At 39.5% G+C, this 72089-nt stretch overlaps 1 protein-coding gene across 1 annotated transcript; it reads right to left on the minus strand.

Moving 5' to 3' along the window:
* Nucleotides 1–10767: 10767 nt before the first annotated feature.
* LOC121978224 (E3 ubiquitin ligase BIG BROTHER-related-like) lies at nt 10768–58991 on the minus strand. Its single transcript, XM_042530598.1, has 4 exons — nt 56959–58991; nt 56761–56882; nt 56558–56666; nt 10768–10815 (listed from the first exon to the last, which is right to left on the minus strand). Exons 1-4 carry the CDS (start codon nt 57031–57033, stop codon nt 10768–10770), a joined length of 354 nt encoding a protein of 117 aa, XP_042386532.1. The 5' UTR covers nt 57034–58991.
* Nucleotides 58992–72089: the final 13098 nt, after the last annotated feature.

The raw sequence follows: 72089 nt of genomic DNA on the forward strand, positions 1-72089 counted from the left end.
GTGAGTGAAGCTAGGCAGTTGGAAAATCCTAGTGGGTGAAGCTAGGTGAAAGTCCTGGTGAGCGAAGTCAGGCAGGTGAAAGTCCCGGTGAGTGAAGCCGGACAGTGGGAAAATCCTGGTAAGTGAAGCCAGGTGAAAATCCTAGTGAGTGAAGCTAGGTGAAAGTCCTGGTGAGTGAAGTCAGGCAGATGGGAAGTCCTAGTAAGTGAATCTAGGCAGATGGAAAGACCTGGTGAGTGAACCCAGACACGTGAAAATCCAAGTGAGTCAAGGTTGACCGGACACCTGGTGTGGGAAGTCCAAGTAGGTCAAAGGGTTGACTGGATACTTGGCATAAAGAAATCTAAATGGATCAAGGATGACCGGACATCTAGTGTAAGGAAGTCCAAGTGAGTCATGAAGGACCAGACACTTGGCACGAGATGGTAAGTCCAGGTGGATCAAGGCAGACTGGACATTTGGCATGAGAAGAAAAGTCCAAGTGGGTCAAAGGGATTGACCGGACACTTGATGAAGAAGTCCTAGTAGGTCAAGGTTGACCGGATGCTAGGCATAATATTCTCACAGGTCACGGTTGACCGGATGTTTGAATTGGAGACCTTGGACTTGGTTTTAGGCAAGTCAAAAGTGGTTCAATTGATCAACCGATCGATTAAACCGAAGTCCAATCGATCAGTTGATCGATTAGATGTGCGCTGCGAAGAAAGATGGCTCAATCGATCGGTCGATCGATTGGGAGATTATGTCGCGTGCACAAAAGCCTTCCCAGTCGATCAGCCGATCGATTGTGAATCGATAGACCAATAGATTCAAAATCTCCCCAATCGATTGAAAGCAAATTTAATTGATTGGGATCCGACCGTTGCGTAGGTTATAGCTGTTGTCGAGCGTCTTCCTCCGCAAATTTTTGACTCCACTCTCAGCGATTCTCACAAGTTTCTCTATACTTCCACAGCCAGTTCTTGAAGGCTCTTGGCGATAAGTGTAGTTATACTTCCAAGGTTCAAGAGGCAATAACAAGCAACAAGTAATCAAGAAAAAAGAGTTTTTCGTTGTATCTTTGTATTTTCTTCTTGCGTGTGTTGTATTTTTATTGTGTGGTTTGTACGAGGCTTCTCCGCCTCCGGCTGTGACCGAGAAGGAGTATTTCATTAGTGGAGAGGGAGTTGTGTGTGGATTCTCGTATTAGTCACCTCTTCTTGAGGTGGATACTAAGTAAATCTACGTTGTTAGCATTGGAGCTTGCTTTGAGTGTTTTTCACTGCATATCATCACCAAGAAGCAAGCTACGAGAAGTGTGATGAGCTATTCACCTCCCCCCCTCTAGCACATTTCGACCCTAACAATACTTTCTTCTTTCGTTGCTTCTTTGTTTCCTTCTGATTCAAATAGTTGGCTTTGATGTGTCCCTTTTTGTTGCAACCGTAGCACGTTATTTTGGACTTGACTTTTGGACTCAGTTGCGCTGTCTTTGACTGTATCACCTTCTTGATGTCCTTTTTGGTGAATCCTTTCTTCTTCTTGTAGAGTTTTCGTACAAGGTTGATGAGCTCGGCATTGATCTCGTCGTTGTCGTCTTCTGAGTCCAGTTCAACTTCAGACTCAGGTTCGGTCCGGCGCTTGGTTTTTGGTTCCCGTGTTCTGCTTGCTCTTGTAATCAAAGCAATACCTTTCTCAACCCAAGTAGTATTAGTTTGTTCGTGAAGCTCGAATTCAAAAAATAATTCGTCTAATTTTATTAAGGAAAGGTCCTTGGATACCTTGTAAGCATCTACCATGATGCCTACAAAGTGTTCCTCAGAAATGCATTGAGTGCATACCTAATAATATTGTGGTTTTCTACCTTCTGACCAATTGTGTAGAGAACGTTGAGGAGGTCTTAAATTCGCGCGTGAAGTTGACTTGTCAATTCACCTTCCTACATTTTTATATTATACAGTTTATTTAATATCAAATCACGTTTGCTTACCTTCGTGTCGGAAGTTCCTTCATGCAGTTCGATTAGCTTCTCCCACAGCTCCTTTACGCTTGAGAATGGGTCAACTCGGTTCATCTCTTCTTTTGTCATACCACATTGTAGAGTCTGAGTAGCTTTGGTGTCAACTTCGATCTTTCTAGTTGGTGCATCCCATTTGTCACACGGGACGAGGACTCCATCTTCGGTGGGATATGTGAATCTTGTCTAGATGATTATCCACATCTTGACTTGTCTTGAGGTGGTACTCCATTCAGCTCTTCCAGTAGTCGAAGTCTTCGCCGATGAAGAGGGGAGGGCGTGCAGTACTATACCCCTCTTAGTAGGCCATTGAAAAAATCTTGTACGTAAAAAAAAAAGAGAAAACTTGTTCCGAGACTTAGTCTTGGATTAGTAGTGCAAAATAAAGAATTTAAATAAATGAACTCAAGTGGTGTTGCACCAGTTTCGAGAGGGAAGAAATCTCGATTGCGATAAAACTAATCAGAATGAGACTGTTGGTTGATACTCAGAATATCGTACCGGTTCCCCTGTACAAAAATTTTATACATGTCTTGAACCATTCCTAACAACCTATTGTTTTCTTTAAAAATTAAATTAGGAATCATAAACGGAACTTAACATTATTGATTCCAAATTTAACTTGTCTGTTCTTAGAGGTTTAAACTTGGATCGCAAACGATACTTAACATTATTAATCCAAATCCACCCGTGTTACAAATTCAATTAAATATTAATTTCAGAGATTGGCTTCTATGTTAAACATGGCAAGACACTAGGCCTTCTTGAGTATGGGAGCATCTACCACTTCCTAGACAAAGTCTTTTAACGAAATTTAATATTTAATTTCCTTATAGTAACCCTAGGTTTAACCAAAAGAAACAATCGAATCACAAGATAAAAAAAAACAAAGAACACAAACTCGAATCATAAATTTGAAACCTAAAATCATATGCCTCTTATGTTTGGTATTTCAAAATCTATACAAAGAAAATTAGTATGATGCAGAATAGAATTACTAGTTATACCTTTCTTTGTAAGCAACAACCTCTTGATCTTCTATCGTATTCCTCGTTTTATCTCGGACGTCGTGTGGGCGACGATCTACCGAGACGAGAACCACCCAAGCTTCCTTCTTCTCCAAGCAAGTTTCGACCACCACAAGAACTCCAAGAGAAGATGACATTCGGCCACCACCAAGCTCCAAGGGATGCTAAGAAATAAGACCTCCTATCTCTCCTTCCTTTAGCAATATCCGGCCACCAACCAAGCTTCTTGAGATGAAGATGCTGCCGGCCAAGGAAGAAGAATAGGAGAGGGAGAGGGAGAGGAAGAGAGGGGCCAGCCACCAACCAAGGAAGAGCGGAACTAATAGAAGAGATATTATTATGAGGTGAGGCACCTCTACCCTATCTTTTATATTCCTTGGTCTTGGCAAATAAAGAAAGTTTTATTAAAACTTCCTTATTCTCTTTGCCAATGAAACGAAAGTTTAATAAAATTTCCCTTTCAAATTATATATGGTCGACCACCTTAATCCCTCCAAATAAGGAAAGTTTTAAACACAAAATTAAAACTTCCTAATTTGTTTCCGGAAATTTTTAAATATAAATTTCTCTTTTGAAAATTCCCTTCATGGTTGGTTATAAAAGACAACTTTTATAAATTTAAATCTCTCTATTAAAACATATGGATGATTTACAAAAAGAAAAGTTTTCTCTAAAATTAAAATCTTCCTTTCAATCTACAAATAAGGAAAGATATCAAACATTTTCTTAATCTTTTGTAGAAATTATAAAAGAAAAGATTTAATTTTAAAACTCTTTTTTAAATCATGAAGATGGTTTACAAAAAAGGAAAGTTTTATCAAAAATTAAAATCTTTCTTTTAACTACAAATAAGGAAAGATATCAAACCTTTCATTTAATCTTTTGTAGAAAACTACAAAAGGAAAAATTTTAATTTTAAACTCTCTTTTAAAACCATGGCTTCCACATAAAAAAGATTTTAAAAAATAAAAACCTTTTAATTCATTGTGGCCGACGACACCAAGCTTGGGATCAAGCTAGGGCCGACCACCTAATGAAACCAACTCACCTTGGTTTGGCCGACCCTAGCTTGGGCTCCAAGATAGGCTTGGTCAACCACCTTAAGGTGGGTAAAAAGGTGGGTATAATACTTTATAAATAAGATGCTACGATAGAGACCGAGAGGAGGAATTAGTTTTAGTCTCCCGATGAAATTAAGCTTCTCGTGTTCACTCCGAACACCCAACTTAATTTCATCAATAATAATTCATACCACTAAAGAATTATTATTGAACTACCGCACAAATCCCAAATTACATTTTGAGCTCCTTCTTATCATGAGTGTGTTAGTCTCCCTGTGTTTAAGATATAGAATGTCCACTAATTAAATGAGTTACTGACAACTCACTTAATTAATATCTAGCTCCAAGAGTAGTAGCACTCAACCTTATCGTTATGTCGGACTAAGTCCGCCTGCAAGGTTTACATGACAATCCTTATGAGCTCCTTTTGGGAACATCATCAACCTATATTACTAGGACACAGTTTCCTTCTATAATTAACAACACACTATAAATAATATCATTTCTCAACTTATCGGGCCTATTGATTTATCGAACTAAATCGCACCCTTTGATAAGTCAAAGAAATAAATACTAGATATATCCGCTTGTTATTATATCAGGATTAAGAGCACACACTTCCATAATAACAAAGGTCTTGTTCTTTTATACAATCAGTATAAAAAGAACTTACCTTAAATGGTCCTGCTCAATATACTCAGAGTGTACTAGCGTAATTTTATAGTTAAGATAAACTAATACCAAATTACACTACGACTATTCCAATGGTTTGTTCCTTTCCATCTTAGTCGTGAGTTACTGTTTATAATTTATAAAGAACTGATAACATGATCTTCTGTGTGTGACACCACACATCATGTTATTTACAATATAAATTAATTGAACAACTACACTTAGCATATAAATGTAAACATTTGACCAATGTGATTCTTTATTTCAAAAATAAATATTTACAAAAAGTTAGGCTTTTAGTATACACTCTAACAGAGGCAACTGTACCAATTCCGATCAACTCCGAAAAGATAAAACTACTAATACCACGAAAGACAAAAAAAAATGTTTGAATGGTAGTTTCACAGATTCGAAACGACCCCGCTCTAATACCAATTGTAGGATCGTTGCACTAGAGGGGAGGTGAATAGTGCTCGTGACTAATTCGTTTCGAAAAACACGATCGGAAATAATACAATGAAAAGAAAGACAGAAGGAAAAACAAACAAAGCTAACACAGTTTGTTTTTACTTGGTTCGAAGTCTGTGATGACTCCTACTCCAAGGCCCACGATCATTGACCACTTTTATTGGGCAATTCACTATCAATTCGGCAAATCTTTTACAAAGACAATTACAATAGATTTATAATTTAAGTGTTGTAATTAAAAGTATACTAATAACTTCTGGAGATCTAGAAGGTTATGCTTTCAGTTATTGGAGTCGCGTCACTCTGTTGTCGGAGTTGTGTTGCTCGATCATCAGAGCAGCGTCACTCGATCGTCAAAGTCGCATCGTGGAGTCGTAGGAATTTCTTTGGAGCAGCGCGCAAGAAAGCATTCGTGAATCAGAGTTGTGTCTTTGGCTATTGGTTGAATGCTACTTATATAGGTTGTTCCGGACACCTGGATCCCTTCCGGGCGCTAGGACCATGACATCAACCCGTCCAATCAACGCACTCTAACCTAGCGATGAGATGAGCTTTAGCATTCTGGCCGCCCGGACCGACTTTTTTAGCAACTTATTTTCCTTCAAAATAAAGTTAGTCCAAGCAGTGTAAAATTCGTGTAAAATTCATGTAAAATATGAACTTGACAACCTCTGACTGTCCAATTCTGACTTCAAGTTTCGCTGAAACTCTAGGTCAAACCGATGCCTACTGTTCCCTCCTCGGGGGAACACGTCCTCACCTATTCCTCTCAAGAGCGTTATCTTTTGCCAAACCGATCATTCATACTGTCTGGACTTTTGCTCAGCGTCCAAGGCTTCAGGTCTTCATGCTGAACGCCCGTTCCACGGCCTATCCAGACTTCTACCTGGTCCGCGACCATCAGGATTTTCACCTAGAGTCCCCAACTTTAGGATTTCACCCAAAGTACTCGACCTGCTAAGACTTCACCTTGTCTAACCACAATTAGGACTTTCCATCACCTAGGATTACTTCCCCCTAGGATCTAGGGTTACCTCTCCCTAGGATTTTCCACCTGCCTAGAATCTACTAGGACTTTTACCTAAGAACACTTAGGATTTTCCTACAAGCTCATTCAACCTTTTTAAACAACAAGTAACCTTAACTTTGGACCATTTGTCATAATCAAAACTTAGGTTCTATCGTCTGGTGTTCTCTGCACCAACAATGAATGTTCATGCTATGTTGATGCACAAGTCTATGCTTAAGCTTATATTATGAGTTTCCATGCTTAGGTTAAGATTTACGACTATGCCCATGTTTAAGTAGTGATCAAGTTGGGAGTAAGTGCATGATTACGCTTATGACCATGTTATTGTAATATGATAGGGAATTTGTGTGAAACCGTGTGCACATGTAGGTATGGGATGTGCCTAACAAAAAGAAACTAATGTGGCCATTGTATGAGTATGGAGAATGATATTTTAATGATTATGCATGATATGGATTTTATGATAATTATTGACTTTGCATGTTAGAGATTTTATGATAATTAATGATTATGCATGTTATTGATTTTATGATAAATAATGATTGTACATGTTATGAATTTTGTTATGGGTTGAGTTATGAACCAGGGACCTAAGCCTAGGAAGCTCACCAAAATCTATGCGGTTGAGTGTGACCGGTGTTCATAGCCCGGGAGCTCACCAAAAGCTATGCAATTGAGTGTGAACGGTGTCCATAGCCCAGGAACTTACCAAAACCTACGCGGTTGAGTGTGACCGGTGTCCATAACCTAGAAGCTCACCAAAATCTACGCGGTTGAGTGTGACCGGTGTCCATAGCCCGGGAGCTCACCAAAATCTACACGGTTGAGTGTGACTGATGTCCATAACCCGGAAGCTCATAAAAATCTATGTGATTGAGTGTGACCGATGTCCATAACCCGGGAGCTCACTAAATTCCATGTGGTTGAGTTTGACCGATGTCATTAGCTTTGGAGCTCGCCTACCCCACGTGGTTATACTTATGTTTATGCTTATGTACATACTCATGATTAAGTCTATTCTTATGTGTATGTTTATGCTATATAAGTATGTTTATGTGGATGCTTATGGACATGCTCATGATCAAGTCTATTATTATATCAAGTTTATTTATATGCTTATGTTTATGCTCTCACACTTATGTCGATGTCTATGCTTACGTTCATGGTATGTTAGTAGGAAGGTCCTCAATTACCTAGAATGTGGCTTCCCTTAATACACTAGATTATAAACACTAACTACGACATAACATGGTGAATATGCTGAGTCTCTCAACTTACATATTTTAACTTTTTACAGACAATGGGACAAATGAGACAAGAGATATTGACTAGTAAGCCAACTCAGGACAATGGCAGTACAACCCGAAGACCTTCCAGTTTAGTTTCCGTATTGTTTTATGTTTTAAGAACCATTTATGTAATTTCGTTCAATTGAGAACCCACTATGAAAATATGTACAAGTAACGTCTGCAGTTATATTTATATAAGTGTTATGAAAGAAAATGTAAACAAAAAAAAACTAGGAACGTTACAATTTAAGTCATTCATGTGTTGAAGTTAACCTCTCCATTAGGTAGTCGCACTCCTAATTTTAGAATCCTACCAAAAGAAGATTAGACAATAAAAACTAAGTACAGGGATTGGATTATGAAAAAAGAGAAAAGGAAAGTCAAAGAGAAATGAAAATAAGAAAAAACTTGAATTGTCTTCTAAGAAGCGTTTATTTTATATCATTAGCTTAACTCCTTATAACCAAGAAACAAAAAAATAACAATCTACAACTAAATACACAAGATAGAAAGAAGAGAATGTTTATCAATATGTTGTCGGTCTTCTCAAATGAAATCCTTACTATGAAAGTAGACGAATCATCGAGATGCATGAAGATAGTTTCTTTAGGATTTCTCCTAGAGTGGAAAACCCTCTCCCAAGGAAGGAGGAGGAGCCCCCTGGTCCAAGATGAGTCAAGCAAAAGTTTGCTTGGCCCTTTTATATCTCCTCCAAATTTTCCAGATCTGCCCCCCTTTGTTAGGTTCCACCAAAATCGATTTTTCACCACTTAGACCCAATTTTCTCAATTTAAACTCTGAACCAAATTTGTAGACCTTGAAATCATCTATATTTTGATAGTAGCTCGACTCGTGAGTCCAATTGAGCCAAAAGTTATAACCATTCGAAATTTAACCTACAGTGTGAGTTATGCAAATCTGCCAAATTTACAGGGCTCCTGCAAAATAGCTTTTTTGACCTTTAGATATGTTTTTTTCGGTTTGTACTCTGAACAAAAATTGTAGATCTTGAAATTATCTAACTTTTGATAGGTGGCTTAACTAAAGGCTCCAACTGAGTAGAAAATTATAGTTGTTTTACTTTTGGACTATAGCGTTATCTAGAATTTGACACGGATGTGTCATAAAATATGCAGGAAAGATGTGAAATTCACATGGTCGTGTTTTTTAGCACGACCTGGCCTTGTGGGGGCTTTTGGCTCCTTTTTATCACCGTTTACGGTCAGATTTCGTCTATAAATGAGGCATAGTCATGCCCAGAAGGGACGGACAAACCATGAAAACTTCTGTTTGAGCCGTGGGGAGATTCACGGTCATGCCTAAGGGGCATGACCATGTTTTGTTGAATTTTGCTCAATGCCCCATGTGCTCCATTTTTTTTTCCTTTTTTTGCTCTAAAATATATCCTGTCAATCAAAATACGAAAAGAACAATTCTCCAAATTAACATAATAATTAAAATAGAGTATAATAAATATAAATCATTTTCATAAATGCAAGTAAATATGCGCTAAACGATACTTAAAAACAAGTATAATCTACGCACATCAACAATTCATGTTAATATTTTTTTAGTTGACACCAAATATCTAGCTCTTCGTATCGAATAATTTTGGATGACCGACTCAGCCCCATATAAATTTTTCATTAACCACCAGATCAATTGGAGAAGCACTTATGGAGACTTATTCAAACATTTAACATTCTTAAGCGTACTTCTCACTAGAAAAAAAAATCTCCTATACTGCATCGCAATTGAAATTCAAACCTTCAATCCCTTAATTATCCATTGGAGAGTATAACTATTGCATCATTATCTCGGGCCACGTATCAATATTAATCAACATATTTTATTTTCCACTCCAATACCAGATTAGAGTTTATGATCTCATTCTATTTCAGAACGTGATTACACCAAAGAGTCCTCACTCGATCCCCCAAACAATCCTCATCTAATTAAATTACTAAACTTTATAATCAAAATTGAAATTAAAATTTATAATCAAAATAAGCATATCCTCTAATTAATCGAATTAACAATCTCTAACACCAATTGGATGTCAACTATATTGGAGCAAAAGGTACATCGCTCATCATAAATGATTTAGTATCATCAGATTCACAAGATACAAATAAATACACTCATGCAAATTCCAACTACGTCAACATGTAGGAGCAATCAAATGCCAACCCTAGAAACATATCAAACTATTATAATTTGTTCATATTGACATCAATTTGACCCTGCAACTAGGACTTGAATGCCAACCCTAGAAACATATCAAACTATTATAATTTGTTCATATTGACATCAATTTGACCCTGCAACTAGGACTTTGTAAGTTCTCCAATTTTTCACCCGTTGGCTTAACTAGAAATACACAAACTCATGGATATGTGGATGTAACCCCTACCATCCATCCAAATGTTGGCGAAGATCCAAGCATATGATTAGTCACCTCCATGAGCATTCTTATAACCCCGAGTAGGATTGAGCATTCGATTAATTCGATTCATAAATTAATCGAATTAATCGAAAGCTGATCTAATATTAACTAACTGAATCGAATCTAAAATTTTACTAAAATCAAATTAACTGAATCAAATTAAAAACTAATTATTTTGATTAACACCGAATTAATCGAATTTATTTAAAAATAATAAAAAATTATATCAAATTAATCGAATTATCCGAATGCTCACACGTAACCATGAGAAATTAAATTGCGAAAGAAATTAAATAGTGGTGATAGAATGATGATAGTTGTGACAGTTTTCAAGTTCACCAAAAACATTGGTTCAGCCATGGTATAACCACGAGAACCCAATTGCCAAAGAGATTAAATACAGGTGATACAATGATTGTCATCGAAACAGTGTTCGAGTTCACCCCAAAACATTCGTTCAGACATGGTATAACCACGAGAAACCAATTACAAAAGAGATTAAATACAGGTTATACATTGATTTTCATCGTAACACTGTTCAAGTTCACCCAAAACATGCATTTATCCTAATAATGCAAAGAATGAAGAAGTTCAGACTAGTGCATTACAGCCCAATGCAAGGACTGCATTGCAATGTGAAAGGGTTTTAGTCACAACAGGTTGTCATTTTATACAAGTTAGAACTATTGTTTAACCTTATACTAGTGTGGATGCGGTGATGATTGGTCATATGCAGTGGACTACAAGGAATCTACTTACAATAGTGTGGATTGCATTTCACTTGTTTTCTGGAGTAGAGACTTGTGCATTGCAGATTGGGCATACCTACAGGAGAAAATAAACTTACTCATTTGGTTTTACAAACTCCTCTTTGGAATAAATTAGTACACCAATGATATCAGTGAAAAAGGTTTCTCCACAAAGTTCTAGAAAACGTTTTCAAACAGCAAACAACTTATCCACTGCATGGCACATATGCCATATGCAGGGATATAAGCAGAAGCATATATTGTAGGTATTAAAAAAATATGATGAATATTTAGGTTGATAAAAATAACTAAATATATCCAACTATATTCATCAACCCATCCAATTCATAATTCCATAACCCATCCAATTCATAGTTCCACAAAGGAGCATGTCAATCATACATGTATAACACAATAAAACAATGATGAATAAATAGTTATTAGTAACATACATTTAATTAATAAACCTGTGTTTTGTTACTTGCAACACAAATGTTTAAATAATGGTTACAGGTTACGAGCACCACATTAAAAAAGAGTATTTCACAATCACAAAGTTAATCTACTTAGTGGAGAAAAAGCATCACAAAAGTCCACATTACGTTTTTCAACACGAATAATCTTAACCAACTTTTTCCCTTAGCTGCATAGAAGAACCACCTACCTAGCATATAGGGACACATCGCATATCAGATATAGTCCCTTGTGCCCTTTCTAAAACATATCGGAGTAGGCTGCATTTTAGAACATTAGGAGTTTCACAGGACATTGTTTACTAATTGTGATATTTTGAATTGCTTTATCTCTACTCCTTGCATAAGATGATATTATTTCAAATCTTTAGAAGTGTAGCAGTCATAAAGGATAGAATAAACACCAAGGAAAATTATACTTTGAACCATTATTAATTATTGAGACCAAATATGAAGTTGATGGTGCAACTTGGCAATGCCTAAGGAATAAATTTGGAAATTTTCAAGAAGGAAACATAATGTCCCCAAGTGATTAATCCCCCAATTTGGCAAAGAGCGGCAATTTTAGGGTCATGCATGCATTACCAGGAGAGGCGAACCCATCCTTTGTGATCACTGTCTTAGATCTAAGCCCATGTTTTCCTCCATCTCAAAAGCATATCTTCCTATCCTCTTCCTATTGTCTCTTGGTTGTAAATATATTCTTCTTTCCTTATTTAATTTTGTTATAATTATATATTCCTTGATTACCTCTCTAATTATTGTTGTAATTATTATTATATTTCTTCCTATATTATGTGACAAAAGACAATTCGTTCGTCCCAGCACCCCCGTCAACCCGTCCCTAGGCTAACACGAAGGAGGTAAATCATAGATGACTACTAGCCATTAGTACAGGTGGCCAAGACATGAGAAAGGCATGCTTGGATGCGCCGAGTTTCGACCCCAAGACCTCATGTGGCAACATTTCATGTCTTAACCATCGTCCCATCTCGAGGGGACTTATTTCTTCCTATATTAGACCCTAGAATTAAGGGATATTATTATTATAATTATTGTTTTATTTCTTCCTATATTAGACCCTAGGATTAAGGGATTTGATAATCTCTGATGTCTATATATTATAATTTGTTAGTGTGGGAAACATTATAATCGAGCCTATATTTTGATGTTATCAAAAGTTCAAGTTAAGTCTTATTGTGATATAATGGATTGATCAAGATTGTAGGATGTCCAACTTAGAAAGTCCAAGTTGGTTAGATAGGTCGGATACTAGGTAGCAAAAGTCTCGGCAAATCGTGGAAACCAAGTAGAAAGCCCAAATGGGTCAGGTAGACAATGAGGATTCGATAGGTCAAAAAGACCATAGATCGAATCAGGAAGCCCTAGCACGCCAATCGGATGCTAAGCAAATGAAGTCAAAACAGGTCTGAATGATCGGATATTTGGAAAATAAGTTGAGGTATGCTTCTAGAGTTGAGTTGTGAGGTAATGTCTTAGTTGAGACAAAACCTTAGGCGTTGATCGAAGACACCAACGAAGGTTTCTAAGTTTAAATCAAGATAGTCCTAACTGTCAAACTCATGATCAAAGTCCAACCAATATGGTATACAATGCGATCGATCGACGGATAAAGGTTATTAGTCGACTGGTCCTTGAAAGGAAATGACAGAAGATCATATCACGGCGAAGCAAATTTGGTGTACAGCTGGATCCATCGACGGATCAAAGAGACAAATCCACATTTGGAATAAGTGATTTTGAATTAGATCGGATCACGCAGAAAATGTATACTTAGGGTTCTGTCGACAGATAAGGTTTATTGATCGATCGAATAGCGAAAATCATGGGATCAAGCAGATCAGATAAGGGAAAACAAGGAAGACGTGGGGATCAATCAACAGATAGGATGTTCAGTTGAAGAATAGGTTCAGTGGACAGAACGTGTTTTCAGTTGATTGAATGATGCCTATAAAAGAAGCCCTCGGTGTCGAAGCCGATCATCACTTCTTAGTTCGAAAACTAGTGCTCACTGTGCTCATTCTCGTGTAAGCCACTGCTACTATGATGCCAAAAGGTCTTCCAACAACCTACACTAAAGCTTCAAATCCTTGTTGTCAATATACTCATTTTTAGTACTTGCATTCATTTAAAAGTGTTAGTAGTTTGTTACAATACACTTCATTATTGTACAATTCTGCTTCTTCAGAAGAACTATTTTAGTTTGTCCATTGAAAGTGATCATGGATCATAGGCCTTAGAGTAATAGTCACTAGACTACGAACCAAGTAAAACCAACTAGGTCTCTATGTCTTTTGCTTTTACTTTTATTCCGCTGCATATTCTGTTTTACGCAAAGAAAAGTAAAGATTTTAACTGATCAAGATTCACCCCCTCTCTCTTCTACGATCCTATAATTGGTGGACTTAACTGTCTTTCAAACTTTTAAATCTTTTCTAATTTTTTATCATATTCACTACTAATCCCAAGACAAAGTCTTGGAAATTGCATTTAGTTATATTATTTTGCAAGAATAAAAAATGTCTCAACAAGAAGATTTGAGTTCCTCTCATCCACCTCTCTTCAACGACACAAATTTCTCCCTTTAGAAGGGACGGCTGGAGCAATTTCTAAAGATGGAGATCAACTTGTGTTTACACTACCAATTGCCAAATTCGGAGGACCTCTAGAAATAGAAAACTGGACCTTCGGCAATAAAAGCAAGGCTCAAGTTAACGCTAAGGACACATACACTCTCCAGTGTGGATTGACGAATGAAGAACTCTACCGAGTTCGACCTTTTGAAAGCTGCAAGGACTTATGGGATAAGTTGGTAGAAATTCACGAGGAAACATATGCTTCAAAGGTAATGAAAAGCAATCATAGTCTAAATAAATTATCTAACAATAAGGGCAGGACAACGAATCGTCTTTAGAGGAATCAAACGTGAAGGAACCACAGCAATCAAACTTCCTAGCACTTATGGAAAGAAACAAAGCATCCAAGTCCAAATTCGAAAGAAGTCACGGATTCATATCCAATTCAGAAGGACTAGATTGTTGGTGCAATATCCGTCAGGTCAAGGTTGACCTAGTTGACCAAGCTTGAGTCTTGGTCATGGTTTCGATGTTTGACAATACAGGTAGACACATGGACAATGCAGGTGCAGTTGTTTATGTGGGAAGAGTCTGATCAGGGACTGATCAGTGTGGATGAAGAAGAGTTAAGTAGGTCAAAGTTGGCTAGATACTTGACGAGGAAAGTCCTAGTGAGTGAAGCTAGGCAGTATGAAAGTCCTGGTGAGTGAAGCTAGGCAGTATGAAAGTTCTGGTGAGTGAAGCCAGGCAAGGGAAATCCAGATGGGTCAAGGTTGACCAGACATTTGGTGAAAAGTCCAAGTAGGTCAAAGGGATTGATCGGATACTTGGCGCAAGGAAGAAAAGACCAAATAGGTCAAAGGGATTGACCGGATACTTGGCAAGAAGGAAAAAGTCCAAGTGGGTTAAAGAGATTGACCGGACACTTGGTGAGAGAGTCCTAGCTGGTCAAGGGTGATCGAATGCTAGGTTTTATGTACCAACAAGTCATGGTTGCCCGGATGTTGGTTTGGGAGGCTTAGGACTTGGTTTTGGGTAAAAACCAAGAGCTGAATCAATCAGTGGATTGATTAGTGGATTGATCAGTGGATCGATCAGTGGATCGATCCAGGCTTTTCCCAGCGAACAGAAAGTCTCTGGATCGATCAGTGGATCGATCCAGGCTTTTCCCAGCGAACAGAAAGCCTCCGGATCGATCAGTGGATCGATCCAGAGGTCTCAATCGATCAGTGGATCGATTGGGACACTGCTGCTTCACGCGATAAGCACTGGATCGATCCGTGGATCGATCCAGACATTTTTTCAGAGCACAGAGGCACTCTGGATCGATCCGTGGATCGATCCAAAGCCTCCCCAATCGATTGGGAGCAATCCAGATTCGACCGTTGGCGTCGTTTATAGCTGTTGGCGTGCGATTCCTTCACAACAACTTCACCGATTCATTCCAGAATCATCACAGCTCCTCCCCAGCACTCTCTAAGCTCCTCACCGCCAGTTCTTGAAGGTTCTTGGAGGTTCATCCAAGTCAAGAGGTGAGTTGCAACGAGAAGAAGAAGAAGCTAGGGTTTTTACTGCATCTCTTGTAAGCTTTTGCTTATTCTTTACTACCCTTTCTTCTACTTGTATTGAGAGTCTTGTAGGGTTTCTCCGCCTTCGGTAGTTACCGAAAAGGAGTGTTTATTAGTGGAGGTGTGTGTGTGTGCGTGGATCCTTGGACTAGTCACCTCTTGTGAGGTGGATACCAAGTAAAATCCTATTGTTAGCATTGTTGTAGTTTGTTTATTTGTATTCCGCTGCACATCACTTTGAAGAAACAAGCAACGAAGCACGACGAGCACACGCGAAGCTATTCACCCCCCCTCTAGCTACTTTTCGGTCCTAACATAGATGAGCTCACCTCTCCCTTAGAAGATAAGATGCTTAGAATAATTGCTTGTTTATCTAAGAAGTTAGCTAAATGTGAGGATCAGATTGATTTGCTCCTTAAGGGAGTCAAACACCTTAAGGATCAAGTCAACTTAAATCCTTCAACCAACCATGTTCAAGATGGAAACTCAATTCAAGTTGTCAAACTTGAAGAATAAAATTCTATCTTGAAAGGCCAAGTTGAGGGATTTAAACAAACTTTGGAAAGGTTCAACTTGGGCACTAAATATCTAAATATGATGTTTGGGTCCCAATGAGTCGTGTACACTCAAATGCAAAACTAACTCAACCAACAAATCTTACATGTCTTTACTTAGTCAAAATATTATAAACCAAGTTCAAGTATGGGTCCCAAAAAAATGTTTACTTATCCAAAATGGACCAAATCAATATTGAGTTCCCAAAGATCAAATTCATTACCCAAGTAGATCATATCAAGGCTATGACTTAAGGGAGCTAATAGAAAAATATTTTTTTCGTTAAATTAAATGCATGATTGTTTGAATTACTCCTTTAAATATGCATCCTTAGTTTTTAATTGATAAATTAGAATGATTAGAAATGAAAAGGATTAACCAATCCTGACAGCGTAGCATCGAAATGGATTGAGATGACAGTAGGCTAAGAAAACTCTATTGAATGCATGTCTAAGCTAAATCATGTGTATTCTATCTGGTGCACTAAACTTAGTAGATCAAGCTGGAGCTACCCAAGTCAAACATGAGCTAGTTAGACCAAAATCTAATATTAAATTTTTTGGGCTGATTATTTTTGAGAAGTTTTGCCCTTTGTGACTCGCCACAGCCAGGAAACTTATCCTATAAACTCATTTTTGATGAACCCAAAGTTATATTTGAATCTAACCAGGATTAAACAACCATTTTCAAGAATTCATAATAATTCAAACCAATTTAATTAACCAACTTTAATTGAAGTAATAATTATTTAATAATCAATAATTAATAGTTTTAATAAATAATTAAAATGATACCCAACTTTAATTGAAATAAGCAATAATAAGATTAACAATTATATTAAATCTGAAATTAATGTAAACTTAATCCAAAAGTAACTTTAACGAACTAATTAATTAATTAAACTAAAATCCAAATCCAAAAAATAATTAATAATAATTCAAAAATTCAAATTAATTCTAAATTAATCAGCTATTTTAATTAATACTTAATCTGAAATAAATTACTCTTATTAATCCTAAATTAATCAATTATATCTAACTCATAAAACTCAATTAATCCTAATTTAATCAACTTAAATAATTCAACTAAATATCTCAAAATTAATAATTAAACTATTTCTTAAAATTAAACTTAATATATCAATCCAAATTGATTAAGGTTAATTCAAAAACTTAACAATTAAACTTAACTTAATTAATCCACCCGAAAAGTTCAATTTAATTAAATTTTAAATTAATCCTTAATTAATTAAAATCTTAATTCTAATTAATTTGAAATCCTAGTAAAGAACTTAATTAACAACTTAACTTAATAATTTGAAATTTTTAATCTTAATTAAATTCTAATCTAAATTCATTAATTCAACATAATTAATTAACTTAATCAAAGACTTAAGATAATCTTAAAATTAACCTTAGAATTAAAATTGAACAATAACTTTAAAAGTTGAATCAAAACAACTTAATTAACCTTAATCCAAAGCTGAAATTAACCCAAATCAAAATAATTAATTTGATTAAAAAGTTTACTTAAATTCTTAATTCTAACGTAATTATTTAAGTTAATTCGAACCTAACTTGATATCAAACTTAATCAAATCATCTCACACCATCATAAGGTTTCCTTTGTTCGATAACTTAGAACTGGCGAAATGTATCAAGAAAAATGATTCACTAAACCATTACTTGGATCTGATTTAGCAACTTATGATGAAAAAATATATACGAATTAATTATTATTTAAAAAATGTTAAAAAAATGTGTTCAGTCAACCGAATATAATTAATTTGATTAAAAAGTTAACTTAAATTATTAATTCTAACGTAATTATTTAACTTAATTCAAACCTAACTTGATATCAAACTTAATCAAATCATCTCACACCATCATAAGGTTTCCTTTGTTCGATAACTTAGAACTGGTGAAATGTATCAAGAAAAATGATTCACTAAACCATTACTTAGATCTGATTTAACAACTTAAGATGAAAAAGTATATACGAATTTATTATTATTTTAAAAATATTATAAAAAAATGTGTTCAGTCAACAGAATGTTGGGTTGCATCGGCTGAACATAAAAATCGTAACAATTAAAGCAACTTTAATTTATCCATCGATGGAACCAAGGATTTCGTCGACCAAATACCTAAATCAAGCCGAGTTGCTGTGAAACCGTCAATGAAAATTTAATGGATTTGTCGACGAATCACTATAATTGGTCGACTGAACACCAATGACTCTTCCCTGATTGTTGACAAAACGGCAAATTTAAGGGATTAGTCAACCGATTGACCCTTATAAAAACAACGTCGGGGCAAAAGCTTAGACATCCAAACTCAAGCTCTTCTCTGCCGCCAACCTCATGTTTAAAGCCATCCAAATTCTTCTGAAACGCAACCATGCTTTGGTAACAACCCTAAAATTTCTCTTTTTCCATTTAAAATCTATTTATTTATCATTTTTATATTATCGTTGTGAAAAGAAATGTAACCATCGAAAAGGAGGCTAGCTCCTGGATCCCCAGCCAGGATCCACTGAGGAACTGAACCAGTCCCTTAGTAATAAAAAGTTTATAGTCATAGGGACACGTTGTATTAACCTTCCCTTTTATCAGACCTACTATCCCAAGATCATAGACATCATGCAGCATTATTCATTTGATAGTCTTATTTGCTATAGACATGCATACAACTCCACCCTTTGCACTAAGTTCTATCATAACCTATGTGAGATTGATGTCCATCATTATAAGACCAAAGTTACATCAAGGGATATATTATTTGATCTTGACATATTCCTTCGCTTTTTACGAATCCGGACTTCAGACAACCGGATCTTTCCCTTCCCATCTTATCTCGACATTCTATCGGGGTCATTTTCACACTTAACTCTGGATATCATATATGTCGATGACTTCGAGGGTCCACAACCTACGAAGATGTCATCAGTCCCTCTCAATCCACAAGATAACGCACTGTTTAAAATGGTTATCTCGTGTGTGCATCCTCTTGCATCGCGAGATTCGACAGTCTTGCAATCAGTACATCTTTTTCTAATGTATGCATTGAGGCATCAATTAGACTTTGACTTAAGCTATTAGGTCTATAAGTTCATTATTTACTATTAGGGTATAGCACCTTGAATTAGGTTCATATGATTAAGTAAGTGTCACATTCTTACAGCCTTCATTGTATCTTTGTGGATAGGTGTTGGGCGAGGAGAGTTGATAAAGTTATTTAATTTTGAACTAGCGGGTATTCGATAGTTTCACAAGGCCTCAGATATAAGCATACACATCCTTGCTATGTTCAACCCATTGGAGAGCAGCTCGACTATAAGTTAAAATAATTAAATAATAAGTGTTATTGAGAAATAATCTTATAGAATTTTTTAGAAATTTTTTGAAATTTTTCAAGATTTAAACGAGTCCGTATGACACGTTTTAAGGAGATAGATCTATTAAGCTTAGGAAAAGTATGTTTGAATTATCACTTAGTGAGAGTTGATTGAGAAAATTAACCTGGTTGAAATAATTTTAACCTAAGTTATAAAATCAAAAGCCTACCTCTCTCTCGTCAATTCCCCTCTCCCAATTTCCCTCTCCTCATCCGTTGCCTCCCTCTTCTCCTCTCCTGATCCCTGACATTGCCGACAGTCAATCTGCCACCTCTTCATCGTCGATGCAATTCCACGCCGCCCTCATCCTCTCTCGCAATCTCGGCTCACTACCACCCCACCTCCTGATGGCCGGCCACCTCCCTTCGAGCATAGCTGGGACAGTGACTTAGCCGATTGTGTGAGAGTCGTCGACGCTCTCCCTCACGAGAGCTTCCTCCTTCCCTCGCCTAACGCCACTCTCTTCGCCACACCGGCCATTTTCCATCCCGTTTGTCGAAACGGTGGGTTGGGATTAGTGGTTACTAGAGACCAGGGATGGAGTTGGAATGCTAAGTTGCCACCATTTCACGCCGATGGGTTTCAAGCAGTAGTTGTTGCTGCCGTCGGTTGATTTCTACCGTCTCTGCCTAAACCAATTTTCTAGCTACTTGGCCGGCAGCCATGGGCCGTGACCGGAGAGGAAGGGGCCAAACAGTAGGTAACGGAACTGAAATTTAAGCACGTCACTGTTAGTAGGGGCCACAGAGGAAGGGGCCATTTTCAATCCGTTTGTTGGATTTGGGGTTCTATTATCTACTCGAGTTAGAATCTAAAATTTGGGAAGTGGTTTTTATGTTGGTTGGTTTTCTGGCAGTAAGGTTGATGGTTAGGATTCCTTCAATCTACTGATGTATGTTAACTGTAAGTTAAGTCATTTCTGATTTGAGTAGTTAACCAAGTAATTGGTTAGAAATTTGGATGGAAGATTTAAATGGAATTAGGTGGGTTAAATTCTGATAATTGGTAGGTTGATTAAAGGTTGGTGCTTAATCAATAAGTTGGATTAGTCAAGTTAATTAATTGAAATGAAATGTTGAATAAATGGAGTTATTTACAACATGAATAGATCTATAGAAAGCTGGATTGACTAATAGATTTGTTATCCGATTTGATTAAGAGGTTGAAATAATTAGAGTTGATATTTGGCTAACGCTAATTTGATCAATGAAATGGGATTAATTGAAGTTAACTAATAATTTAGGTTAATTAATGATAGTGTTCGATTAGAGTTATCCTAATTAGTTTTGGAGATTTTATTCAGCTATTTAATTCATATGCTATTAGCTAAATAAAATATATTGATGTAGGACTTTGATGTGAGACGAGTATATTGACGTGGAAATTACTTTTCACGAGCTATTTTTAAGACGGGTACTTCTTCCTTGACCTCTATAGTTTATTGAACTTAGTGCATGATTTTTTTTTTAATTGATGGATTAGATTGTTTTACCTTAAATCTACTCATATTTATTCATACTTGATACTTGTATTTTGACCTTAGAGATGATCTAGTTGTTTGTTATATAGTCTTGGCTTTGGTTATCTATACTTTGTAGAGTATACACATGCAGAGTATGTACCGTAGGAGATACCTTATTGACTGAGTTAACATGATTACGCATATAATGTTGAGTGTAAACATATTAGTATGTACTTTAAGAGTTTCCATGTTGACTATCCAATTGCATGTTATGTATGCACAAATATTTAGTGTGTACTATTGGAGGAATCATGTTGATTATACCTATGTTGTGTATGCACACGTGTCTGGTGTGTACTATCGGAGGAATCATGTTGATTATACCTATATTGGGTGAGCACACATGTCTGGTGTAATTATTAGAGGTATCATGGTGATTATATCTATATTATAGGATGCATACGTGTCTGGTGTATACTATAACTGTTGCTACTTACTGTATCTGTTGTTTAGCAAACTTGGATCTACCCATACTAATAGATTTAGTGTGAGATAGATCATGTACTGGAGGTACTTATGTTAATTGGGTTGTTGCATTGATGATGACTGTGTCTGTATCATAATTATTTACATTATGCTCATCATTGTGGTAAAAAGACGAATACGCTCGCCCCCAGCGCCCCCGCCAACCCGTCCCAGGGCCAACACGGAGGAGGTAAATCACGGGCGGCTACTAGCCTTTGGAATAGTGACTAGCACATAAGGGAGGTATTTACCTCGACTTTGCCGAGATTCGAATCTCATACCTCATTGTGGCAACACCTCATGCGCTAGCCACTAGACCCATCCGAGGGGACACATTATGCTCATTATTGTACTATATGCATGCTGATTTTGTCCGAAAATCGTGGAAACGAAAAGCTAGGGATGCGGCTACTGCGTTGACTGCATGTAGACCACACTCCAAACTGCAAGCACAAGAAACGTCAATGTCGAGCCAAGGAAGGGGTCCCTACATTGGCCCTCTGACACTCAAGTCAGTCACCGACACGAAGAAGAAGGTAGAACAACAGTCAGTGTTATTAGAGGCGCGAGGCGCACCGAGGCGCAAAGGGGCTACTAGAGCCCGAGGCGCGAGGCGCGCCCGAGGCACGCGCCTCTTGAACATGAGGTTGATGACTACTAAACTATTGACACACTCATATAATATGTCAAATATGATAACTATTAATATTCCACACACATCAATATCAAATATGAGAAGCAAAGCAACACCATAATAAAATTAATAAAAGTTTCAAACTTTCAAGTTTCAACTTTCTAATTTAAACTAACAAAGTAACAAGCGTAATAAGTCAAATTAATCATCAAGCTCAAGATCATCCTCATTGTATTCTTCTTCTTCTTTATCTTCATCTTCTTCAAATTCAATTTCTTCTTCTTCTTCTTCATCTCTAAGTCTTAGAGATGAGTGTCTCATAGAGGAAGATGTATTTCCCTTCTCAACTTGTTTAGGCCTAGCATGTGAACTGGAGGTCATGGATGTAATATTTTTTCCTCTAGTACAATATTCAGGCTCTTCAACTCCACTAGCCCTAGTAACGACATCCCATGTTAAGTCATCACTTTCAAAAACTAACTCATCTTCTTCATTATCGCTTTCTCCATCCATTTTACCTATCAGCCATTCATTACTATCATCAATATTTGCCAGAGAGATGGGGTCAATCTTATCACGTGCATCATACCGAAGTTTCAAGGCAGATTATATTTCACAAATACCAAATCATTTAAGCGTTGCTGAGCTAGCCTATTCCTTTTTATGCTGTGAATCTACAAAATATTAAAAATCATAATAAGTATAATAAAATAGCAAAGAATATTTTCTACTTATAAATGTAACATACTAATAGTATTATACATTTATATTTATTACATACCTGCTCAAATACACTCCAATTGCGCTCACAACCAGAAGCACTACAAGTGAGGCTAAGCACTTTAATAGCAAACTTTTGCAATTCTGGGGTATTTGCTCCATAACATTCCCACCATTCTGCTGGAGATAATGCTCTTCTATGTCTAATTGCTACATTCCTCCTAAATAGCCCTTCTGCCTTTCGATATATAGAGAGCTGGGTAGTGATTTTATCTTGCTTGGCAGCGCTTGAAACCAATCTCTCCATAGTTTCAAACAAACCATTCACCACTTCTCCATAGATATTTAAATCTGTGTATGAATACAAAAATTCTGGATTCAAATAATGTCCTGCAGCATGCAGAGGCCGATGAAGTTGACATTCCCATCTCGCATCAATGATCTCAAACACTTCTTTATATTTCTCTTCTTTCTCCTTAAAGGCCTTCATAATTGTTTCTTTTGCCCTATCCATAGCCTCATAAATATAGCCCATTGCAGGTTTTCTTTCGCCATCAACCAGTCTCAGAACACGGACTAAAGGGCCATTTATCTTTAAAATATGCACAATACTGCTCCAAAATCTAAGTGTCATGATGATTTTAGCTACCTTCTTCCCCGTCACTTCTTTTGCCCATTTACTATCTGTCCAATCCTTTGAGATGAACATTTTTCTTAAATTTTTCTTCTGTAGGTGCATCCTTTCAAGAGTGAGAAAAGCAGTAGTAAATCTTGTGACACCCGCCCGACAAAACTCTTTTTGTTTTGTGAATTGCCTCAACATATTTACCATGTCGGGACGAACATAAATGTAAGCATTCACACTCATTGTCTTCTTCAATGTTGCATTAAAATCAAACAATTTCCCAATATCTTCTAAGATCAAGTCGACACAGTGAGCAATACAAGGAGTCCAATACAAATGTGACCTTTTTGCTTCTAATAATTTTCCTACAAAAGAAGTTAGAAAAGTAGATAAGTATAACATATATAAAAAAAATCATATTGATAAGAAAGAATTAAATAGATTCTTACCAGCAAGCACATTGTTACTTGCACTATCCGTAACAACTTGAACAACATTTACTTCTCCTACACGCTCCACAAATCGATCAAGCAACTGAAATATTTTCTCTCCAGTCTTTGCATAATCAGAAGCATCAACCGATTCGATGAAAACTGAACCTTTAGGAGAATTCACTAAAAAATTAATCAATGTTCTCTGCCTTTTGTCTGTCCACCCATCTGTCATCAAACTACAACCATACTTGGCCCATTCTCTTTCACATGACTTAATTGTTGATACAGTCTGACCTGGATGTTGTTTTGCTGTTGACACTGATTTAAGTTTGTATCAGATATTTAACTCAGATTAATTACTAATCTAGGTTGACTAGGTTGACCTGATTGAGAAAGTCCTAACTGGGATGTTAGACAGTTGGAAAGTCCTGGTGAGTGAAGCCAGGCAGATTGGAAATCCTGGTGAGTGAAGCCAGGTGAAAACCCTAGTGAGTGAAGCTAGGTGCAAGTCCTGGTGAGTGAAGCCAGGCAAGGGAAAATCCAGATGGATCAAGGGTGATCGGACATCTGATGTTGAAAAGTCCAAGAAGGAAACTTGGCATGCGGAGTCAGAGAGGGTTCGGTAGCTCGTTCTCTAGGACCAGATGAAGTCGGAGAGGGCTAGGGAGCTCGTTTCTCCGGACTAGGTCAGAGAGGGCTCGACCCGGACTGAGTCGAGAAGCTGGATCGGTCGGCAGACCGATCCAGTGAAACCTTGGACACCTGATCGGTCTGCCGACCGATCAAGAATCGATCAGTGGCTACTGAGCGATTTTTGATCGGTCTGCAGACCGATCAGAAATCGATCAGTAGCCTACTGTGATTTTACTGATCGGTCCGGAGACCGATCAGGAGGCTGTAAGCGCTGGGAAGAGCGACATCTGATCGGTCTCGGGACCGATCAGATTAGTGCCTGATCGGTCCGCAGACTGATCAGAAGCTGCGCGTATTTGGAAAGAGCGACATCTGATCGGTCTGGGGACCGATCAGATTAGTGCCTGATCGGTCCGCAGACCGATCAGCGATGATCCAGAAAGCGTGGATCGGTCTGCAGACCGATCCACGGTATTGTTTGTTTTGCATGCACTTTTTCTGATTGCCGTATTTGTTTTCACCCATTTGTTTTTAACCATCTGCTGTGAGTCTTTTTAGCTTGCAGGTTGCAGGTCACACTCTCATGGTTGAATTCAAATTGAGCTTCATTAAGAGAAGAAGACAAGTGCTCTTTACACTGTGATTTGCTGCAACAGATGCATTTGAGGCATCAACGTTCACTGGGTTTCTGATTGCGATTGGGCTGCGATCTGCTTGACTCCTGGGGATTGGTTCGAGCTCAGAAGACGCCAGTGATGACTGTGATATCATTGGTGTGAGTTCAGAGAACCAGGTAAGGAGGAAGAGGGATTGGCTGCAGTGCTGTTTTGCGCAGTTTTGGACCAGATCGGTGACAGCAGAGATCAGGTTTGAGAAGCAGTAAAAATAGCGAGAGGAGAGAATAGAACGACAACAAGAAAGCTTGAAAGAAAAGTCTGTGCTGTTGTGCGAAGTTCTTGAGCTCTCGGGTGAACTGCGATCTCTGTTCTGCTACTGATCCTCGCGTGGTTGTAAGCATTTTTATTCTCCTTTGCCACCGAGCTTCTGTAAGTCTCGTGCTTTAACTTAGATATTTCTTGAGACGTTGTGGGGAGGTTACTCCACCGAGAAGGAGGATTTGTAGCCGGAAGTTATCCGGGGTGCGATCTACCGAAGATCAAGGAGTCGTCCACCTTACGGACACGCCGAGGAGTAGGGGCAAGTTATCCCCGAACCTCGTAAATCCTAGTGTTAGTGTGCTTGTGTTTTTCTTTCCTTTAGTTGTCTAATTCCGCTGTGCTAACAATTATCTGTGTAGAAGTTTTGTTTAAGTTTTTGAAGGGGCTATTCACCCCCCCTCTAGCCATCTAAGATCCCAACAAGTGGTATCAGAGCAAGGGGCTCTTTGATTCGGATTAACACCCAAAAGAGCAAACAAGGATGGCTATGAAGGAAGGCTTTAGCACAAATCGACCACCCTACTTCGAAGGAGCAGATTTTCAATATTGGAAGGGCCGCATGGAGTATTACCTCAAGACCGATATTGCCATGTGGTTCTCAGTCAAGGAAGGTTTCACACCACCAAAGGATGAAGAAGGTAAGGAACTCGATTCGTCAAGGTGGTCTACCGAACAACTCCGCAAAGCACAAGCCGATGCCAAGGCTATGGTCACCTTGCAATGTGGAATCGCCAAGGACCAACTCGTCAAGGTAGGTCCGTTCTCGAGTGCAAGAGACCTATGGAACAAACTCATCGAGCTCCAAGAGGGAACTCGAGATTCTCGGATTGCCAAGAGGGACCTATTCTTGAATCAACTCCAAAATCTAACCATGAAGGACAATGAAACGGTAAGTGAGCTTTATGGGAGATTCAAGGAGATCATCAACGGTCTACACTCTGTGGACGAACGAGTGGAGAATCGCGATCTAGTAAGGTACGCTCTTAAATCTTTTCCTAGGAATGCCTTGTGGTCATCTATGGTAGATGCCTACAAGGTATCCAAGGATCTTTCCATTGTTAAACTAGATGAATTTTTCTGTGAGATGAAACTTCATGAGCTTGCTAACAAAGGTCAAAAAGAGAAGGGTATTGCTTTATTTGCAGGACCAAAGAGCAAGGATGGAAGAAGGAAGAAGGAAAAGAAGAAGGAAAAGGAGATTTCCTCATCCACCTCTTCCTCCGAATCCGATGATGAAAGTGGATCATCATCAAGTGAGATGGCGAACTTCGTAAGAAGGATTATGAGAAGAAACCGAAGATACAAAGGAAAAGGTAAAACTAATGATCAAAATTTTGATAAATCTAATGTTATATGTTATGAGTGTAGCAAGAAAGGACACATTCGGAGCGAGTGTCCGAAATTAAAGAGGAAGGAGGAACGAGCTAAAAAGAAGGAGGAAAGAGTCAAGAAGAAGAAGGCTCTCAAGGCCACTTGGGATGAGTCCTCATCAAGCTCATCGGAGGAAGAAGAGAAGATGGAAAAGAGCACACGACAATTAGCACTTATGACAAGGGAGGTTTCGGACTCCGGAAGTGAGGGAGATTCGAGCGACGCTTCAACCGCGGCTTCATCATCGTCGGATGATAAAGAGGTAACCTCTTCTCATATAGAAAAGTGTTATAAGACTATCACTCACTTATCTACATTGCTTAAAAAGTCAAAAACAGAAAATAAATTGTTAAAAGAAGAAGTAAAAACCTTAAGGACCCTTAGGGAAGATGAGGTCGATGACCTACATCTAGAAGTCCTTGAGGATGAGAACAAGGCGTTAAAGGGTGAGGTTGAGAAATTCAAGAAAATGCTTGAGAAATTCTCAACTAGCTCTAAGACTCTAGACATGATTCTAAATGCCCAAAGGGCAGTCTACAACAAGGCCGGGCTAGGGTATCAACCCAAGGAGTCGAGTTTCATTTCTCTAATGTCTAGAACTCAAAATAGTAGATCACATGTTTCTAGGGCTCATGGAACTAGGAAAGGTATGACCAAGGCATGGGTTCCTAGGTCTTTTGTTGTAGAAGCATTAGGTCCCTAGGTTTGGGTACCTAAAACCTCTATCTTCCGTGTCTTGTAGGCATTGGTCGAGGGGGAGCATCTATCAACTTGGTTTGTTGATAGTGGATGCTCCAAGCACATGACCGGGGACAGATCACTGTTTACAACCATTCAAAACAAAAGTAGAGGTAATGTGTCTTTTGGCAATAATGGTAGCCTTAAGGTTGTAGGAGTTGGAGACATTCATATATCCGAATGTCTCCATATCAAGAATGTCCTTCTAGTCAAGGGGATGACTTTTAATCTCCTAAGTGTCAGTCAATTGTGTGATACGAGTTACACAATTGAATTTCATTCAAGTCAATGTTTAGTTAAACACATTGACACACTTGACACAGTACTAGTAGGCACAAGGGTTGATAATATTTATCAAGTATCGTTTAAAAGTGCTACTAATGCTTTGATTCAGTGTTTCATGTCGAAAGAAGAAGAGTCTTGGCTATGGAATAGAAGGTTGGCACATGTAAACATGAAGAACATCCGGAAGTTGGCCAACCAAGGATTAGTGCGAGACTTACCCAGCATCAAGTACCACAAGACCAAACTATGTGATGCATGTCAAAAGGGTAAGCAAACAAAAGGTGTTCATAAAGGTAAAAGCACTGTAAGTACATCTACTGCTTTAGATTTATTGCACATGGACCTATTTGATTGCAGTAGTGTAATATCATTGAATGGAAGTAGATATTGCTTGGTAATCGTTGATGATTTTACTAGATACACATGGACTTTCTTTTTGAAACATAAGGACCAAACTATAGATATTTTATTTCCTTTTGTAGAAGAACTGAAAATGAAAATCGACAACAATTAAAACCATTAGAAGTGATCATGGTGGGGAATTTCAAAATCATAGGTTTTTAGAGTTTTGTCAAGAAAAGGGATATAGGCATGAGTTCTCTACTCCAAGGACCCCACAGCAAAATGGGGTTGTGGAGAGAAAGAACCGAGTCCTACAAGAGGCTGCACGAAGCATGCTCAATGAGTACTCACTACCGAGCTACTTATGGGCTGAAGCTGTGAATACAGCTTGCTATGTGCAAAATCGAGTTTTAATACATAGGTTTTTAGGAAAGACTCCCCATGAAATTTGGTTTGGGAAACCACCTACAATTAAACATCTTAGGGTGTTTGGTTGTAAGGTGTTTATCTTGAACACCAAGGATCATCTTGGGAAGTTCACGGCTAAGGCTGATCAAGGGATACTAGTCGGGTACTCTCTTACCAGCAAAGCCTATCGAGTCTACAACAATAGGACCAAATTGATTGAAGAGTCCTCTGATGTAGCTTTTGAAGAAATCCCCAACTTAAATGATCAACCAAGGGATGTAGGAGAAATTCAATTTGAACTTAGAAATCTAAGTTTGAATGATCAAAGTGAAGAACGAGTCGAAGTTGACTCTGATGTTGATGAGCAAAGGCAACAAAGAACTCAATCTGATCCTTTGCCTGATATTGAGTCCTTGCCTGTGCCGAGTGAGACCACTCATGAGGCACCGCCAACACTAAGGCAGTCTAGGTTAGCCACTAGTCATCCCCAAGATCAAATTGTGGGAGACATCCAACAAGGGGTTAGGACTAGGTCATTCTTTAGAAATGAGTCTAATGAAGTCGCATTGATTTCAGAGATTGAACCAAAAATAGTTGATGAGACATTGCACAATCCTGATTGGATCTTAGCTATGCAAGATGAGTTAGGTCAATTTGAAAGGAGCCAAGTGTGGGACTTAGTTCCTAGACCTAAGAAGACCACCATTATTGGAACTAAATGGGTCTTCAAAAATAAGTTAAATCAAAAGGGAGAAGTTGTAAGAAACAAGGCAAGACTTGTAGCCAAGGGCTATAGTCAAGTCGAAGGTCTCGATTATGATGAGACTTATGCTCCCGTGGCCCGATTAGAGTCCATTCGTTTGATGCTAGCTTTTGCTGCACATAGAGGTTTCAAGCTCTATCAAATGGACGTTAAATCAGCCTTCTTAAACGGATTCATCAAAGAAGAGGTCTATGTTGAGCAACCACCGGGGTTTGTGAGTACCGAAGCTCCAAACCACGTATACAAGCTCAAGAAAGCTCTTTATGGGCTTAAACAAGCACCTCGAGCATGGTACGAAAGGTTGTCAACTTACCTATTAGAAAAGGGCTTTGTAAGAGGCCAAATAGACCCAACACTATTTCTGCGTAGAGATGGTGAAAACATTTTTGTAGCCCAAGTGTATGTCGACGACATAATTTGTGGCTCAAATAACAAGGGCTATTTGAATGAATTCATTTCTCACATGGAAAGTGAGTTTGAGATGAGTCTAGTAGGAGAGTTGACATTCTTCCTCGGACTTGAAATCAAACAAACTCGAGATGGAATTTATGTCCATCAGACAAAATACACTCAAGAGATGCTTAGAAAATTCAATATGAGTGACTCTAAGGAAGTGTCCACTCCAATGGCGACAAACACTCGCCTTGACAATGATGAGAGTGGAAAACCAATTGATCTAACGCAATATAGAAGCATGATTGGTAGTCTTCTATATCTCACAGCTAGTCGACCGGACATACTCTTTGCTGTGGGCATGTGCGCTAGGTATCAAGTCTGTGCCAAGGAATCTCACTTAATTGCAGTTAAGAGAATTCTGAGATACCTTAAAGGCACAATTAGAGTAGGTCTTTGGTACCCACGTACTGAGTCTTTTGACTTGATAGGTTATACCGACTCCGATTATGCTGGGTGCAAATTGGATCGGAAAAGTACTAGTGGGGGCTGCCAATTTTTAGGTTCATCTTTAGTTAGTTGGTCAAGTCGGAAGCAACATTGTGTTGCTCTCTCCACGACCGAGGCCGAATATATTGCCATGGGAGAGAGTGTATCACAATTGTTGTGGATGATACACACCCTAGAGGATTATGGACTTTCTTATAAGGGTGTACAAGTGCTATGTGACAACATTAGCACGATCAACCTAACTAAAAATCCAGTCCATCATTCGAGGACCAAACACATTGAAGTGCGTCATCACTTCATAAGAGATCACGTAGCTAGGGGAGACATTGCACTCACATATGTTGAGTCAAAGTCAAACCTAGCTGATATTTTCACCAAACCCCTTCCGGAGAATGAATTTAGTCATTTAAGGAGGGAGTTGGGAATGTGTTTGGCTCCTTAGGTCATTAGAACTTCACCATGATCAATAAGGACTATTAAAATGACAAGAGTAATTGGGACAATAATTTGGGCAACTTGGGAACATCTCACACAAACTATAAGGTTTAACAAAATATTTTTGTTTGCTAGAAATGGGGTGAGATGCTAGGAACAACCAAATTATTCAAAATGTATCATGCATCTCTTGAATAATTAGGTTGAAGAGACATTAATTGAGTATGGGGAACACCATTACATAATTCATGTGTAATTGGTTCCTAGATCTTACTCATATATTCCAACCAAGGAAACTTGGTTGGGCCTTTGCCTAGATTTGATCTGATTTTGATTAATGGGTTGTTTGATATGGCTGTTCATGATTTTGAATGAAAAATAAGACAGGCTATTGAAGTAATTCTAGCATTTTGAATATATTTTGACAAACTTGAAACTGTACATAACAAAGGTGAAAATTTTCAATTTTCAGGCCTTAAGTTGTTTGTTTTCTAAATGTCTGCAACCTTAAGGCTATAAACAAGTTCAGACCATAACTTTTAGGTAAGAGTTATGCTTGTAGATCCTCCAGGTTCTAGGCTCTGAACTTGGAAGTTTTCCTAGAGAAACTTCCACGAATTATCGAACACGAGTTACTGAAATTACTATTTTCAGTTACTGAAATTACGGGAGACATTGATCGGTCTACGGACCGATCAGGTCAGCCTGGAACGCCACTGATCATTTTCTGATCGGTCTACAGACCGATCAGAGAGTTCCCTGATCGGTCCGGAGACCGATCAGATCAATTCGGCACAAAAGCCACTGATCAATCGCTGATCGGTCAAGGGACCGATCAGTGAGTACTGATCGTCTCTTGATCGGTCCGTGGACCGATCAGAATGTTCCTGGATCGGTCCAGGGACCGATCAGGAGGCTTCTGATACCTTCTGATCGGACAATCGTCCGATCATTTCTTCACTGTACACCCATCTAAACCCTTAAAACCTCCCGATCCCTTCTTTTCCTCGTTCACGCGAAACCCTAGCCGACTCTTCCCACCAGCTCACCCTTTCTCTTCTCTTTGCACGCCAAACCTAGCCGAAGCTCTAGCCCTCAGAAGCCCTAGCCTAAAGTTCAAATGGCACCAAGGTAACTTCTTACCTCTCTAGAACTTGGCATTGTGTTTTCATTTCTCACTGAATCTTCTGTTGTTCTGTTGTCTCGGTTCTTGATTGTTGGTGGCTCCGGTGCTCACTCATTGCCCCATTTTACCACATTGCTAACCCCTTAGGAAGAAACCAGTAGGTGAGGGTACTTCCAAGTCCAAAGATAAATCCAAGTACAAAGAAATCTCCCGACCTCAACCGTCCAGTTCGGGGAGATTCCTCAACCAACAGTTTGAAAAATCCTTTAAGGAAAGGACCTTCAAGTTGCTCCCATGTAGATCAGTCGATAAAAACTACATGAATGAGTTTTGTCCAGCGATTACGGAGACCATAGCCTACTATAAACTTGATTCCTTGGTATATTTAGATAGGGATATCAACTTTGACCTAGTTTCTGAATTCTATAACAACCTTCATCAGACTATTGATGGTAGTTATAGATCAAGAGTGGCTAAGCAAAACGTTGATTTCAGCTTAATTGCCTTCTTTGGTTATTTAGGCTGTCGTATGTGTTCGGGGACGGTGTTCTCATTCTATCCTGCTTTGCCTGAACCCGTGCCTCATCCTCTTGATGTCTCCTCTGACTCGATTTATGAGTACTTCTTTGGACATCCGAGACCGGATGGATTAGATGAGTTAGATGTCGATTTTCCTACATTTGCAGCCCTTGGCCTTTCTGCTCCTGATTACATTCTTTTCAAAATTGTCACAAACTGTCTTCTACCTATTACCTCTAAACCATTGGCAGAGATTCGACCGTATCATTGTCTGATGCTTTATGGGTTGCGTAGGCGTCTTGACTTTGATATCATGTCGAGTGTCTATACTTCTATCATATCCCATAGCGAGCCAAGCGGTTACACCATCTATATGCCTTATGGGCATGTAATTACTGACTGGCTTGAGACCCTGGGTATTGACGTCTCTAAGGGGAGGATAGTAAAGATGGTTAGGCAAGATTGTCGACTTGGGAAACGTGCGTTTTTCAAGTCTGGAATCTTAGGACAGGCTGGGGCGGTTAGGTGGAAGGATGGGAGGGCACTAGGTGAGTTACCTCGACGACAGGTTGCTCCTATTGCTGCTCCTCCTGCTGCTGACGATGGAGAGGTCGATCCTGATCTGCGCTGGCAGATCGCCGAGCTGGAGAGTCGATTTGATCGCCACGAGGAGATGATATCTGCTGAGCTGGATGGCCTGCGTATTCGGATAGACCAGCGCTACGATGACCTGCGCGGGCAGATTGACCAGCGCTTCGATGATATGCACAGTCATCAGGTGGTGACACAGCAGTTGCTACTCGGATGGATGGCACGCTACCCGCCTCCGCAGTCTTACTCAGGCTATCCATCCTCCAGCGTGCCGCCTCAGGATTTCACCCCTCCTGCCGATGATGGTGATGTTCCTCAGTGTGAGGATATTGATTGATACAGTTTGTTTGTTGACTGTATGTATTTTGGATGTTATTTGTTAGTCTTTATGTCTGACCTGGATGTTTGCACTTCTGATGCTACTCATGTATTTATGCTACTCAGTTTTATATCTGCTTGCTCTTTATTATGTTTCATTTTCTATCCGTTATTAATATGCTGTTCACTTGCATGTCTTGTTTGTCCTTTATTTCCTTATTACTGTCTTATAATACACTTAGAGGGAATTCTAAGTGCTTTAAGAAACAGACAGTAAGGGTTAAGGGGGAGCTCTTTAAAGTTATCTTACCTTGTTCGCTCCTTTTCGGTGTTTGACAAAGGGGGAGAAGATAACTAAGTTTAGAAATGAATGAAAGGTTGATTTTAGGGGAGAGGATGACCTTGAGTCGTTTTGAATCCTCTTACCTAATTCGCACCTATTTGACTAAGTTAAGTTAAGTGATGAATTGACTTCATCAAGTCAATATGAAAAAGGGGGAGAAGATAACTAAGGTATATCCGTCTTAGGGGGAGGATCCTGATTTCCCTAAAATTATGGGTATATGAGCATTTCTGATCTAAACTTAAATCGTGTTGTCAAACAACAAAAAGGGGGAGATTGTTGATAAAGTCTGACCTGGATGTTGTTTTGCTGTTGACACTGATTTAAGTTTGTATCAGATATTTAACTCAGATTAATTACTAATCTAGGTTGACTAGGTTGACCTGATTGAGAAAGTCCTAACTGGGATGTTAGGCAGTTGGAAAGTCCTGGTGAGTGAAGCCAGGCAGATTGGAAATCCTGGTGAGTGAAGCCAGGTGAAAACCCTAGTGAGTGAAGCCAGGTGAAAACCCTAGTGAGTGAAGCTAGGTGCAAGTCCTGGTGAGTGAAGCCAGGCAAGGGAAAATCCAGATGGATCAAGGGTGATCGGACATCTGGTGTTGAAAAGTCCAAGAAGGAAACTTGGCATGCGGAGTCAGAGAGGGTTCGGTAGCTCGTTCTCTAGGACCAGATGAAGTCGGAGAGGGCTAGGGAGCTCGTTTCTCCGGACTAGGTCAGAGAGGGCTCAACCCGATCGAGTCGAGAAGTGGATCGGTCGGCACCGATCCAGTGAAATGGACACTGATCGGCCGCCGACCGATCAGAATCGATCGTTATCGAGCGACATCGATCGGTCGCAAACCGATCAAATCGATCGCAGCTCATCGTGATTTTACCGATCGGCCCGAGACCGATCGAGGTCGTAAGCGCTGGGAAGAGCGACATCTGATCGGTCCGGGATCGATCAGATAGTGCTCGATCGGTCCGCACCGATCGGCGATGATCAGAAGCGTGGATCGGTCGCACCGATCCACGGTATTGTTTGTTTTGCATGCACTTTTTCTGATTGCCGTATTTGTTTTCACCCATATGTTTTTAACCATCTGCTGTGAGTCTTTTTAGCTTGCAGGTTGCAGGTCACACTCTCATGGTTGAATTCAAATTGAGCTTCATTAAGAGAAGAAGACAAGTGCTCTTTACACTGTAATTTGCTGCAACAGATGCATTTGAGGCATCAACGTTCACTGGGTTTCTGATTGCGATTGGGCTGCGATCTGCTTGACTCCTGGGGATTGGTTCGAGCTCAGAAGACGCCAGTGATGACTGTGATATCATTGGTGTGAGTTCAGAGAACCAGGTAAGGAGGAAGAGGGATTGGCTGCAGTGCTGTTTTGCGCAGTTTTGGATCAGATCGGTGACAGCAGAGATCAGGTTTGAGAAGCAGTAAAAATAGCGAGAGGAGAGAATAGAACGACAACAAGAAAGCCTGAAAGAAAAGTTTGTGCTGTTGTGCGAAGTTCTTGAGCTCTCGGGTGAACTGCGATCTCTGCTATCGATCCTCGCGTGGTTGTAAGCATTTTTATTCTCCTTTGCCACCGAGCTTCTGTAAGTCTCGTGCTTTAACTTAGATATTTCTTGAGACGTTGTGGGGAGGTTACTCCACCGAGAAGGAGGATTTGTAGCCGGAAGTTATCCGGGGTGCGATCTACCGAAGATCAAGGAGTCGTCCACCTTACGGACACGCCGAGGAGTAGGGGCAAGTTATCCCCGAACCTCGTAAATCCTAGTGTTAGTGTGCTTGTATTTTTCTTTCCTTTAGTTGTCTAATTCCGCTGTGCTAACAATTATCTGTGTAGAAGTTTTGTTTAAGTTTTTGAAGGGGCTATTCACCCCCCCCTCTAGCCATCTAAGATCCCAACATTAATGTAATCATTTGTTACACTATCAACAGCCTTTTTTAGAAAAGGAACCCGCACCTCATGATAACTAGGTCTTTTTAGACTTATACCATATTGGCCAACCAAGCCCAACATTCTTTTGAAGCTTGAATAGTTAACGACATTAAAAGGAATTGCCGCATCATACATCCACTCAGTTATGGCCATACAAGCTTTTTCCCTCAATTCTTTCTTGTATGCCTCATTTATCGTAATTTGTCTTTCTTTACCCTTTCTACTTTCAACATTTTTTTGTACATTAGGAGCAAAATACTTATCCATTGGACCTATTTGTCTGGGCCTTTTTTGCATATTCACTGATCTAGAACTTGTACTTGTACTTATAGGCGGCGACACAACTTTAGCTCCAATCTCATCCATATCAATATCATCACCAAGAGGGTCTACATCCTCAAAGTCCATTGTCGTAAGTTTAGAAAGATTACTTTTCTCCGTCTTTTTCTCCATGAAAATTTTAATTTCTTCACGTACATGGGGCAGACATTTTTTGCAAGTCGTAGTGTTTCGAAACCCCCCAACAAGATGTTGTTTTGCACGATAAATACCTTCTTTTGTAACTTTTTGACAAAAGTTACAAATTAAATCATTTTTATTATCCGGATTAACTCTTTGAAAATAATTCCATCCCGGATCTTTTGACATATATGTTGGAGTATCATTGCTACCTTCCATGATAATTGAATAAGAAAATAGTCTGAAAAATAAAAAATAAAAATAAAATCAATAAGGTACCAATAAGAAAAAAGCATTGTACAATCTGTACTAGCAATTTAAAAGTAAAACTTAGACCAATTCAGGCATTGTACCTACAGCTTGAAAAATCAAAAACCAGTAAAAAAATAAAAATATTCATTTCAAAGCAAAACAAAAAGCAGTAAAGACAAAAAAAAATAGTAAAAAAACTAAAACACTGGACAGTGGACAGCACGCCAGCACCAACATAGCAAAACAAAAAGCAGTAAAGACAAAAAAAACAGTAAAAAAACTAAAACATTGGACAACACGCCAACACCAACACAGCAAAACAAAAAGCAGTAAAGGCAAAAAAAAAGAAAAAAAGTAAAAAAAAATTGAAATACTGGACAGTGGACAGCAACACGCCAGCTGCAGTAGGAAGTCAGCAACATTAAAAAGTTGAAATACTGGACAGTGGACTAAACAGTGGACACGAAACCAGGAAACAAGAAAACGAGACGAAGAACACGAACCGGACAGCATCGAAAAGAATACAGAACTGCAGCAGGTAAAAAATACAGAAAAGAAGAAGAAAAAGAACGAAGAGAAGAAGCGAAGAAAAAAAGAGACGAAGAAGATGATAACAGACGAATAAGAAGAAGAAGAGAAGAAGAAGAAGTGAAGAACAGAAAAAATAAGGAAAACATACTTGGCGACGATGCAACTCAGCGATGGCGCGAATCAGCGATGGCGACGGCGGACGGAAATGAGTTCAGGTTTCTTCCTCCCTTCTTGCGTTCTCTTCCTTCCTGTGTTCGCGTTTTTTGCTGCGTTTCTGTTGCTGTTTCCCGTGCCCTAATTCCAAACAACGCTGATTTAGAATGTTATTTTTTGGTTTAAAATCCAGATTTGGTCACGATCTATCGTGGCGCCTCGATCGCGCCTCGATCGCGCTTCGTTGAGGTGCAAAGGCGCACGAGGCGCGCCTAGGCGCGCGCCTGGCGAACAGCGCCCGCCTTGATTGGGAAGATGTGTTTTTCCCAGCGCATTGTGCGCCTAGCGCCTCGGGCGCGCCTCAGGCGCTCCTCTAACAACACAGACAACAGTAGTATAAGCGAAAATAGTGAATAATGCGTACCTGCGCCAGTGTACGTACCCCCCTATCTAATGTCCTACTAGACGACATGTGCGCTTTTCGAGGCATGGCACGTTCTCCCATTGGTTACGGGCACGTTCCCAATTAGTTCAGGACACATGGTCATGGACACGTTCTCCAATTGGTCGTGGGTCCTCCGATTTGTCCGTCGTACGATCCGCTTGTTGACCATGCCTTGTGTTGGCGGCATCATCTCCCAAAAGTATATCTAAAGACACGTCAACGTTCCCGCTGATCGGCCGAGCAGGATAACCGCTCGGATAAGAACTCCTCTGATCGACCAAGTACTCCTCCACTCGGAAGGACTCGACTGCTCTTCCATACAACGACAAGTTGTGATAGTACATTCTTACCCGACTGGAATAATGTTTCGGTCATCTCCAAGCTCCGTTGCTCCATGACAAACTTCTGGTGATCTTGGCTGCACGGACGCTTCGCTTGGCCCACCTCTTTATCGATCAAGCAACATATGTAGGTCGACCCCTGATGTAGGCTTCGTTCGGCCACCCTTTGGTGAGCCCGTCGGTCCTCAAGCGTTGACCTCCTTAACTTTGACCTCCACGTGGATTGTTATCTTCCTCCTTTGACCCACACTTAGTAGGCCTCCTTTATCACCGCATCACATGATGACAATTAAGTCTCCCTCTGTGGTTGAGAGAATTGTCAGTCATATTACTGCTCATTCGACCAGTCAGGGTGAGTGGTAGTTGGAGTTGGGTTCATCTTGTCCTGTTGTGTCCGCTTGGCCATTCTGAGTAGTGGTAGCTAGAGTTGTGCAAGTAGTGACACCTCGTTATGTAGCTAGATAGCTACTCTGCATCTTGCCCATCTCGGTCATTCAGATGTAGTGGCAGTTGGAGACACGAGCAGTCGTCACAGTCATGCTCACTCGGTCACTCAGATATAGTGGCGACTGTGAGTGGAGTGTAGGAGTGACGCATATATGTTCATATACATACGATGTGCGGTGCATCTTTCAGAGATACTATTTGTATTTGCTTGTGATTATTGCATTTGATTGAGCTATAATTGTTGCATATAGTTGGCATGCTTCATACATGTTCATTTATGTATATGCTGTCAGTTATATTGCTCAGGTATTACGAGCAGATCTGTTGTTGATTCCTAGTGAGTTTACTGATCACTATATCGTGTGTTAGATCTATATTAGATATATGCATTCATTATGTCAGTTATGATTATGTGCATTTATTATATCATATATGATCATGTTCCTATTTCCTTACTGAGATTGTATGCTTTGATCTCCATGTTTTATATTAACCATGCACTATCATATCTAATACTCGCTAAGTCACCCGACTCATCACCCCATTGGCATATTTTTTTCCTCGGATAGCAGGTAAATGATTGTGAAGTCGCTTAGAGTCGGGTCCCACGCCTTATCTGAGGACAAGGTTTCTTTTTTGCCTTTTTGCTTTACTCACATTTACATGACTTTCCTTATGGTTTTTAATCCGGCGGTAAGAACAGGGGACCCTCGTTGTAAGGGGTCAACGCCACGTAAGAGTCAAAAGGGCAGGTGGCCGGCCGGAGAGAGAGATGGGTTTAGCGGCCGGCCGGCCGGCCGGTATCTAGTTGATGGTTATAGGCACCCTGACGAAAGTCAGGGTTCCGGCGCTCAACGGACAATATCACAGAGCCGAGCGGATGACACGCTTGGCCGAATACATGAGGTAGCATACTGCTAACAGTCTCCACAAAGCACATCACCGAGAATCTTCCAAGTAGACCACTGTATGTGCCCGACCGGACGTAAGGCAGAGGCTAGCCGGCCGGACGCTCGGAGGTGGGCCGGCCGGACGCCCGGCCGAAAGCAAAGGGGAAAAGGACAAGGGACATCTTTTTCTAACTGCGGGTATGTTCTATATTTAGGCCATACTCCAAATCTTACGACAGGGGGTTCCGCTATCCCATCGAAGACATGCTTTAACTGTAACAGTATGGGGTCAGGTAAGCTCACTGACAAGCCCTTACTGAGGTATGGGCTGAGGACACATGTACACATCTGTATGTGTGCACTCGCTTCTCCACTGCCCTATATAAGGAGCCCTATACTTCGCCGAAGGTACGCATTCTACAAGTTTTGGAGCCACTTTCTTGTTATCGAGCTTTGCCTAACTTGAGCGTCAGAGGGTCGCCGCCGGGAACCCCTTCCCGGCCCGACTTCTGTGCAGGTTCAACGGAGGCCCGTGCAAACAGTCAGAGATCTACGTCAGCAACCCGGAGAGCGCCACGTGCCCAGTGTCCATTGATTCAGCATTCGGACAGGATCAATTTGGCGCCGTCTGTGGGAACGCTCCTGCATCCGAACGGAAACAATGGACGAGGCTGGACGACAGCACACGGTGACGCTTTCCACGGAGGAACTCGACGCTTTGATCGAGTTGAGGGCCGCTAAGCTTGTGGAACAAAAATAGAAGGCAACAGCCAATCTGCCAGAGCAGCAAGCAACTTCATCATCTGGTGGCCGAGCGGAAGCACCCCCAGCCACAGTTCCATTCCATCGGGCTCTCTTCCGCACTCCTCCTGAAGTCGCAGCAGCTAATCGTGATAGAGGCTCTTCGTCAGATGAGGCACCAATGCGGGATAACAGAAAAGGCAAAGCCCCCCGAGTGGATACCTCGCCCGAACGGGTCAATCGTCAATTTTCAGAGGCTATTCTACGAGACCCTCTGCCCAAACACTATGTGCCTCCGACGATCGGCGAATACAATGGAACCACCGACCCCGATGATCATTTGTGTAAATTTGATAACACTGCAACCCTGCATCAGTACACAGATGGGGTGAAGTGTCGAGTTTTCCTCACCACCCTCTCCGGATTGGCTCAACGGTGGTTTCGGAGGTTGCCGGACGGATCCATCACAAGCTTTAAAGACTTCCGAACGGCCTTCCTCCACCACTTCGCAAGCAGTCGGCACTATCAAAAAACCAGTGTTAGTCTGTTTGCCATCAAACAGGAAGCCCGCGAATCGCTCCGAGCCTACATCCAGCGGTTCAACAGAGTGGCCATGGACATTCCAACGGCCACCTCGGAGACTATGATGAATGCCTTCACACAAGGCCTCGTGGAGGGGGATTTCTTCCGAGCACTCATTCGGAAGCCGCCTCGAGACTACGACCACATGCTACACCGGGCCAACGAATACATCAACGTGGAGGAAGCGTAAGCGGCCCGGAAAAAAGAAACTCCAGCCGAGCGGGCTCCTCCTGCCGAACGAAAGCCTCACGCTGCTCATCAGCCACCCAGAGGACCACGGGCCGAAGCAATTCGTGCTCATCCAAGACCTCATGTCCAAGAAGTAGCAGCCGAGCGGCCCAGGACAAAGAAGAGATGGACCCCAATGTTCTGCTCCTTCCACCGGACGGACACACATAACACCATGGATTGCCGCAGTCTTCCTCTAATCACCCACCCTGTTCCCAGAGGCGGCGGTCGTCGGTCGCCATCAGCCGACAGGCGGCAGAGGCCTAGTGAAGTCGATCGGACGGTAGCTGACAGACGACAACAACAGACTCCCGAGCGGCATCGCTCTCCGAGGCGGGAGAATCTCCGAATGTCTAGGGAATGTCCCCGACCGTTCTCTCGGGAAGAAGAAAATAGAAGCAATACTTCCCGAGGCGAGATCAACATCATAGTTGGTGGGCCGACCGGAGGAGACTCCAATCGAGCAAGAAAGGCGAGCGTCCGACAGCTCCAGATCCATGCAGTCGGCTGTAGCCAAGAGCGGGCGAGCGGACCCGACATCAGCTTCGGGCCCAGGGACTTAGAAGGAATTGAAGTTCCTCACGACAATGCTCTGCTCATCAAAGCGGTAATAGCCAACTATACTATTCACCGCGTTTTTATTGACACAGGAAGCTCGGTCAATATAATATTCAAAAAGGCATTCGATCAACTACAAATCGATCGAGCTGAGCTGCTGCCCATGACAACCCCCCTCTACAGGTTCACGGGCAATGAAGTTCAGCCGGTCGGACAAATCCGGCTGGCCATATCGCTAGGAGAGGAGCCGCTCAGGAGGACGAGGACAGCAAACTTCGTGGTGGTCGACTCTCCCTCATCATACAACGTCATTTTGGGACGACCGACGCTCAGCGAGTTCCGGGCGGCCGTCTCCACCTTCCACCAGAAGATCAAATTCCCCGTCGAAGACAAAGTGGGAGAAGTACCGGGAGATCAACTAGCAGCTCGGCGATGCTATGTCGAGATGGTCCGAGTAGAAGCAAATTCCGCTCGGAAGTCGCCACGGATCGAGGTGAATGCTATAACTGAAAAGCCTCCCTCTTTAGTTTATGAAGAAAAAGAGGAAGTGCAGATTCACCCAACCCGAGCGGAGGCCACAACGTTCGTTGCGTCCGACCTGGAGGCAAGCCAGAAGCAGGAAGTGATCAAATGCCTCCAGAGAAACTGTGATGTCTTCGTCTGGTCGACGCACGAGCTGCCCGGAATTTCGCCGAGCATAGCGCAGCACGAGCTACATGTCCGACCGGACGCTCGGCCGGTGAAGCAGAGAAAAAGAACAGAATGTCATCATCCGGGCAGAAGTTGAGAAGCTTTTGGAGGCCGGCCATATACGCGAGGTTCAGTTCCCGAGCTGGCTGGCGAACGTAGTATTAGTCTCCAAGCCGGGCAACAAGTGGAGAGTGTGCATAGATTTTCGGGATCTCAACAAAGCTTGCCCGAAAGATTTTTATCCTCTATCGCGGATCGATCAGCTGGTGGATTCCACCACCGGCTGTGAGCTGATACAAAGTGGCTCACCTGCACCTATCTTCGACCGAGCAAGCAATCGACTCGGCACTAGTGAGGGCGAGCGGAGAAGAGCCTGTGTATTTTCTTAGTCATATTTTAAAAGATGCTGAATCTCGCTACACTGGGCTCGAGAAGTTGACTTTCGCTCTGGTCCTCGCCGCTCGGTGCCTTCGTCCATACTTCCTGGTGCATACCATCATTGTCAAAACCAATAGCCCGCTGGGGCGAGTATTGCTGAATCCAGAAGCATCCGGGCGGCTCATCAAATGGACAACGGAGTTAAGTGAATTTGACATTCAATACCAGCCCCGTTCGGCGATAAAGGCGCAGTCCTTGGCAGATTTTATCACCAAAGTACAAAGGCCAGAGCCCGAAGCCGTGTGGAAGATATTTGTGGACGGATCGTCCACTCGGATCGGGAGCGATATTGGTGTATTGTTGTTGTCTCCCCAAGAAGAAAAGATGCATTTATCTGTCCGGCTTGATTATAAAGCTACGAATAATGAAGCAGAGTATGAAGCCCTTATAGCCGGCTTACAAGCCGCCCGGCATGTAGGGGCCGGACGAGTGATGTTGCATTCAGACTCTCAGTTGGCCGCTCAGCAGCTCTCTGGTACCTTTAAGATTAACAACGCTCGGCTTAAGCTCTATGCCGAAGCCTTTGAAAAACTTAAGGCCAACTTTCGAGAAGTCATTGTTCAGAAGATACCCCGAGCGGAGAATCAAGTGGCAGAAGAGTTAGCCAAACTTGCAAGTTCAATAACGCCGGTCATCATCCAGCAGCCAATTGAACAAGTATCTTTGGTGGCGCACGTCGACCGGATGGAGGGCCTCACATTTCCAAGCGACTGGAGGACACCCATCATGGAGTTTCTCCGCTCGGGTGTGACCCCGTCTGATCGGGAGGCTGCCCAACTGCTGAGGAGGAGAGCCGGTCGGTTCACGCTCATTGGAGACCAATTATACAAGAAGGCTTTCTCTCGCCCACTGTTGAAATGCGTAAGCTCGGAAGACGCGGCATACATCCTCCAAGAAGTGCATCAAGGATCCTGCGGAGGGCATCCGGGCGGATGATCGCTGGCTAAGAAAATCCTGCTGGCCGGATACTTCTGGCCAACCTTACACGCGGACGCCGCTCGGACCGTCGCAACATGCCTTTCCTGCCAAAGGTATCACAATTTCTCTCACCGACCGGCGGAGAAAATGAAAGCAGCTACTGTGTCCTGGCCGTTCGACCAATGGGGAATGGATATTGTGGGTCCATTCCCTATGGCGACCGGTCAGCGAAAATTTCTGCTGGTGGCTGTAGATTATTTTTCCAAATGGGTGGAGGCCGAGCCGCTAGCCAAGATTACCGAGCAAATGATCAAGAAGTTTATCTGGCAGAACATCATCTGTCGGTTCGGCATCCCTCGCCGGCTCGTCTCCGATAATGGGCGGCAATTCACAGGAAAGTTGCTCGAAGATTGGTGCAAAAGCTACGGCATCGAGCAACACTTCACGTCCGTGGCATATCCCCAAAGCAATGGTCAAGCCGAAGTAGCCAATCGGGAAATCCTTCGCATTTTGCGAGCTTGGCTCGACCATCTAGGAGGAAGTTGGGTGGATGAGGTGCCGGGCGTCCTGTGGGCCATCCGAATGACCCCAAAGGAAGGAACGAGCGTCACGCCTTTCAATCTAGTGTACGGCGGTGAAGCGGTGATTCCTGTTGAAGTCGGCGTCGAGTCCACCCGGATCCAGAATTATGATAATGACAACTCCGAGCGGAGGAACATGGAGCTGGATTTGGTCGAAGAAGAGCGAGCCAAGGCGTCCGTCCGGCTGATGGCATACCGGCAGCGGATGAAGCAAAACTACAACCGGCGCGTAATCCCCAGATCATTCCAGGTCGGCAACCTTGTTTGGAAGAAAGTCAAGCCGGTCGGCGACGTCGGCAAACTGGAAGCTCCTTGGGTAGGCCCCTTCAAGGTTATCGAAAAGCTCCGCTCGGGTGCTTATTATTTGGAGGATGAAGACGGGCGTCAGCTGGACCAACCTTGGAGCGCGAATCATCTCCAGCCTTATCGAGCTGGATGAAAGGTGCATTGATGTAACTCGTTTTTGTATATATATTCTAGTCGCCCATGTCCTTGTAATGCAGGAAGAAAAAATGATTTAAAGGATGGCTAATGTGTTCGCCGAGCGGCTGTATTCCGACGTTAAATATCGAGAGACGAGCCGACGTCTATAAACCCTCCGAGCGGAAGACCGTCGAGCTCCGACGTTAAATATCGAGAGACGAGCCGGCGTCTATAAACCCTCCGAGCGGAAGACCGTCGAGCTCCGACGTTAAATATCGAGAGACGAGCCGGCGTCTATAAACCCTCCGAGCGGAAGACCGTCGAACTCCGACGTTAAATATCGAGAGACGAGCCGGCGTCTATAAACCCTCCGAGCGGAAGACCGTCGAGCTCCGACGTTAAATATCGAGAGACGAGCCGGCGTCTATAAACCCTCCGAGCGGAAGACCGTCGAGCTCCGACGTTAAATATCGAGAGACGAGCCGGCGTCTATAAACCCTCCGAGCGGAAGACCGCCGAGCTCCGACGTTAAATATCGAGAGACGAGCGGCGTCTATACCTCCGCGCGGACGACCGTCGCGCTCCGACGTTAACTACCGAGACGCGCGCCGGCGTCTATAAACCCTCCGAGCGGAAGACCGTCGAGCGCTGACGCTAAATATCGAGAGACGAGCCGGCGTCTATAAACCTTCCGAGCGGAAGACCGTCGAGATCCGACGTTAAATATCGAGAGACGAGCCGGCGTCTATAAACCCTCCGAGCGGAAGACCGTCGAGCTCCGACGTTAAATATCGAGAGACGAGCCGGCGTCTATAAACCCTCCGAGCGGAAGACCATCGAGCTCCGACGTTAAATATCGAGAGACGAGCCGGCGTCTATAAACCCTCCGAGCGGAAGACCATCGAGCTCCGACGTTAAATATCGAGAGACGAGCCGGCGTCTATAAACCCTCCGAGCGGAAGACCGTCGAGCTCCGACGTTAAATATCGAGAGACGAGCCGGCGTCTATAAACCTTCCGAGTGGAAGACAGTCGAGCTCCGACGTTAAATATCGAGAGACGAGCCGGCGTCTATAAACCTTCCGAGCAGAAGACCATCGAGCTCTGACGTTAAATATCGAGAGACGAGCCGGCGTCTATAAACCCTCCGAGCGGAAGACCGTCGAGCTCCGACGTTAAATATCGAGAGACGAGCCGGCGTCTATAAACCTTTCGAGCGGAAGAGGCCAACAAAAGGGGCCGCAAATGTCCAAACTCGCCGCCAATATCGTTCGACCGACTCTCCGTCCCGCTCGGCTCAGAGCCCAAAGGTACTTGTCGGCTTCTAGCGAGCGATCTCTGCCATCAAAGTGGAATGTTACGCATTCGAAATATTTAGCCGAGCGGAAGGACAACGCCAAGTACTTCGCAAAAATCCCTTTCGAATGCCAGAGGTGTGATAATAGGCGAGCGGACAACACACATATTAACTAACAAAAGGACAAAGTACGCGAAAGGAAAATATTGCATTAGAATTAAAACTTTAGGCCGAGCGGCCTAAGTACAAAAAAGGATCATTTTTTTTGGCCTAGCGGCCTAACTACATATACAGGCATCTATTCAATGTAATCATAAAGGTCCTTGGGGATGTTGTCCAGGAGCGCCACTTGATCGCCAGCCGGAATAGTAGTTGACTCCTAAAGAAGACCTTTAGACTTCAGATACGTGGTGGTGGCGGTTATAGCCAAGTCGAAGGCTGTGTACATCTGCTCGCAGATTTTCTCCGAGAATTCAGGCGAGAGGATGTAGCTCTGTCTCAGGGCAGCGACCCAACTCGGCTCGGCCTCTTGATATTCTTTGAGAGCCGCCTGGGAGCCAGTAAGGGCCTCATTCAGATTCTGAAGCTTGTCCGAGTCGGCCGAGCGGCCCGCCTTCTCTCTGTCGAGCTGCTCCATCAGCTCCTTTACCTTCAGCTCCAGGCCCCGAGCCTCCACGTTCTTTTTCTCCAGATCGGAGATGGCTGTATTTTTTCGAGTGGTGGACAGGGTTAATTTTGTGTCGAGCGCCTTGACTTGTCGCTTGGACTCGGCCAGGGCGTGGGCCTGATCGGTCGCCTTCTTCTGCTCGGCCGCCAGCAGATCTTGAGCTTTCTTCAGCTCCTTTTGCAGCTCAGAATATGAAGGGCCTTGAGGGTCGGACGGACTAACCGCCGCCTTCAGTTGCCTTAGCTCTTCGTCCACCAAGGCCAAGCGGTTGGAAACCGCAATTTCCTCCACCCATCTCTGATGAGAGAAATTAGAAGCTGTTAGTGGCCGATCGGAAGGAATGAATACAAAACTTTTAACATAACTTACCCCCGTGGCCTGCTGCATATGGCTATTGGCCAAATTCCGAATGAGGATCATAGCGACGCGTGCCCGAGCGTCGGCCCACATCTTGGCGAGGGGCCCTTTCAGGGTGATAGTATGCTCGGGCGCTGTCGGTTGTTCGGCCTCCGGCAGTAACTCTTCAGTGGGAAGGTGAAGAGTGACTCGAATCGTCCGGCCATGACCAGGGGCCGTCCGACCGGCACCTGGAAGCGGATCAGAAGCCGGCGCCGAAAATTGAGAATGGATGGTTGAACGCCGGATTGGTTGAGCGGGCGGAAGGGTGCTGACCGGAATAGCCTCGATAGGGGCCGCCGGCTCGTCCCATTCCGAAGGAGTCCGATCGGACGAAATGGCTTCGACCTCAGGAGCTTTTCCGCGAGCACTGGCAGCGGCTCGGGCGGAGGGTTGAACCGCAGAGGTGGCGGACCGGAGGGGAGTCTCCACGCGACGCCTTTTTTGGAGAGGCTGCCCTTCTTCCGGCGCTGAGTCTTCATCCCGAGCGGAAGGCTCATGGCTGAGGGTTGCGCCAACCACTGGCTCTGGGAGGGAAGCCTGAGCGGCTGACTCCCCGGCCTGTGTCCCGCTCTCTCCTTCATGTGATTCAACCGGCTGGATGCCGAGCGCTTCCATCTCCTTCGCGGCCGCGGCTTCGAGCGCCGCTGCCTTTCTCTTCAAAACGCCGGCCATTACCGACTTCATGACGATGTCCGCTGCAAAGGAAAAAAGAGAAATCAGTTAGCAATTAAAGCATATACCCAAGTAAAAATCTTACCGAACCCGGTCTGAAGAGGAGTCCGTATTGGACTCAGGCCGAAGATGTACATCACTCCTTCATGAAGAAGTTTATTGATGTCAAGCCGTAGACCGGCTAGCATATTGGCGGCGTGAAGGTACTCCGGTCGGGTCTTGAACTTCTTCAGCTCAGGAGTGGGAGGTAGGTCGACCTGCCACTTGGTCCGGAAATTTGCCTGATCGGGCATACGAATATAGAAAAAATACTCCTTCCAATGTTTATTGGAAGAAGGCAGTTTGTTGAAGAAGACTAAGCCGGGCCGAGCTTGGAACATGAAGGTGCCCGGCTCGGACTGCTTGGGATAATAGAAATAGAAAAAGACCTCCGGTCGGAGGGGGATGTTGTGGATCTTGAACAAAACAACAACACCACAAAGAAGACGAAAGGTGTTGGGTACTAGACTACCGAGCGGCACACCGAAAAAATTACAAACATCTATAATAAAGGGGTGTACAGGGAAACGCAAACCGGCAGTAAACTAGTCGCGGAAGACACAGAAAGCTCCGCGCGGCGGCCTGTGCGGCCGAGCGGAGGGACCAGCTAAGAGAAGTTCAAAATCAGTGGGGATGTCAAAATTATCGGTCAGAATATCAAAGTCATGCTGGTCGAATCGTGACTGCATGGTAGTGTACCATGGGCCGAGAGACTGGTCTTCGGGATGAGAAGAACTAGCCATGGTCTGAGCGGATGAAACCAGAAAAGATGACACGACAAAAACACGAAGAGGGCACCGGAACAGTATCCCGGAGGCGAAAACTGGGGAGAGGAATGTAAAGAAAGCACCGGAAACGAGAAAGAAAGGAGGAGAGTCTTACAAGAAAAAGGAAGATCAAAGGAAGAACACCGGGGATCGTCGGAAAGCAGAAGTGGAATCGCCGGAGCTCCAAAGCGCTGGGGGCAGGGGTCGAAATCGCTGAGGCAAATGAGAGAGAGAAGAAAACGAAGGATTTATAGGATGGAGGCCGGGCGGCCTCCACCGTTGGATCCAGGTCACGGGAATCAAAGCGTACATCGTGCCGTCCATTTTGAATCGCTTCGATCCCATCAAAGCACCATGCCACCGCCGCCGTACGATGATGGCAGTGCGCCACGTGGCATTCGACCATTCGAAGCATTTAATGAACGCATGCTCAGCCTTAATGTCGAAGATTGGCGCAGATTACGAGGAGATCCGATGAATGCCACTGTTGATTCACTTTTAAGGCCATCTCTGCGGTAGGCCGATCGGAGGATACTAGCACGAAGGAGCCGCCCGGCCAGACTCGCAGTCCAGTCAGTCGGACTAATCGCCTCCTTCGACTAGACTTGAAGGGGAGGCAAGTGATCTGGCTATAAGAACAGGGGACCCTCGTTGTAAGGGGTCAACGCCACGTAGGAGTCAAAAGGGCAGGTGGCCGGCCGGAGAGAGAGATGGGTTTAGCGGCCGGCCGGCCGACCGGTATCTAGTTGATGGTTATAGGCACCCTGACGAAAGTCAGGGTTCCGGCGCTCAACGGACAATATCACAGAGCCGAGCGGATGGCACGCTTGGCCGAATACATGAGGTAGCATACTGCTAACAGTCTCCACAAAGCACATCACCGAGAATCTTCCAAGTAGACCACTGTATGTGCCCGACCGGACGTAAGGCAGAGGCTAGCCGGCCGGATGCTCGGAGGTGGGCCGGCCGGACGCCCGGCCGGAAGCAAAGGGGAAAATGACAAGGGACATCTTTTTCTGACAGCGGGTATGTTCTATATTTAGGCCATACTCCAAATCTTACGACAGGGGGTTCCGCTGTCCCATCGAAGACATGCTTTGACTGTAGCAATGTTAGACTTTACTTGGCAAATATTTAAACTTTACTTAGAAATATTTTTAAAAAATTTTAAAATATATTTTCAAATTTATTTACATAGTATTGTTGTCAAAAATTAACTTCAAAAACCAATGTTATTTATTTTCAAAAATTGAGGTTATTAGAAAACTTGGCAAAATTAATTTCAAAAATTAGAAAAAATTCAAATTTTATTAACAATATTTACTTAGCAAAATATGTATCCAAAATTATTTCTACTTATAAACATTTTCAGAATTTTTGGTTTCTCAATTACTTTTAAATTTTTTACTTGAAAATGTGTTTTGCAAAGGCCCTATTTTTTATGTGTGTAAAAGGGAGAGAGATGTAAATTCAGAGGAGTTTAACTTGAGAGAGAGTTATTTTATTATCATATTTTTTAACTTAACTTTGAATCAGGTTATCAAACATCAAAAAAGGGAAGATTATTAGTGCAGGAAGCACCATAATTAAACCTATGTTTTGATATTATCAAATGTTTAAGTTAAGTCTTATTATGATTTACTGAATTGATCAAAATTATAAGATACTCAACTTAGGAAGTCCTAGTACGTCAGATAGACGAGATACTAGGTAACGAAAATCTCGACGGATCGTGAAAGGCAGAAAGTCCAAATGGGTTAGGTAGACTAGACATCTAGCAAGGAGGATTTGATAGGTCAAGAAGACCAGAGATCGAATCAGGAAGCTCTGGCAGGCCAATCGGATGCTGAGCAGATGAAATCCAATAAGTCTAGACGACCAGATGTTTGGCAAGTAAATTAAGGTATGCTCCTAAAGTTGAGTTGTGAGGTCATGTCTCAGTTGAGACAAAAATCTTAGGCATTGAAACAACTAAAGAAACCAACGGAAGCTTCTAAATTGAGATCAAGACAATCATGCATCATTACTACTTACTATGTTAACTTTGTTTTGCAGGGCTACTATTATTTTGTTGTACTAATATTGTTTTGCAAATAAACAAAATTTCGAGTTTCATGTGTCTTAGTGATAATGTGGATCAGTTGACCGATCCAGCCAACATGACACAGATCAAATCAAAGTTCAACCAATATGGTATACAGTGCGATCGATCGATGGATAAAGGTTATTAGTCGACTGATCCTTAAAAGTAAATGATAGAAGATCATTTCACAATGAAAAAAAATTAGTGTACAATTGGATCCATCAACGGATCAAAGGGATCGGTCGACTGATCCACATTTGGTAAGCGATTCTGAATCAGATCGGATCACACAGAAAAGGTATACTTAGGTTCCGTCGACAGATAAGGTTTATCAATCGACCGAATAGTGAAAATCATGGGATCGAGCAAATCAGATCGGAGCACACAAGGAAGGCGCGAGGATACGGATAGAATGTTCAGCCGACGAATAGGTTCAATCGACGGAATGTGTTTTCGGTCGACTAAACGATGCCTATAAAAGAAGCCCTCGGGATCCAAGCCCATCATCACTTCTTAGTTCGAAAACTACAGCTCTCTGTGCTCATTCTCGTGTAAGCTACTGCTACTATGACGCTGAAAGGTCCTCCGACAACCTACACGTTAAAGCTTCAAATCCTTGTTGTCGGTAACTCATTTTAAGTATCTGCATTCATCTAAAAGTATTAATAGCTTGTTACTATTATAGGAATCTTATACGAAAAACAATCACATGCATAGCGGAAAAAGGATCCCTTCAAAGATCCTTGTGAATATCATATCTACATTCTTGCTACTCTATCACATAGAATCGTTACCTCTATTGCATGCCCAAAGCAATCCCGACAATAACTTATTTTTGGATGTAGATCTCAGTACGATCAAGTGTTCGCGCCTCTATGGTATTCACACGAACACGCTCTCTCGTTCATCTCACGAACTCACGATTCGGAGAGAAATCACCTTCGTGGTGCTAGCCACTATAGGAGGTTCGGCCAGGAGACGATCAAGAGGAAGAATTAAATTCCATCATATGAAAAGAATTCCAAAAGTCTTTTGTACTCATCCAAGGAATACCAAAGGTCTGTGTCTCTTAGTTTTATTTGGATTAATGATGGATTAATCACTATGAAAATTCATTAATCTTAATGGGATGGATTTAGTATATTGGATTAACTTAATAAGTCATTAACCCAATAAGTCAATGAGTCTAACTCATTAATTCAATAAGTCTAATCCAAATTCATTTGAGTCTAACTAATGTGTCTAATTCGGATTAAACTTAACCATATAATCTATCTCCAAATCAACATGTTCTTTGTGTGTGACCCAATAGACTCTCGTAATATTGCCAATGTATCTTAAACCCCTTTAGACACAAACAATGAGTGACATCTAACAATACATTATTGCTACCCAAGTGACGAGAATATCAAGATCCGACCTAACCTTTCTGTGACTATTATCTTGTATGACTCAGTTCTTCTATTCTTGATATCTAGATTAATTAATGAGGACCGTGTCATCCTCTTATCAATATTTGTGTTTCTTGATCCCTAAGTAGACACATTCAATCAAATAAGCTCAATATCTCATATTGACTAATTTGAGCATAATTATGCATTATTATGTCCTACTTAATCAAGGGGTCCACAGATATCACTTCTGTCATATGAAAGGGATAAATCACATCTACATCTCTCACATCCTTCCGCATAACTTATTTACCCAATAATTGACTTTATAGTCCATCTTATTATAGGTGACATTTACCGATACCAAATTACACAACTCCTTATGTAGGGAACCGTAGTGACTTCAGATCTAAGGACTTCAAACAAATAGTCACTATGAGAATATTTATAACACTAATATAACGATCCATGAAACATTTCATGGCAGGTCAATTCAATACATATTCTTCATATCCATGACTTGTGGGATTAAGTTATCAATTGACCTATATACTAGTCTCAATGCATTAATATTGTCCTTGCATATGAATACTTGACTAGGAATAGTTAAGAGTAGTGTCTATATATATATCTATAGTCTTCTACTATCAATTTAATTATTGATATGCTGTACGCTAGAACAAACTACCCTAGGACATTATTATATTTATTCATCTGGCAGAGATTTAAAGTAATATAATAATCATTGTCTTTTATTAATGAAATATGATACAATATGTCCTCAGTTAATCAACTCTTGATTGGCTCTTCAGGCTTATACTAATACTCATACTATAATTATTATTGTATTTCTTCCTATTTTAGATCCTAGAGATCAAGAGATCAGATAATCCTTCACATCTATATATTTAATTCTCTTAGTGAAATGACACGAAAAACATTTCATAAACTGTATTTTATATTTTTGTCATGGCATCAAACAAGGTTTAAAGTCTCGGCCCGTGTTGAGGTTTCGATCCCCGACCGGAACGATACGGTTTCAGTATCGTATCGTGTTGTGCCGATACGGTTTTGATTTTTTTTTTTGTATATATAGTAATTATCAGATAAATATATTTGTGTATAATTAAAAAATAAGTTGTGTATTGATTTTATATAAGTTCTCCATTTTTAAACAACTTAATATTATTAGAAAAAAAATTAAATATAGTTTTCTTTAAAGAAAATTGATTTATTAATAATTCGAATTAAAATTGATACATCATAATATATTATCTTACTAATAAGTGGCGTGAATCAAAAGCATTAGTTCTTGTAATTATTTAAGTCAACTTTATAGTTCTCACGTCCAGATTAAATAATCATAATTATATAAATTAATACAAAGATATTATTTTATATATAATAATTATATAAATTAACTATTTATTCATTTAATTAATTATTTATTTAAATAATATATATTTAAAATAGTAAAAAAATATTAGAATATCAATTAAACATTAAAATAGTAAAAATTATAAAATAATTTTAAAAATATCATAATATAAAATTTTTAAAATTTTTAAACAAAATTTAAAAAGTAAAAACAATTTCAAAATATTAATTAATAAAATTTATTATTATTTTTAAAATTTTAAATATATTTTTATATTTTATTGTGATGATTTAATTAGAGTTTATGAAAGATTCTCCGAAATACCATACTTAGGAATTGTTTAAATTATTTAAATCTCAATATTAACACGTACGCGATGCTTCCTCCTCGCGGCGCCTGCATCGCACCGCAACGCCTCTGGCGACGCTAGAGGAGTCGTGCGGCGCCTCCGGCGGTGCTAGAAGCATCGCGAGATACTTCCGGCGCCGCCAGAAGCGTCCTGCAATGCTAGAAGCATTCGGCGACGCCACCAGGATCCGCGACACCTCTGGGATCCATGACGCGCGCACGTGACGTATAAGAAAGCCTCTTCGAAATATCACTTAGGAATGGTTTAAATTATTTAAACCTCAATATTAATTTTGAACAGGACGCATACGTGACACCTCTGCCCCACGATGCCCACGATGCCCGCGTCACCCCCACAACGCCCCCACAACACCTCCAGCGGCACCCGATGCATCACGAGACGCTTCCGGCACCACCAAAAGAGTCCGACAAAGCTAGAAGCATCTAGCGACACCTCCGAGACATGCGACGCGCGCATGTGACGCACTCGAAATGATCACGCACGCTTGTGGTGCCAATTTCACTCCCAGGAGGAACGGTAAAAACCGTCTATGCCACCTAACACGAAATAGAATTTCAATCGCTGGTACTAGAGCCAAAACTATGAGATCATTTCATCTCATATCTGGTTCTTTATCTAGCTCCAAGATCTTAGTATTTTGTTCTTTTTCGTGTTCTTCTAGTCTATTTTCTTGAACTTGATCTCTTAGTACTTGTGTCTAGTTGAATCATGTCTTTAGAATGATCTGAACATTTTCTTATTCGATTTAATGGCAAGAACTATTTTGCCTGGGCATTCCAATTTCTCTTTGTCAAGAAGGACAAATATGTAAAATGGGAGGTGAAAGATGCTCAGATTACGTCATGAATCTTTGGAAATGTGGAACCCTTCATACTTCTCAATCTCAAGTCTTACAAGACCGCTAGTGAAATGTGGGATTACTTGAAGGAAATTTACAACCAAAGCAATATAGCATGAAGATTTCAATTGGAACTAGAGGGGTTAGCTCAATCAAGAGAGTATGTCAATTCAAGAATTTTATTCTTTCCTTTGTCAATCTTTAGGCTAAGTAGACCGATATTGTGTATGCAAGTGTACCTCCTGAAGGACTCATTGCTATCCAAAGTAAGCTTGAGACTAGCAAGCGTGACCAATTTTTAATAAAGTTAATAAGAGAGTTTGAAGCAATCAGGTCCAACCTGATGAATAGAGAACCAATTCTTTTATTGGATTCTTGTGTAGGAGAGCAGGGAAGAACAATGGCTTGTTACACAAGCTGTCTTGGAACAAAAAGCTCAACATTCTACTCCAATTCCTGTGGCTTACGCTGCTCAAGGGAGTTTTAAAGGAGGCAGAGATATGACTAATATCCAATGCTATAGTTGCAAAGGATTCAGGCACATTTCCACTAATTGTACTAAAAAAATCTACAATTATTGTAAGAAATCAAGGTATATCATCAAAGATTGTTCTATTCGACCTCCAAAAAAATCTGAAACTGCCTACAATGTCTCGGGTGGTTACTCAAATGACCCTAGCCCTGTTCAGTCTTCTATTACTCGTGAAAGTGTCCAACAAATGATGATTTCTGCCCTTTCTGCTTTAGGTCTCTCAGGTAACAAAAATAAGCCTTGGTATTTTGATTCTGGTACTTCTAATCACATGACCATCATTGCTTTACCTTTAAATAATGCTAAAAAAAATATAAAGGAGGTCTTTAAATTCATACTGTGATGGTAATTCTTTATCTATCACAGTTGTTGGTAATATTTCAGCCTCTTTAAATCTTGTTTGTGTATCTACTAAGTTGTCCACTAATCTTATATGTCAATTAATTAGTTGACAACACTTGTAATGTTCGATTTTCAAATTCTTGTTGTCTTGTGCAAGATCAAATGTCCAAGAAGATAATCACGAAGAGACTAAAATGGGGTGTCTCTTTCCTTTGTTTCTATCTCCCTCTCAGTGTCAAATTATGTTGCTTGTAATGTTGATAAATGTGATAAGCAGGTGTGGCACATATGTTTAGCACATCCTAATTCTCATGTACTTCAAGTCTTGCTTAAATTTGGTTTACTTAGAAATAAAAATTCGACCTCTTCTAATAATGATATTGTTGGGCTGACAACAATCGCATCTACCGTTGGGTGGCAAACAGACTTGCTACAACTAGCACCAACAATGATTAACTTTGCCAATAAAGGTAACAATTAAATTTAGGGAATGGTTGTTGCAGGCAACCACACGGGTAAGGTGCAACAATTTACAAGCAGATTAAGTAGCAAGGTTATGTGCGCTAGGAAGTGACGCCATGGATCATGTCAACAACGATGCAGCAAAATATTAAACATCCTAGAGCGCTGAGCTCCAGCCGATGACTTTGTAGGAGCAAAGTGGTGGCTCACAAACAAGATATTAGCAGGAAGAGAGAGGCAGTGCTAGGCTTGGCAGGAGCAACAAATAGAGTTTATCATCCTAATGAGTAGTTGCATCGATGGATAAGATAGAAATAACAACAAAAGATGGTGAAGAAACAGGTAGAGGAAGAAGTGGAGGCTAGAGAGTTTTTTCTCTCTTTTCTTACCCTTTTTTTCCCTTTTTTTTTTGTCACCTCTTTTTTTAACCGTAATAATAATCTTTTTGAGTTATTGTTACTACATTAAGGTTTTCTTCTTTTGGGGGGTGGGTCGATAGAATTTTATGATAAATTGAAAAAAAAAATGACCTAGGATGGAAGTAATGGATGAGCGGATGCATAGGAAAATAGAATGGACTAACTATTACAAAGATTAAACCACTAAGCTTCGGCTCTAAAACCAATAATCTAAACCAAATCAACCCTTCAAATCACACAAAAGATTGAGACAAATTGATAAATTGAAGCAAATAACTATCACACAAAGATAAAATATCCTCACACCAATATTGGAAAAGTGAAACTTTTCCAGACTAGATCTTAAACAAACTAGAAAATAAATAGTTCACATAAGAAAAATATGCAAGATAATAATTGAAAATATAATTATCCTTAATTAATTAACAAAAAGAGAAAATATGATAATTCTAGATTACTAAACGATAAAAAAAACAAATTTAAAATTTAATTATAAATGTGCTAATGAATTATTCTCTATCTTTTCTTTAATTGAAGATGTGTCAATCTCAAAATATTCTCTAACTTCTAATTTTGTTGAAGCTGAGAAACTCTCAACTCTCAAAGCAACCACTAACTGCCACAATGATTCAAGTCCAACTAAAATAAAATGTAGCATAAGCTAAGCTGCTATAGAAAATGTACCAATTATCAAAGTGACCAGCCCATTGTTGACATGTAAGCATGTAAATTCAGACTTGAAAGATTAGAAAAATTACTAAGTTAATATTCCAGTAGAAAAACAAATAAATTATACAAATTTTTAGCCATATGAATACATAAGAAAGTGCTACTGAATTTTCCTATAGCATACCTTGTTTAATTGGAGCCACTTGTTTATACATTCAGGATGGTATTTATGCTTGCAAGAAAGCACCACTAAAGAATCACCATCTTCATATTCTAGCCGGCATATAGCACATCTGTCGAAATCATTTAATTGTCCCACAAAGGATAACATTTTAACAAACCATGTATTGGCCAACAATACTATAAGCCTGTGGGATATGTGCATACTGCTCAGCGTTGTCATCTTGCATATTTTCTGCCTTGTAACTTCTGGAAGGCAGAGCAGCAATTGTATCAGAAGAAAGGCCTCTGTTTTCAGTTCCAACTACTTCACCTAGGGCAACCAATTCCTGAACAAGAGAGATCAAAGACAAGATTTAATGATATTCTAAAAGATGAGCCAAGTCTTTTGGCTAAAAGATTTACCTCATATGAGTATTCATCTGGATCAAGTTCTTGCCAAGCATTCTGAGTGAGAAGATATAATATATAAGATGACATCGGAACTTTGTGATTCTAACTTCCATTGATCTAGGATTTGACAGTTTTGATGTACAATTAACAATTTTGATAAGAACATGCAATTCACTGAATTGGCCTTCAAATCTTAAAGCATGCATCTGGACTTTGACCTTCTTTTACATTTATTCATAGCGTTTACAAAAGTAAAGAAACCAATATAATGACATATTTTTGCCTTCTTCATTTGTGACAATTTCTGATAAATTAGCATCTAGTGCAATATAAATACCAAGAATCCATGACAAATTGTTTCCTTTTTTCCATCGCCTGATTGATGACTTTTATCTTCATAAAGGTCAGTCAAAAACATCAAATTGGAAACAAAAGATAAAATTATGACCAATAGAAGAGCAGATAGGCTAGGTTCATGTTAGAAGGAGCTCATCACTTGACAGTCCATCAATTTTTACTGGTCAGTGGATCTCCCTCGGTTCAGGCATACAAATCCAGCAACCATTAAAATTATTTTACCAATCAAAACAAAGTGGGCCAATCATTGTTTATGCATGGATGACAAGAACATCCTATATCAGAAATCAAACATGGACCTCAGCAGAAAATGTTCTGAATGTGTTCACCAGATTTTGTAATGAACATCTGAGCAAAGCATAATTTGATTGAGGTTAAAAATTCAAAGTTGCTAATTATTGATGAGGTGCAAGACACCTTTTTGGCACGTTGAGGTCACTCAAATAAGGCAAGTATCCAAATTGATAGACTTTCAAGCAAATTCCTTCAGTTTGGCCTTCAAATCACATTTTTCTATTTTTGGTAAAATTTTGTATTAGTAATAAATTGGCCTAGAAAAATCAAAATTCGATTTCCTTATTGTTTAGGCATGATATTATATTTTTATTTTGTTAAATATGAACTGTCCATTTTGGGAAATATTTTCCGAATTCAATTATTGTATCAGTTGATGATTAAATAAAATTATTCCAAGTGTTATAATATTTTTGAGATTTTCCTGGCTATTAACATCAGTTGGTATCAAAGTTCATCTATGCTTCCTACAATATGTCGCCTAGAAAAGATTCGAGTTGTACCACTGAAAGGAATTTATAACACTGACCAAATTGCAGAACTTGTGGTGCAACTCAAACAAATGCAACAAGAGATGCAACAACAATTTAACATGCTCACGACACAACTTGGAAATCTGAATAGGTATCCAAGTCCACAACATATGGAGGAGGGACTTGTGATAGAGGAGGAGCACCTTTGGTAAGGCAGCTCTGACGACCTAAACGGAGACCAGCAATTTAATTTTTCAAAGACGTGATGATAATCGATGATGAGAGGACGATGAGAGGTTGGGATTCACATTAATATTCCTAAATTTCATAGCAACCTACAACCTGAGAAGTTTTTAGATTGGATTGCTAAATTATATACTGGATTCAAGAGGTTCCAAAAGATCGTAGGGTGCAATTAGTGGCGACCCAGTTCAGGAGGCATGCCAGTCCATGGTGACAACTGAACAAACTTCAACATTTAAGGAGAGCCAAGCTACAAAAACATATGCGAGGAGTGTTCCTTTCTCATCTATCACTTGCTTGCTAGACACATAGATTCTGATGATTAGTTATTCGATATATCAAGGGTTTGCAACAAAATATTCAAGATTCTCTTAACCTATTCGACACCATATCTGTTTCTGAGACATACAAGAAAGCATTACAAATAGAGCAGAGATCCGATCACATATAAATAATAGAATATTCTAGCCAAGGGAGGGTATTAGATCAATGCAGTAATAGTGGCACAGGAAGCAATTCAACTCCGATTACCCTACTAATTACCAACCAACAACCCAAAAGCAATATGTATCGTGGTTGTGGTGATCCAGAACATTGGGTACAAGACTGTAAAACGGTTGGCAAGAGGCCTTCGCTGATGATGGGCATGCATAAAAAAATTATAGGCACAGATAAGGATGTTCATGATAAGAACAAAGGCAATAATGATAATGTAAGGGAAGAGGAGTATGTGAGTGATAACATAGGTCCATTATTGGTGATGCGGCAAACTTATCTTATACTAAAGGGGCCTAATAATGAATGGTTGTGAACCAAGATCTTTCAATCAACAAGCATATTTAATGGGTGTGCATATCTGTGATTGATTTAGGAAGTTGTAAAAATGTGATTTCTAAAGAATTAATACAAAAATTGAGTATCAAGACTAAAGATCGCCCCGAGCCTTACACACTTGCTTGGTTGCAAAAGGGAAATAAGGTAAAAGTATCTAAATAAGCTTTGATTTCAGTTTCTATTGGAACAAATTACAAACGGGTTTGGTGTGATGTGGTAATCATGAATACATGTCACTTACTATATTAGAGAGACCATGGCAATATGACAGGCAGGTTCATCATGATGGATGAAATAAAACGTACAATTTTATGTTTCAATCAGAAAAGATAGTGGTGTTGTTGCCCACAAAGAGTCTTTTAGTCATAAACCAAGGGTCAATCTATAATCTTTGCAAAAATTCGAAGATGAGACTGAAGAATCTGGCATAGTCTTGGTAGAGGAATTTTCTAAGATTTTTACCTCCATTGCAAGACATTCAATATCAGATCCATTTACTTCCCCCACCCAACAAAGTTTGTATTCATGGGAAGGTTGAGAATTTTGTCACTGGATTACAAGTTCATACTAACTTGTTATAATCCTTGTATAAAGCTGCAATGGACTAGAACTATCGACATGTGGAGATCGATGTGGTAGACTATGTGGGTTGTCTTAACTAAGGATCATTTTCCTGTGGTGGAGTATAATAAGTTATCCATGCGCAAGATCGGGCTAGTGTTGATTATTGAAAAGATTAATCCCAATGCATATCGTTTGAAGTTGACAAGTCATATCCGAATGCACAACCTCTTTAATGTTAAGCATTTAATTCTTTATGTTGAAGGGAAGCCTTAACACAATGATAAAGTTATTGTCATGTGATCTTGTGGTCATGGGTTCGAATTGTGGAAACAATCTCTTGTAATGTAAGGTAAAGGTTGTATATAATAGACCCAATGTGATCTAAGGACCCTTTTATTTGATTCCTTATGTTGGTGATTTGTAATTTGATGAGGATGGCATTCGAGGACGAATTCCTTCCATCCTAGGTAGAATAATGTGGTGCAAGATGCCTTTTAACATGTTGGGATAACCCCGCGGCAAGATAAGGCAAGTATCCAAATTGACAGATTTTCAAGCAAATTCCTTTAGTTCGTCCTTCAAATTCACAGTTTTCTATTTTTGATAAAATTTTGTATTAGAAATAAATGGACCTAGGAATTGAAATTTGATTGTGATTTGATTTCCTTATTCTTAATTTAGGCATGATATTATATTTTTATTTCATTAAATATGTAGTTCCAATTTGGGAAATATTTCTTAGATTCAATTATTATAGTTCATTCTGTAAATACATGCGTAGTTTCTTAAAATTATTTTGAGAGTTTTATTATATTATATTTTTGAGATTTCTTAGCTATTCTATGTGAATCAACACGTTAATTCTATTTTCTATTTTTTTAGATTTACTTAACTATTTTGTGTGAATCAACAGTTAATCTTTGTTATCATAGTCTTCCACCACATCATCTATGATAACTCTTTTGTGAATTTCCTTATAGTTCATTGGGTTAACAATATCCCAAGATAAACTTCTAATTAGAGTTCTTATAACACTAGCAGGCCTTAAATCGAAGCCTATTTGTAACTCTAGTCAGTTTATCATATAGCTAGGATAGGGGCTAAGTAGAACAGAATATTGTTTTAATTTGTTAAATACTGGTGTAGGTCAAAGACTTTTAAACCTTCGATGATATATTTGGATTAAGAGCACCCCTTTTTACTAAATCATCAAAAGGTCACCTCTTTTTATCCATTATCAATTGTCTTCCCTAAATATCCTTCTAAACCATCTTGCGCAAAAAAATATATTGGTTGGGCAATCGGTCTAACACGCACACTAAATTAGTTATAAATTAAAAATAAACACATAATTATAAAAAGTAATTATAATAATAAAAAAAATAAAGTAATATTAAATTTATTTTTCCTCAAATTTTCAGTTTGAATATATAGATTAACTTAAGGAGACCATTAAAGTCAATCATGCTTTAAAAGTGACCAAAACTGTAAAAAAAAAAAAAAAAACATGAGTTTATATATCAGATTCAAAATTTGAGCAAAAAGTGGTCTACATCATTTTTGGACCAAATCTGTTAGATGACGCTTTTTGGTTTGAATATGGATAAAATTAAATAGTCATAGCCTCGAAAAGTACATCAATATATTTAAATTCAAATTTTGAACTGAAAATGACCTTTTGGATTAAAAAAGCTACATGAGTTTGGTCATTTTAAAAGCATGGATGTACTCTTATAGCATCATAAAGTAGATTGATATATTCAAATTTGAAATTTGAGCATAAAATGACTATGCAACAATTTTGGTTAACATTACTACATAGCCTTTTTTAATTTTTTTTTAATTTATAATATTTAAAATTTATTTATTTATTTAATTTTATAATTCTTATAATAAAGGGTGCACGAAGCCCCGCCATTACAGGTAGGACCACATTGGGTGAATTTACCGTCTTATCTTACATTTTACAAGAGATTGTTTCCATGACTCGAACCCGTGACTTTAAAGTCACATGGCAGCAACTTGCTCCAAGGCTCCCCTTCATATAGTAATTTTTAAAAATTATATTGCTTTGTTTTTTATAATTTTTTAAAATATATATTTTTTGATTTTTTTTAATTTACTTCATCTTGTAGTTTTGATCCATTAGATAAGTTTGCTTAGGTGTAGGCATTAAATCAATTGACCAATTGGTATGATATTTTGGACAAGGAAATTAGAGGGGTATTTAAGATAGAAAAAAGTAGTTGGGGCCTTCTTTTGATAATAAATCAAAATGGCATACTCCTTTGACAATTCTATAAAAAAGGACGTCCCTATGATTTGTACCCTAAACATAATATACTCAAAAAATCTCTCCCATCCAGCATGCTCTCATATACAGTTGGGAGCACTTAACAGTTAATTTGTTCTCTAATAGAGTGCATGTGAACTCTATTTGAGGCAGAATCGTCAACCGTTGTTGTAAATAACTTGGCAAAGATTGATTGTAGTTCTCTTTGGAAGTAGTGGTGAATTCCTTTTGCTATCCTGGAAGTAATGGTCAAATACCCCTTCAACTGCTTTGTCTTCTAACTGAATAAATTAGATTTTTCACATAGTTTCTACCCCTGGCTTTTTGTCTAATTACTCTCTTCTTATACAACTACCAGAGTTAAACAGAGGATGAGACAAGAAGACCTCTCCGCCTACTCATGTATTTGGGTAGCCAAATTTCTTAGGTTGTGATACATCAAGCAAGCAAATAGAAAGTCATATTTCCATCAGGATTTAAATCTCAAGTTACCTCTTCTATGCTGACTCCTAGTAAACTTAATAAAATGGTTGGACATCTACACCAAAAGGGAAATCTCAAAAAAGACCAACACGTTAGGAGTGCCAATAATACTAACATATAGTCATAGAAGGAAACAATGACCAAAGGAGACCTGTTTTGTTGTTCGAAGTATCATAGGTTTAAATGAGTGAAGAAATCAGGTACTTCCAAGAGGAGACAATCAAGCACACACTTGTGAATTACTTCCACGGTCACCAATAGATATGAAGCAGTGATTTAAATGTTTATAAGGGTAAATATTTAAAGAACATGGCGTTCTTTTTTATTAATTCTTTGAATTCGCTCCGGTTCAATTTGATCACCTGTCCTTAGACGCAACTCGAGTCGGAAACGAATTCAAGGGATTAAAACTCAGGTTTGATGATGGAAATGGAGAATAGGTGGAGTGTGAAGGTGCACCAGAGATCTTGTGATCCATTTTTTATTAATTAGAAGATGATTTATAATATAATTATAATTGGATCATGTTCATAATTTAATTATAATTGATTGTAATCCTTTTATATTCATCTTCTCATTCAAATTATAATTTAGGTCAAGTTATAATTTGGATTAGGATGGATGGTCAGAAGTCGTCAGTGATGGACGGATAGTCAGATTGTCAAACGTCAAGTGAGAGCGGCCTCTGACCATCTATCCAGATCTAAACTATAACTTAAATAAAAAAATAAATTTAAAACAAATTATAATATAATTATGGTTGAATTATGATCATGATTAACTATAATTATATTGTATATCATGATTTTGATCTACTGAAAATATCTAACTAGAGGCGTTCATGACTAATGACCGGAGTCAGAATTTGGATGACTGGATATGTGGTTTTTATGATCATATCAAATATAATTAATTTTGATAATCCGATGATCGGAGGGTTTCTGTCCATCGCATTCCCGATCCAGATAAATCGATTTTGTCATTTACTAATTTAGATTTCTGGCACCTAGAACCGTGCTAGTTGACCAAAAAGTCAAAAAAATTGACTTTTCGAAATAAATTCTAAGTAGATAAGTTTAATTTAAATCCTTATAAGTTGATTCTGTTAATGAAAGTTTAAATTTAAGTACCTAAAAAGAATTATAAAATAATTTTTTGAAATAATTTTTAAAATATTTTTGAAATGTCCCATACTTATTTCCAACATAAGTGCATCACTGTCTATGAGACAAAAGACTTCAATAGATTGGTCACTTAGTTTTTAATTTGTTTATGAAAAGTATGTTTCAATAAATTATTGACTTTAAGTGATTGTTTGGATCTAGACTCAGTACATTTAATCCTAATATATTTATGAGATACGATGATATTTTTATGATAATCTAGTTGTCTGGGCTTTGGATTCAATTTAATCTTAGAGGTAGACGATCCGATCACATAGATCAATCATCAGACAAATTTAAAAAATGTGAGCAAGCCCTCACCTAGTAGCCAACATCTTAGATTTGTCATCCCATAAGAGAAAATTATCTTACAGTACATTATAGCTAGGATTTAAATTGTGAATGCTTAGAAAACTAATTAAATCTCTTGTCATTGGACTATAATTCGGGGGGCAATGACTAACTAAATCTATAAGTGCATACAGTCTACGATAAATTATAAGTTAAGTTCATTTCTAATTAAAGAAACTATAGAAATTAACATGCGAAAGAGTCTAATATAAGTTTCATCCTAGTTGATGTAAAAATATACAATTAAGTTGCACTCCACAATCCCCATACATTGGAGGCTTATTTGTCAAATAGTTTCTAACTCCTAGGTTTGAATATGAGTTACCATGAGTTGAAACTACAGAAGAATTCGAGCTAGCATGGGTTGAATTAATGATATAAACATGTTGATTAAAAAGAATTTCTTTGTACTTGATTAACTAAGTATAATTTAGGAATCCAAGTCATTCTACATTTAGCGTGGTTATGCCCATTTCTACTCAACAAAGACAAGTATGAAGCATGATTTTATCTTGACTAAACCCAAGTTTGGTCATTACATAGCTTATTAAGACACGAACATCATGTTTAAATACTTGGATTATTACGTGAATTTGCTCAACATTGACTTCAACTCGTCAACTTTGTTTTAAAGTTGAAATTCTCTTCCTCAAGTTTTGATACTTGAGTTAATGTTCTATCTTGAATCTCCTTAGTTAATAAGTCAAAGTTAGTCTTCTCCTTAAAGTCTTTAATATCCTTAAAAAGAGACTTGACTTTAGACTTGTATTTAGCTAATGACTTAGTTAAATAAGTGATGGCAAAGTATAACTTTTCGATTTAAGGGCTCATTAGTAGGCTCATCTGAGTCACTAACCAAACCTTGACTTGACTATGATGTTCACTCAAAATTGGGTTTGAACTTGAATATGGATGCTTCTTTGGTTGCCACCAGGTTTACTTGATTTGAGTCGAAGACTCATCCCAAGTAGTTTTCAATGTCTTCTTTTTTTTTTCTTGAATTTTTCTAATTCTTGTAGAAGAGGACAATCCGCCTTAAAGTGTCCTTTTTGCACTCGAGACGCTGAGAATATAAATTTGATCCTTATTTGGATCTCCTTTATGATCTTTTGGAGAACTTTTTTCAAATCATCCTCTTAACGATATTTGCAACTTCTAAAGATAGATCATCTTCGTCAATTAAAGGTTCAGACTCGAACTCTGATTCGGTCTTCTCTTTGGGTTTAGGTTTTGACTTAAACTTTGGCTTTACTTCAACTCCAATCGTACTTACAATCAAAGTTATACCTTTCTCCTTTCGAATAAAGTTTGTTTGTTCATACAATCCAAAGTCACAAAGGAATTCATCTAACTTAATTAAAGACAAATCCTTAGACACTTTCCACCAAAGATGCTCACAAGGTTTTGTTAGGATGTATACTAAAAGTCTAGCTTTTGGTATAAACATTTATCTAGAAATAAGAATCACATTGGTCAAATGTCTACATTTATGATAAATATAGTTGTTCAATTAATTTATATTGTAGATAACATGGTGTGTGGTGTCACACACAGAGGATCATGTTATCAGTACCTTATAAATTATAAACAGTAGCTCACGACCAAGATGGAAAGGAACAAATCATTGGAAGGTCGTAGTGTAATTAGGTATTAGTTTATCTTAACTATATAATTACACTAGTACACTTAGAGTGTATTGACTATGACCATTAGAGGTCGTTTCTTTTATACTGACTTTATAAAGGAACAAAGACCTCAGTTATTATGGAAGTGTGTGCTCTTAATCTTAATATAATAACAAGCACATATATTTGATATTTATTTCTTTAATTTATCAATGGGTGAGATTTAGTTCGATAAATCAATAAGTCCGATAAGTTGGGAAATGATATCACTTATAGTGTGTGTTGTTGCTTATAGAAGGAAACTGTGTCCTAGTAATCTAGGTTGAGAATGCCCCCAAGAGGAGCTCATAAGGATTGTCATGTTAAACCCTGCAGGTGGACTTAGTCCGACATGACGATAAGGTTGAGCGGTACTACTCTTGGACTAAGATATTAATTAAATGAGTTGTCAGTAACTCACTTAATTAGTGGACATTCGACATCTTAAACACAGGGAGACTAACACACTCATAATAAGAAGGAGCCCAAAAATGTAATTTGGGATTGGTGCAGTAGTTCAATAATAGTTCTCTAGTGGAATGAATTATTATTGATAAAATTAAGTTGTGTGTTCAGGCCGAACACGGGATGCTTAATTTTATCGGGAGACCAAAACCAATTCCTCCTCTCAGTCCCTATTGTAGCATCTTAATTATAGAGTACTATACCCACCTTCTTACCCATCCTATAGGGGCCGGCTAAGCTAGCTTGGAGACCAAGCTAGGGCCGGCCATGGTTTGGTTCATGGGTGAATTCATGTGGCCGGCCCTAACTTGAACTCAAACTTAGGTGGCCGGCCCTATTAAAATAAAAAGGAATTTAATTTTAAAAATTTTCTTATGTGGATAACATGATTTAAAAGAGAGTTTAAAAAATTTAAATCTTTCCTTTTATAAGATTCTACAAAAGATTAAGAGAAGAGCTAAATCTCTTTCCTTATTTGTAGATTAAAAGGTTGATTTTAATTTTGGTAAAAACTTTCCTTTTAATCATGTTCATGATTTAAAAGAAAGTTTAAAAATTAAAAATTCTCTTTTATTAGTTTCTACAAAAGATTAAGAAAAGATTTAACATCTTTCCTTATTTGTAGATTGAAAGGAGATTTTAATTTTTAGAGATAACTTTCCTTTTTAGAAATTATCCACATGTTTAAAAGAAAGTTTTTAATTTATAAAATTTTCTTTTTATTAACCAATCATGAAGGGATAAAAATTATTGGATAAATTTTTATAAATTTCCGGAAGCAAATAAGGAAGTTTTAATTTGTGTTTAAAATTTTATTTGCTTAGAGATATTAATGTGGTCGGCCATTGAAATTGAGAAAAGAATTTTGATTTTAATTAATTAAAATTTTTCCTTTCCATGGAAAAAGAATTAAGGAAGTTTTTATTTAAATTTCCTTATTTTCCAAGACCAAGGATTATAAAAGAGGGGGTAGAGGTGCCTTCATGGTGAACGACTCTATTATTTTCTCCTTGGGTGTGGTCGGCCCCTCCTCTTTCTTTCTTCTCCATCTTGTGGCCGAACCTCTTCATGCTCTTGGAGTTTTAATTGGTGGCCGGATTCTAGCTTGAAGAAGAAGGAGAGAAAGCTTGCATCCCTTGGAGCTTGGTTGGTGGAAAAAGTTCTTCATCCTTTGGAAGTTTTTGCTTAGCCGAAACTTGAAGGAAGAAGAAGAAGGTGCTAGGTGGTTCTCGTCTCGAAAGATCATTGCCCACACAATGTCCGAGGTTAGAAGAGAAATACGGTAGAAGATCAAGAGGTCTTTGTCTTCAAAAGAAAGGTATAACTAGTAATGTTTTTTCCGCATCATGCTAGTTTTATTTCTTTGTAAAAATACCAAATACAAGAGGCATACGATTCTAGTATTTCAAATTTGTTTTCGATGTTGTGTTCTTTTGTTTTTTCTTTTCCTTGTGATTTGATTGTTCTTTTCGGTTGACCTAAAGTTATTTAAGGAAATTAAATATTAACTTTCCTTAAAAGGCTTTGTCTAGTCGGTGGTGGTTGTTCCCATATCCAAGAAGGCCATGTGCCTCGCCACGTCAGTACTGGGAGCCAATTTTGGAAACTAATATTTAATGAAATTAATAACCTAGGTGATTTGGATCGAACGTGTTAAGTTCCGTAGGAGATCCGAGTCTAAACCTAAAAGAACAAATAAATTAAACTTAGGATCAAATGTGTTAAGTTCCGCAGGCGATCCGAGTTTAATTTAAAAGAACACATGGTACCTAGGAAAAGGTTGAGACCTTTGTACAAAATTTTTGTACAGTGGAACCATTAGGTTTTCCTAGTAGCAACCAACAATTGATATCAGAGCTAGGGTTTTGCCTCTGTATATTTGGTATTAGTTTAATTATGCACATGTCATACATAATTTAGGCAGGATAATAGTAGGATGTGCTAACTTTGTGGATGCAGGATCTAACTATTATGGCTTATAGTTATTATGTGTGTGATTGGACCCTTGGACATGTCAAGGGCATTTATTGTGTGTGCATAATTGTATTATAAAATACAGCAGGAGCTGTATTTAGTTTTATTAGGATTTTATTTTTGATCTAGTTACATGTACATTCCTTTTATGGAATATAGGATCGATGGATGTAAATTTTATTTTATGTTCGATCTAGTTTACATGTACATTCCTTCGAGGAATATAGGATCAAAAATGTAAAATTCTATTTGTATCGCGGATCGAATCTTGCAAGGCGTGGAACCTTTTGAGGACCAGAGGTGCAGCGGAACAAGGAGCAAGATGGATGCGACAAAGATGGCAGCAGCTAGGGTTGGCGACACACGGAGGACAACAATAGATAAAAGCCATAATAGTTGAAAATTAGTTTTTCTGTTTATTGCTTTTTATGCTGAGACTGTGTGTGCTTGTTAGTATGCATGTTAAGTAGATTAGCATAGTCAAAATTCCTCACTTTAAATAACTAAGTGGGAGAGGGATTTATTTTTAAATAAATTCCACGGTCTCCATTACTGGTTTATAAGTGATGCAACAAGCTTGTGCGTTAGCTCTGAGTGCCTTCCTCCATATCGGATGAGCTTGTTTGCGGATCACTAGATTAAACTTCCATTTTGGATGACTATAGGAAGTTAATTAAGAGCGTGTGATCTTCCCCATCGGAAGGGGCACAATCTTATTAATGGACTTAGTGTCAAGTAATGGTATACACTTAGGCACGTCTAATAGTATCCTCCCCATCGGAGTCACTGCTATTATTTGTGTGACCGAAGAAAACCAACTATTAATTTGTCAAATAAATAGGTTGATAAGATAATAAAATAAAAAACTCCTCTTACAAATGTTTGATTTTGTATACGTCCATACTATCGTGGCATACAAAATTCAACGGTGTTTGAGGTAATTTTATTTTGTCATAAAGATTTATTGACAAGTTAATTAATGGGTAAAACCCTCCTCTTACAAATGTTTAAATTTTGTATACGTCCACATTATCGTGGCATGCAAAATTCACGGTGTTTGAGGTGTTGGTGAATTTAAATAATATTGTTTGAGGAATCAATGTTATTTTAAATTCAAAAAGTTTTGACCAAATATTTGATCAAAGACAGATCAACTATTAATTTTATTCGTCATAAAGTAAAGTTGACGAGATAATAAAATTAATGGATAAAATCTCTTTTTTGATTTTGTATACGTCTACACTATCGTGGCATACAAAATTCATAGGGATTTTAAAAGAATTGATCTTGACCAAATATTTTTGTGATTCTTAGGATTTAAAATGTTTGTCAATCCCCTAGTTGTTATACTATAGAAAAGACTTAGTAGTCCCAATTGTAATGATTGGAAATAGGACTTGGACATTAAGGTAGACTATCTTCTTAGAACTAAGAACAATTTAAGTGTATTTAATTCATTAGTTGAAACATGTTTAGTGGTGTTATCTACCAGAACCTGGAGTGTAGATACAGATGCCATTAATCATGTCTGCAATTCATTGTAGGGTTCCAGGAAATCCGACAACTAAATGAAAATAAAAACACCGTCTACATGGGCATTACTGCAAAAGTAGCAGCTGTTGCAGTGGGAGAGGTTTATTCTCTAATAGGAATAAAATATGGATTATTAGAAATTGTCTTTACATACTAAGTTTAGAAAGAACCTGATTTCAGTTTCTAAACTATTATAGAATAGATATTGTGTCTATTTTGATAACAAAGTTGTTATCAAGAAAAATAGGGAAGTTATCTATTCTGGTATGTTGGTTGACAATTTATAATCCAATAACTCCCACGATGCAACAAATGGAAATAAGTAACACATCTTCTAACTTTAAGAGAAAGCAACCTTCGAAAATGAACCAATTATATCTTTGGCATCTAAAGCTAGGTTATATTAACTTAAGTAGGATTCATTGGTAGCTGATGAACTTTTGGGTTCATTAGTAGTGGAAATCTTTCCAACCTGCGAGTCTTACTTGGAAGGAAAAATAACCAAGAAGTTTTTAAGTCTAAGGGGTATGGAGCCAAAGATATGTTGGAATTGTTTCATTCTGATTTGTGTGATCCAATGACTATCCAAACAAGAGGTAGTATCGAATATTTCATCTATTTTATAGACAACTATTCAAGATACAAATACATTTACTTAATGTGCCGCAAGACTAAGTGCTTTGATTAGTTCAAAGAGTACAAGGCTGATGCGGAGAAATGTCAAAGTAGAAGTATCAAGATACTACGGTGAGATCGTAGTGGCAAGTACCTCTTGAGAGAATTTAGGAGTCACTTATCAGAAGTAGGGATTCAATCCCAACTAACTGCACCTGTTACACCCCAACAGAATGGTGTAGAAAAAGGAAGGTATAGGACTCTTATGGAAATAAGTAGATTGATGATGAGTTATTACCAAATTCATTTTAAGGATATACTCTGGAAACAGAAGTGAACATAGTACCTTCCAAAGTCAGAACTCTCTATTCATATAGAATTGCTAAATAGGCATAAGCCTATTTTGAAGCATATTCGGATTCGGGTAGTCCAACACATATGCTGAAGAGAGACAATGATAAGTTGGACAGGAATTCACTTGTTTGTAAGTTATCCTAGAGAAATGAAAGTAGGTTTATAGTCTTAAAAATCAGAAGGTCATTGTTAACATCAATGATCGATTTTTAGAAAAGGACTATGTAATAAACCACAAGCCCATAAGTAAATTTGTTCTTAAAGAAATTATAAAGGACATGTCTAATCTAGTACCAACTGTACAAGATGAAATATCACAAGAAACTGTAACACGTATCACAATTGATACACAATTATAGACAGTACATCATCGTAGTGGGAGGGTTGTAAAACAACCAAAAGGATTCATGTTTTGGGAAAGTTTTTGGACTTGATCCCAAATGAACATGAGTCTGATCCCGGAAATATGATGAAGCACTCCAAAATAAAGATGCAGCATCTTGGCAAAGAGCAATGAATACAGAATTAGAATATAAGTATTCTAATCAAATCTGCAAGCTTGTAGTACCACCAGATGGTGTAAAAGCCATTGGGTGAAAATATGTCTACAATAGGAAAAGATGGATAGACAGGAAGGTGGAAACTTTCAAAGCAAGGCTTGATGAAAAAGGAAACTTTTTCACTGGTAGCTATGCTTAAGTCTATCTGAATTCTTTTATCTATTTGGCAAGTGGATATCAAGACAGCATTCCTTTATGGAAGTCTTGAAGAAAGCATCCATATAAAGTAACCAAAAGGGTTCATTGCAAAGGGCAAAGAGCATCTTGTGTGCAAGCTCAATCAGTCTATGGACTGAAGCAAAGCTTCAAGATCTTGGAACATCTGGTTTATCAAAGTAATCCAGACCTTTGGATTTATTTAGTAACCGGATAAGTCTTGTGTATACAAAAAGTGTGATGGAGATGTGGTGGTATTTCTTGTACTATACGTAAATAACATTTTTGGTAGTTGGAAACAATATCAAAGTGTTGTCAGAAGTAAGGGTATGGTTGTCCAAATAATTCGATATGAAGGACTTGGGAGAATGTATATATTCTTTGGATCAAAGTAATAAGGGATCGCAAGAAAAGAATTTTTTACTTATCCCAAGCTTCATATATCGAAAAAATCCTCGCTCATTTTAAGCATGTAGAACTCCAAGAGAGGTTTCTTACCTTTTGGGCTTGGAGTAGTTTTATCTAAAGAGATGTCTCCAAAGACATCAAAGGAGATAGAGGAAATGAAGGTAGTTCTTTATGCTTCGGCTGTCGGAAGCCTAATGTATGCTATGCACGAGATCAGAAATCTGTTTTGCCAAGGGCATAGTTAGCAGATATCAAAGTAACCCTGGACAAGGATATTGGACTGTAGTAAAGCATATATTAAAGTACCTTAGAGGCACTAGAGATTATATGCTATCTTACAAGGCAGTTAATTTGGTCCC

The sequence above is a fragment of the Zingiber officinale genome, chromosome 4B (genome assembly GCF_018446385.1).
Source record: "Zingiber officinale cultivar Zhangliang chromosome 4B, Zo_v1.1, whole genome shotgun sequence".
Taxonomy (NCBI): Eukaryota; Viridiplantae; Streptophyta; class Magnoliopsida; order Zingiberales; family Zingiberaceae; genus Zingiber; species Zingiber officinale.

Coding starts and splice junctions, on each gene's coding strand:
- LOC121978224 (XM_042530598.1), bottom strand. CDS start 57,033: ATGTCATCTTATATATTATATCTTCTCACTCAGAATGCTTGGCAAGAA. Junction 56,667..56,760: donor CAAGATGACAACGCTGAGCA/GTATGCACATAT, acceptor TGATTTCGACAG/ATGTGCTATATGCCGGCTAG. Junction 10,816..56,557: donor AGTGGCTCCAATTAAACAAG/GTATGCTATAGG, acceptor TTTCTCCTGTAG/GTATGCCCAATCTGCAATGC.